This window comes from Tenrec ecaudatus, chromosome 13 (assembly GCF_050624435.1).
Source record: "Tenrec ecaudatus isolate mTenEca1 chromosome 13, mTenEca1.hap1, whole genome shotgun sequence".
Taxonomy (NCBI): domain Eukaryota; kingdom Metazoa; phylum Chordata; class Mammalia; order Afrosoricida; family Tenrecidae; genus Tenrec; species Tenrec ecaudatus.
In genome coordinates, this window is record NC_134542.1 from 132,511,451 (window position 1) to 132,583,539 (window position 72,089).

Below are 72,089 nucleotides of genomic sequence, written 5' to 3' on the forward strand. Positions count from 1 at the left end.
ATCTGCTCTTTCAATGAATATTATGCTTTCCCACATTCTTAAAACTGGGTTTCTTCTGATTTAAAATAATAGCATACATTTTGGTAAATTTTGTAAGGCTACGACTTCTTCATGGTAATTGCCCTTTTCTAACAACATAAACAGGGATTGTACACATGCGCTTCGACAGTAGACATAATACGCAGTAGTCAAACTGGCAACATCCGTGGGAAGAGACAAGGGAGAAGCTTTATACCAGCAGCCAAAAAGAGCCCACGAACTGAGTGTAAAACAGATCAGCATTAGCTGTATATAATCTTAGAATGAAGTTGAAAAAAAGTAAAGAAAGTCCACAAAAGTCAAAATATTAAGTTGAGCGCATACCACCTGAATTCCAATAATATCTCTTGAATAAATTTGAATCAATAAATACTAACGACAGAAGACCAGACAAGCTGTGAAAGAACATCAAGTACATCATGTATGAAGAAAGACTAAGGTCAATAAAAAGGACAGGGAAGAAAGGGACAATCAAAAGTACCCCCAGAACTTGCTCTTGATCACAGATTATCTAACAAATTGGAATAAATGATTAAGTAAGGTGAGCTGAACAGAATTTTTCAAAGGGTACCTTGAGAAGACAGACTAAAGTATTGTAATTATAACGTGCAAAGACTTGGACTTAGAAAACCAAAAGGGAAGGGAACACTTAACATATACGAAGCTGAGAACAACAGGGAGAAAAATGCAAGATTCGAGTTTCCATTTAGAACGACTCTATAGACAATGAATTGAATGATGCAGGAAAAAATAAAATGTGATGGACTAAATACACTCATATACAAAAAGAAATGGTCAATATTCAACTTTTAAGAAGCGGTATCTTGTCTAAACCAATAATACTGAAGTAGGAAGTGCAAGTTCCTTTGAAAGCATTAGCCAACAACTAGGCTCCAGAGATTGATAGAATACCTATTGAAATGTTCCAACAAGCTCATGAAGCATGGGAAGCACTCAAATATGCCAAGAAATTTGGAAGATAACTTTCTGGATAGCCAAGTGAGAGATTCATGTTTTAACCCATTCCAAAAAAAATCTGACCTCTCAACGTGCGGAAACACCAAACAATATCATTAGTCACATGCAAGTAAACTTTCGCTTCAACCACCAACAATGGTTGCAGCACTGGATCTACCAGGAGCTGTCTGAAATTTAAGCCAGATGCACAAGAGGAGTTGGGAAGTAAAACAGCGTTGCTGATGTCAGATGGATCTTGACTGAAAGAAGAGAACATCAGAAGGATGCTTTCTTGTGTTTTATTGACTATGAAAAGTCATTAGACTGTGTGGATCATAACACATTATGGATAGCATTGAACAGAAAGAGAAATTCCAGAATACTTAATTTTGCTTCTGTAGAAACTGTTAATGGATAAAAAGAGAGTTGTTTGAATAGACCAAGAAAATGCTGCATTTTTTAAAATCAGGAAAATGTGTGTCAGAATTGTGTCCTATCACCATACTTATTCAACTTGTATGCTTCATCATATAATGTGAGAAGCTAGACTTTATGAAGAAGACCACTATATCAGGATTGATGAGAGACTTATTAACAGTGTGCCTTATGATACAAACTTGTTTTATGAAAGTAAGAACTTGAAGCACTTGCTGGTGAAGATCACGGACTTCAACCTTCAGAGTGGTTTCTAACTCAATCTAGAGAAAATGAAAATCCTCAAAATTGTTCCAGTAAACAACATCATGACAAATGGAGAACAGATTGATTTTGTGAAGGATTTCATCTAGCTCGATTCTAAAATCAATGCACATGTAAGCAGGATGGAAATAAAAGTCCATATTTCATTGAGAGATACTGTTGCACAAGACCTCTTTAAAGTGTTGAAGAACAAAGAAGCCACTTTGGTAATCAAGGAGTGCCTCACCCAAGCCATGGTATTTTCAATCGCCTCATCCATGTGATTGATGGACATTGAATAAAGATCATTGAAGAAGAACCAATGCATTTGCATTATGGTACCGGAAAAGATTATTGAAAGTAACATTGACTTCCAGAAGAACAAATAATTCTGTCTTGGGAGAAGGACAGTGAGAGAAAGAAAAGATGTTGAGACTTCATCTCATGTACTTTGGACATGTAATCAGGAAAGACCTGGTCATAAAAAAGATCGTCCTGCTTAGTAAGTAGAAGGGCATCAAAAGAGAGGAAGACCCATGGAGAGATGGAGTGACATTGACTGCAACAATGGGATAAAATATAGCAATAGTTATGAAAGGACACTTGACAAGACATGTTTTATTGTGCATGGGATCACTGTGGCAGTTACAAAATCTCCTGTCAGCTTGTGAAGCAGTGGAGTCTAACCTGTCAATCAGGTCACAGCTTGATGACCTCGTTTGGAGGTGTGAAGGACATAAATAGCTCACTGGAAGCGAAACTGACACAATCCCCACGAGACATTCCTGTTGACAAGTTACATGCAGATACACTAGAGCCCTGGAGCTGGAGGAGCCATGTGGAGACCCCTATCAGCCCTAAGATGCTTCCACTGCCATGGATCCACAAGACTTCCTGCCCACTGGCTGTGATCTTCCTGAATTCAGCATCATTGCATGTGTTACTTGAGTCTGAAGAGGAAATTATAGATGGGTATCAAGCATATAGGCTAATATCAGACTTATGGACTTGATCTGGACTGGGCTAGGATGTTTTCTTAATATAAAATTACTCTTTGATATAAAGTTCTCTATTACACAAGAGTGTCTTCCTAGATTCGTTTCTCTCGTCAACCCTGAATAACACAGTCACTGTGAGTTGCAACCAACTTGACGCCACCTAACAAAATATATCTACATGTACTTCAGTGGTTTTGCTCCCCTAGAGAGGATGGTAAGACATTTGATATGCAGAGTAGGTCTATAAGAACCAGTTATTAAGGATGAATTCTATAAAGTAATCCTCATCTTTGCGATGACTTGAACTAATGACTCTATTCCCAGGAGACCAAGAGGACACTGTAAATCTGCAGTATGATGTAATAATAAAAATATGCAAAATATCATCATCATTGGATCAAATATTTACAATAGGCAAAATTCTGGATGGTTGCATTTGATACCTTTCCATATTTTCGTAAAATGAGGGTATAATGAAACTCACTGTGTAGTAGTTAAATAATCGGGTGTCAATTTGAGGATTAAGAGTGTAGGGGTGGAGTCTAGCCTGTCAATCAGGATATAGCCAACGAGGCTTCTGTGTGGGCATGGCTTTCTCCTGAGGATTCTGGGAACACCTGTATTTTCTTCTTGGAGGCAAGAGACACACACACTATCTGCTCATTCCCTTGGATACTCTCTACTAATAAGTCTCAATCCCTCTGAGACATCCCTGAAGAGAAGCCACATGAACCTACCCTGATACAGCCAGAGCCCTGGGAGTTGGAGGAGCCATGTGGAGACCCCTGTCCGTGCTGAGATGCTTACAATGCCACTGGATACAGATTGGTATCAGACATATGGGCTAATATCAGACTTATGGACAATATTTGGATTGGGCTGGGGGTGATTTCTCAATATTCAACTGCTCTTGTATATAAACCTCTGTCTTATTCACATATGAGTGTCTATGCATTTGTTCCTCTAGTCTACCCGGACTGACACAGAATGGTTGCTCCTTCTTGCATTAGACAGAGTAAAGGCTGTGCTCAGGGCTCTAGAGACCCAGCTGAAGCATCCCCAAAAAAGACACGAGAATTGTTATTTATGCAAACTATTCCCATTTCTAGCTTTATTTTTTAAAATGTCATCTTGTAACAGATGGTATATTTGACTTGGCTATTTATTAACTGCGTGTGTTCCCCATCAGGATATAAAAGCTCTAAATCCACTGTTATTGAGTCCGTTCTGACTGACAACAGCCCCTCAAAAGCTTTCCAAGGAGGTAATTGTACGAGAGGAGAAAACACTACCCTTCGCCCTCTGAGTGATTGGTGAGTTTGAAATGCTGATCTTGAGGTTAGTTGTCTAGTGCTTACTTTACAGTGAGATTAAAATCCCTAACGAATTGTAAAGTGTATATAGGGGACCACCTCTGCTCCCCCAAACCAAAAAAATAGATTTTCCAAAGCTATGTATTCAATTTTTTACAAAATTTCAAAACACTCTCCGTTATACTGAATACATTGGTCAAATCTGCAATTCCATAGTTGGAAACGTTTTTCAAATTCATCTGTTCTGATTGCTAACAGCTCCTCCCTCATTGTTGTTTTTTTTCCTTCACCTCTTCTGTGTTGTAAAATTGTTGTCCTTTCATGGTCCCTTCATTCATGGAACAAAAAGAAGGTGCACGGAGTGAGGTCAGGTGAGGAAGGTGTGTGGGACAAGAGAGGCATGCTGCTTTTTTCCCCAAACTGGTGCACTGAGATGGCTGCGTGAGTAGGTACATTGTCGTGGTAGAAAACCCAGTACCCTGTCTGCCACAAATCAGGCCTTTTTTGGTAGCACACTTTTGTGCAATCTTTTCAGAATCACTAAACAGAAAGCTTGACTAACAGTCTGACCTGGTGCAATGGCATCCAAATGCACTACAAGTCAACATTTTTATCCATTTGGGAAGTTTGCAGACATCCAGAATCAGGTTTGTTATCAATTGACATTTCACCTTTTTTGAAACGAGAAAACTTCTCTTACACTTGAGTTTTGCCCATAGTTTTGTCCCTTTTTTGCATTATTTTAATCATTTTATTGGGGGCTCCTACAACTCTTATCACAATCCATACATCCATCCATTGTATGTCAAGCACATCTGTACATTTGCTGCCCTCATCATTCCATAAACATTTGCTTTCTACGTGAGGCCTTGCTGTCCTTATAAGCTGTATTCAACATCACAACATTTTCTGCGGCATTTTTCCCAAGCAGGAAACAAAATTTCACAGCTACACACCATTCTCTTAAATCAGCCATTACACACACGCATAAAAACAAGGTTCTAGCAAAACTGCTTTTAAGAAATAATTCACAGTGACCAGAGAGAAGCTTCCCAGGCAAAGCCACTGGGTACACTAACTCAGTGAGTTGCTTGAGGCTTGTCTAACTGGAAAATGCCTACGAAGAAAGCTCCACTCTGCCCAGTGCAATCCTGGTTAGTGGGGTACACCACATATTTTAATTTTTTATTATTGTCTCAATCATGAAGGCATGAAATACTCATATTTAAAAATTGATACCTCAATAAATGATACAAAATGCATTTGTACATCTGATTGTCTACCTGTTAGACCCCTTACAGGGTTATACCACTACATTTTTTAGTTATAATGTCAAAAATCAAATCCTGTCATTCACTCACTCATTTATTCCTTTAGTCCATACTTATTTAACATCTATGATGTGAAAGTAACAGTTCTGGGTATTTGACATAGGTATAGAATAGAGAACAGTTTAAAATCCCAACCATTACAGAGTGGTATTCTAACAGAGTATATTTCAAGTATATCTCAAGGCAAGCTCATGTATTCTTTTTGATTTAAAATAGAACTAAATCTAATGACAAAAGACTTACACTTAAATGTGACAAATTTGATTATTTTAAGAATTACAAGATGTTAATGCAGCATGCCGGCATGGAGCAGGAAACCAATGGAGAGGTCTGAGGGGCCGGCCCCAATCCCAACTACGTGGACACCAGCCCCTCCCTCAAGAAGAATTTATTTCAGAGGACAGCACTGAAGCTGTCCTTTAAAAAAAATCCTCTTCAGACTCATGAAATGCATGCAATGATGCTGAATGCAGGAAGATCACAAGCCAGTGAGTGTGAAGTCTTGTGGGTCCAGTGACATTTTAAGCATCGCAGTATTGGCAGAAGTCTCCATGTGGCTGCTTCGGTTCCCAGGGAATGGGGTCTGTCTGTGTAGTGCCATGTGTCTTGTCAGTAGAGCATCTCCAAGGGTGTGAACACACAGAGAGAGAGAGAAAGGAATTATCTCCAGTCTCCGAGAAGGAACGAATAGGAGTTCCCAGAATTCTCAGGAGAAGGCCACAGCCACTCAGAGGCCTTATTGGCTATGTTCCAATGGAAAGACTAGACTCCACCCCTTCACCCCTAATCCTTTCAAGTCCCAAATTGACACCCAGATGATGTAACTACCACATGTGGCAAGAGCATTAAACATGGTGAAGGGATTAGGCATAATGTCTCATTAACATAATCATTAAGCCTGAAAGAATACTTCTCTCTTGTTAGATTGATTGTAATGGGATTTGGGAGAGTAGAAGATTCTCTGTGTAAGCAATGGGTCTACTTTCAAGGTACTCTGAGATGAGATCCTCTGGCTTGCTAGCCGGTATTTCTCATCTATTAAGTAACAGCCTTCAGGTAGGGTAGTAGGTTATGTGTTGGTCTGCTAGCCACAAGGTCAGCAGTTTGAACCTACCAGCTGGTCTGTGGGAGAAAGAGAAACCTTCCGGTCCAATAAAGATTACAGCTTTGGAAGCTCACAGTGGAAACTCTACTCTATTCTATAGGCTCCCTATGCATTAGAATTGATTCAAGGACAGTGAATTTGTTCCTTTGAAAATGTTTATTGCATCACTGTCTGACACAAGAGATCTTCATATTTTTGAATAGAGTTTAGACACTGAGAAAAATGCAATGTCCACATCAGAATAAACTTCAGTTTTAGGGAAGCAATGGAGCCTGGCGGCACAGTAGTTAAATACTCAGTTACTAATCCAAAGGCTACCAATTTGAACCCACCAGCCACACCTCTGAAACGTGAGGCCGCAGTCCACCTCTGTAAGATTTACAGTCTTGGGAACTCCATGGGGTTGTGTACTCTGACCTACAGGGTCTCTATGAGTTAGAATCAACTGACCATAGTGAGTTTGGTTTGGTTTTATGGACACCTATGAGCTCATAGGGGAACAAGGATAAGGGAAAGGTTGGGACTAATTTTGATAAAGGCATTAGTTGTGTCCTACAATTCAATTATATCTCTTAAAATTTTGCCTAAAAGGAATGAGCACTCGCATATTTTCCAAGTTACTCAAAATGTCTGCATGGGTGATTGGAGTCATCCAAGAACCAACATAGAAACGTAAACTGGTTTCTCTCACTGAATCACGGATGTGGTCATTTCTAGATACTAACCAGCTGATTTACACTCAAAGTAGCTACACATAATAAAGACAGAACCCCATAGGATTTTCCAAGACAGAATCTTCACAGCAGTAGTTTGCCAGGTCTTTCTACCGTGCTTTGAATTGACAGCCTTTTCATTGGCAGCCAGACACTTAGCTGCTGTATTTCCAGGGCTCCTTGATTCTTGGAAGAATTATAAAGCTTTAGTCCTTGATAGTGTGTCATTGATGCAATCAGGAATACATAAATGAGGACACCAGGGCTCCAGGGCTGTGAACTGGATCGGTACATAAATTGAAAAACAAGACACAACTTCAAACGCAATAGATATCATTATCAAATTCCTAGTCAAGTCGATACATAGAAAAGCCATTTGTGGCTTACACATCCCGTACCTCGTCCTTTTGAAGCTGACAGATCAAAGACGGCCAGACACTCATTTGAATTTTAAAAAAAGTTGCATTTGTTCAACTTCTTCATGCAGCAACAGAAAATGATACTTAGAAAATGTACCAAAAGATCTTGATATGGGAGATTTGGGAGAAATATCTTATTAGATGGGAGGTTGGTCCAGTAGTTGGAAAATTCAGCAAGTGTATATTTAAATACATTTAATTAGAAAGTTAATGGTTTCAGCAGAAATAGAGTTGTCATTAACAAGTGAGATAAAGCCTCAGGAAAGATGTTAGCAGGAGGAATAGGGTTTAACCATTCAGTGGGAAGGGAGTGGCCTTATCTGTTTTATTTGGGGGAATACTACAGCCTGGTGTTAGGAGGGGGATTTTTAATTTTTTTCTTTCATCTATAGAAATACAAAAGTTTTATTTTATTCCACATTCAGATGTACAGGAAGTGAAAATGATATTTTTCAGTAACCCACAACACTTTATATATAAACTTATGATCATATTTATAGTAATATCTGGAATAAATCACCTTGCTTATAATAAAATTTACTATAAATACATAATAATTTATGGTAACTTTGTATTTCATTAATAAAAATGATTAAATGGTTGTAATTTTAATAATAAAATTATTGACTTAATTATATTTGGCGAAATGACCCACATTTCCATATTCCATCCAAAACCTTGGAAACAAATAACATTAATTTTGTATTTATTAAAGTGTCTTATGCATTTTGGACATAGGAGTTACATAAATTTTGAATCATGGGCAGATATGGTTGTAAAGATGAACTGAGGTACAGGATGAGTGAGAGGTAAACTGAGGCAGGGGGGAGACGGACAAAGATAACTAAAAGGACCAATGGAGAGCAGAAACAGAAATAGCTTTATTAGCGGGGATCTCCCAGGCGAAGCTGCATGGTCTAGCAAGTATCCCAGGGGAATTGCAGCTCTATTCGGGGGTCCAGGGTTTTAAAGGGAAGTGGGGAGAGAGCAAGGTCCGTGCTGCAGGGGAAGGTTTGTGGCCCAGAGTGCAGTTTATCAGCTCTGACAGGCAGAGTGTCTGGTTATCGGGAAGTCAGGCATTCCTGGAGCTGTTTCTTGGTCTCCTCATTCCAGGGGGCAACTGCTGACCTTCGTGGACGTGCAGGGAAGTGGGGGCCCAGCCTGCTTTAGTTTAGCCCATACATTGGTATCTTAGCTTTCTAAAAGGATGGATTGACACAGTGGCTTCACCAGCGGGCTCAAACACAAGAAAAATTGTAAAGATGATCCAGGACTGGGCAGTGTTTTTGTTCTATTGTACTTTGGGTCATGATGAGTCACAGCCAACGTGACAGTACCTAAAAATAACAAGTATAGTACTAAAACAGAAATACCAAAAGGGACAATTTTAAGGAATAGAGATATATTTTCTTACAGTTTGGGAGGCTGGAGGCCTGGATTCAGGAGATGGCTCTAGGAGCAGGCTTTATCTCCTTAGGTTCGAGAGCAGTGGTTCTCAACCTTCCTCATGCTGAGACACTTTAAGATAGTTCCTCATGTTGGGGTGACCCCCAACCATAAAATTGTTTTCGTTGCTACTTCATCACTGTGATTTTGCTACTCTGATGAATCATCATGTAAATATCTGATTGGCAGGATGTATTTTCATTGTTATAAATTGAACATAAGTAAAGCATAGTGATTAATCACAAATAATATGTCATTATATATTGTGAACTATTTATTTCTAATGACAAATGAAATTTTGTCTTGAAGCATGGTGTAACACGGGTAACAGTGTTCACGCTGGATACTTGTAGGTGGGCGTTATCTGCATGTGGGGGACCCACCTGGAGATGGATAGAGGAGCAGTGTCTCAGTTCCTAAGACCATCGAAATATGTGTTTTCTGATGGTCGTAGGCGACCCCTGTGAAAGGGCCACTCAACCCCAAAAGGGGTCGTGACCCACAGATTGAGAACCGCTGCTCGAGATGATGGTGTTTGTTCTATATTAAATTGACTCTCACTAGCCTATATGATTACATCTGTGGTGAAATTCCTTCATGTGGCCTTCAGCCTTGATTCTTTGGAAAACAGCTTGAGGGATTTTTCTCCTAAACCCTAAGGCATTACCTTTGCCAAAGCTTTGCACCACAAGAGTGTTTGTTACTTTAGTCCAAATTGATTGACCTTTCCTTGGTAGACTGTAAAATCTTGATACTCTTTTTCTCTGGTGCTAGATTAAAACCTACTTTATGATTTGTTTGCACCTTGCAAGGTGTGGTCAATAGGCATGTAGATGAGGAAACTTGTAGTCTACTATGCAAATGAAGTGGCCTATTGGAAGGAATGAATCCAATCATGGCCCTAGTGGGAGGACCATGACCCAAAATTGACAAGAAGTTTGTCTAATCAACCAGCACCCACAAAGGATTTTGAGATACAAATAAGCCTGAAGAGAAGCATCAGTAAGAAGCGTCAGTAGGAGGAGTGCTTGCTAATATCTCGAAAGAAGAACCAATCGTGATGCCCAACCTTTGAATTCAAAGATCCCAGTGCATTGAACTTCCTCAATTTAGGGACAAACATTTATGACACCAGAGAGGCAGCAGAACTGAACACCACAGGAGGAGATAGACTGTAGGGTGAGCCTGGCTGAGTGCCTTTGGGGAGGACGCTGGTTTATAGAGTGAACTATCTCTGGTAAGAGGAGCTAGATTTGTGGATCTACACAGAGAGGCGAATGCCTTTGGGTGGAGGCTTATAGTCATTTACAACAGTGCTAAACTAATTTTGTAATATTGCCTGAGCAGGGTAGATATCAGACTAAGGGGCAGAAGGCCAGAGAAAGTCAGGAGGCCTGGCTCAGAAGAAGCTGTCTTGAATATCTTGAATTTCTGAATTTTGTGTATTTCTGATCCTGTTGTAACCTGTTTGGGGGTTGGGAGGATTAAAAAGATGAAGGGGAGAGGGGGAGAGAGAGAGAAAGTAAAGTCCTAAAAGAACTGATAATATGGGTAAATTTTAACTGAACATATTGAAGAGTGACAGGTCCTGAAGTGGCCCAATGTCAGAGCTGGCAGCACAGGGCCAAGAGGAACCTGTCCTGGGGGGTCTAGAGGAGACCTGAGTAATGGGAACTGAGAGACCTGTGTCTTAGGATGAAGAAGGTAGACTTTGCCTACATGGATCCTGCTCCTGATATTGTTTTATCCTGTTGATCTTGACCCTAAATCTAATCCTGTTACTTTCAGTAAGCCACTTAACTGCAAGTGGATTTCAAACCCAGAAGAGAAGTGGGGAGAGCCATGGGAGGGAAAACTGGTATTAGAATGGTTTTAAAATATTGGAGTCATGTAACCCACAGGAGAAAGTATGGGAAAGCTAGTTAGTGTCAGAATTAGGAAAAGCATTGGAGCATGGAGGTATATCTGACCTCCAACACGTAGGAAAAGACTTTGGTCTCATTTTGTCTCACATTAGCTTTCTTCTCATTTTTATTCACATTATCTCCTCCAGAAGTTAGATAGGTTTTGAGGGTACTATTACTCCTATCCATGTCATTTCAAAAAAATTCTAACCCCTATACCTATGGTTGGATCTCTGGTGATATAATGGGTTACATGTTGGTCTGCTAACTGCAAGGTCAGATGTTCAAAGCCATCACGTGCTCTGAAGGAGAAAATTGAGGCATTTTGCTACTGTAAATATTTACAGTTTTGGAAAACCTTAGGAGCCATTCTACTTATTCTATAGGGTTGCTATGAATCAGAATCAATTGAATGGAATTGAGTTTGGTTTTGTTTTGGATACCCATTTTTGGATGAGTTTTCCTTGTTATTGCTAGGTGGCCATTTCAATGTAGGGTGTTCTGTTAGATCAGGTTAGCTAGAGAAACAAATCCAGATACTCATATAAATGTAAGAGATAACTTTTTATCAAGAAGCAATTATGCATCAATAATCTATCCCAGCCTACTCCAGATCAAGTCCATACATTCAATATTAACCCAGAGTCCAGTATTAGCCCATGAATTCCTCTTCAGACTCACATAGTACATGCAATGACACTGAATGTGGGAAGATCACAGGCTGGTGGGTGTAAAGTCCTGTGGGTCCAATGGCAGTGTACACATGTCCAGGGCTCTGACTGCCAACAGCATGGCTACATGTGGCTTGTCAAGAGGAAATGGAAGCAGAGAGAGAGTGTATGCTGCCTCCAGGGAGGAAAAGAAGTCCCAGAATCCTCTTTAGATGGCCAGTCACACGAGGAGGAATGACCAGACTATGACCTGATCAACAGAATAGACTCCACCCCTTCATTCTTATTTATCAAGCTGACATGAAATTGTGTAACTTCCACAGTTGTATTTTAAACTGTTTACCTGTAGCTGATTAGGACAGAAGCACACAGACATGGGGGGAGATTGAGGCCAAGCTACAGGAAGTTCATGAAGGAACCAGGAAATAAAACTTTCCCCCAGAGAAGACAGAGAGAAAGCACCTCCCTAATGCTTACAACTTCCCCTAGATGTGGATTTCTAGCCTCCCAAACTCTGAGCAAACATTTTTTTGTTTGTTAAACTCATCCAGTTGTAGTATTTCTGTTATAACATCACAAAGCACCGGAGCTTGTCCTTAGCTTTTCTCCAGCATCTATTCCACCTTCTTTGTTGGTCTTCTGGTGACCTTGAGCTGTCTCCCCCTATCTGTGTTCTTGCTTTTGTACTTAACTTGCTTCTTTCATATCTCAAAAGTGACTGGTTTAAGATACACCTAACATTCATGTGGCTTCATACACATAAAAACAAAAACGTTATTCTCCAATGAGATGATATCCACAGGATCGAGGTTGCTAGTTGCATTTAATGGAGTTGATTCCAAATCATGGTGATGGCATGATGCAGAACAGAGTTGTTCACCTAGGGATTTCAAGGCTGTGACCTGTCAAAAACAGCCCTTTCTTCCAAGGTGGCTCTAGGTGGGTTCAAACCAGCAAACTTTGGGCTAGTAGTTGGGGACTTAAACTTTTGTGAGACCTACAGATTCCTCATTGCTTTAGAGTAGATGCAAACTCACAGAGCCCTGGTGATGTAATGGTTATGCATTGGGTTGCTATCCCCAAGGTCTCAGGTTCAAAACCACCTTGGGAGAAAGACACAATAACAGTTACAGACCTTGAAACTCGCAAAGGAACTTCTACCTTGCCCTGTGTGGAACTCCTAGCCACAGGTATATGAGCTTAGGCTTTGCAACACACTTTTTAGGGGCACACAATTCAATCTATCACATATGCTGCAAAAATATATTTTTTAGAACATGCCCTCTGTTATAGTTCAGGTTCTTTCTTACATACTGACACTCTATAGTTATTTGAGGGGAAAACAATTGAAATCACTCTTTTGTGTTCGGTATCCTTTAGGAGTCTTGAGGAGTAAAATAAAACAAGTAAATATTGCTATATATTAATGTAATACAAATGTGCCAATACGTAGTAATACTTATATTAATACTATACAGAATGCTGTACAGAGGGACAACATATTGTGGAGAGCAAAGGATTAGTAGGACTTCATTTAGGAAGTGATACCCTGAGTTGAGTTTTTATGGATAAAAGATAAGTACGCATTAGAGACAAGAGTAGTAAGTGGAGAGATAATATATTCATATGAGAAGACAAACATAGGGAAAACAGAATGATCAGAGATTCCATGAGGCATGTTTCTATCCAAGTACTTCCAACAGACACTAGTAGACAGTTACCGTTGATTAAAAGATATGTTAATTAGTTGAATCAACTCTATAAATGAACATATTGAGAAACTAGTGGCAGCCATGCAAGAAGTCTCAACATTGAGAACTGCATGAGATGATTATAAGACAAGTTAGAGAGTACGCACTTGGAGTCAAATGAATAAGATCCTGCAGTTATTAGTAAGCAGTTGCCATAGCATGCGACCTTCCTCCAAACATAAGTCACGAATGTACTGTTATGACATGCATATATTCAGCAGATGTTTTCAAACTGGAATGAAAATTTTGAAGACCAGATCAATAAATATTGAAAACCAAAATCTCCATGTCTCCTGACTTTTCAAATTTCTCTTAACCTTTTCTTTGCTCACAGTGGGGGAATGAAAATTATGCTTTCTTATAATAAGTCATTCAATCAGCATCCATCCAAGTCTGTAATCAATGGTGTGAGGAATTCCAGAGAAAGAGAAAACATTCTTTTAAAATTTTCTTTGGCGTTTAAGGAGACAACATCACAGATCACTACGAGACAAGATAAAACTAATTGAAAGTTTATGACACAGAGAGTAAAACAGTCTGATGTAAAAATCTTAAAATCTATTGCAAATTACAATAATTTGAAAACTTTGCAGAAAAGATGGAATTTCAAAGAAAACTTATGCTGTATGATAAACAGTTGTTATGAGTTGTATTGAGATCAATCACAGAGAACCAACGCTGATTTAGATATGAAGGTTTTCAGAAAACATAAAGAAAAATATTACTGATGATATATTACCAAGAAAAATTAAATTTATTTTGCTCCAAATGCCAAATTGAACTACTGGAACAATTTTGAACGGAAAGAATAAATCTATTTTCCACTTATGTAGGAAGCATTATTATTTTGCCTTGTAATAATTACTTCAGCTTCTCTGAAGGACCTTGTATTGCAACAGGAAAATGAATAAAAACAAGTTAGGTGTCACTCATAGTTCAATTACATCTGCAATTTAAAAATGGCACAGTCACATATACATGGCAGAGATTCCCTTGAGAAAAATTAACTTAAACCTGCCATTCAATATATAAAAAAGACTCTGAACCCACCTCATTTTCTCACTTCACGTTGAGAAGAAAGGTAGTTCTCTTTCAGATTTGAAAAGTACATTGTTGGTGAGGTTAATTGAAATCTTGGCTAAAAATTACCCACTGCTCTCAAATTGGGCTTCAGATCATCAAACAGATCATATAGAAGAAAGAGGGTCCCAGTAAAAATTCAAGTGGAGCTTTCTTTGCCAGACTTTCCATACTCACCAAATGTTTTCTGGGTCCTAAAACTTGTCAAGGGGTTCCTGGTGTCACGTTGGTTAAAGTCCTTAGTCTCTACCCAAAAGTTTGGCAGTTCAAACACACCATTCATTCCACCAGAGAAGGATGTGCCAGTCTGTGTCTGTAACAGTTTTCAACCTTATAAACATTATAAAACAGTTATACTATATTTAGTAGGGTATCTGTGAGCTGTGGTCAACTGGACAGAAGCGGGTATCCTTCGGTTTCCTGTAGGTCATGTGCGAGTGTACCTGTAGGAAACCTGGTGACACTGTCCGAGAGGTGTTGGATGATTAACTGTCAGATCGGTGAATCAAATTTGGGTCTGGCAGCTTTCATCTGCGCGGTTTAGATGCTAAACTTTAGAAGAAAGGTAACACGACTTCCAACTTTCATAGATTCAAATTTCAAGTTCCAATTATTAATATGTTTTTGAAGCGGTTTCTTATCATTCTGAGTTGTACTCCATCAGCAAATGAGGGTTTTATTCCCTAAAATTTTACTCCGTCCACATCACTATGGTTGAACCTCTGTCATATTTTGTGCGCCTTCCAACTTAGGGGTCCATCATCTGGCAGTAAATCTGACAATTCTCTTCTGCTTTGTGTGAGAGTTTCCATATCTGACAATGTTCTGCTGCTGTTTCAGTGAGGTTTCCCATGGCTAATTCCTCTGAAGAGTTCATCGACTGTTCTTAGTCTGTAAGATTTGCTGAAAGTTAATCACTTTGAGTGGTCCTGCTGCTATCTTGAATATCAGTGACAAAGTCTCTAACATCACAGCCACAGACACGCCACCAGAGTACAAGAAACTGAGAGATGAGTGGATCGCAGCATGTGTTGAAAGCCAGAAAGGTTTGTGTCACACTTGTATCCTTTCACTATACTTATTAAAATTATGTGCTGAATAAATACTCAGAGAAGCTGGACTGTATGAAGAAGGATGAGGCATCAGGATTAGAGGAAGGCTTATTGACAATCTTCAATATGATGATCTAAGATTTCCTCCATCACCATGGATTAAAATTCAATGTAAAGAAAACTGAAACCATCACATAGGTAACATAGGGCCCATAGGTAACATCACGATAAACAGATAAAATGTTGAAATTGTCAAGGATTTTGTCTTGCTTGGATCCACAATAAATGCTCATGGAAGCAGCAGTCAAGAGTACAAAAAATGCATTTTATTCAGCGAATCTGCTGCACAAGATCTCTTTAAAGTGTTGAAAAGCATGCATGTTGCTTTGAGGTCTAAAGTGTGCTCAACCCAAACCATGGTATTTTCAATGATTTCATATGCATGTAAACGTTGGACGTTAAATAAGGAAGATGGATTATGATACTGGCAAAGAATATTGAAAGTACTGCAGACTACCAAAAGAACCAACACGAATGTCTTGGGAGAAGTACACTTAGAATGCTCCTAATAGGCAAGGATGGTGAGACCTCCTCTCTCATTCATTGGACACGTTGCCAGGAGACACCAGTGCCTAGAGCAGAACATCGTGCTTATTAAGGTAGAGGGGCCGTAAGGAAGAGGGGGCCCCTAAAAGGATGGATTGACACTGTGGCTGGAACAATGCACTCAAACATAAGAAGCATTGTGAGGATGACTGAAAATTGATCACTCTTTTGGTCTGTTGCACATAGTAATGCTATCAGTCAGAACCAAATCTAAGGCACCTAGTAACAAACACATGGTTAAGGATGGAGTTTTGAAATCTGTTTTTGGATGAAAATTTCTTTTGCTACTATTTTTTAATGTTCAACTTCCACAATGCTGCGTTGCTTAATCTCTCTTCGTCTCCGTTTATTTTTAAAAAGGGAAAATACATATTTAAAACAGTAATTTTTAGGATTAAAATAAATCTCTGCACATATAGTGTTTAGATATTTATCTAACCAATTAAAAATAGTAAATACTGTTATATTAATTAAATCACTTATAACTACTAATAAACATACCTTAATTTAAGATTTATCCACATTAGTCTAAACACCTTTCTCTTTTCCCTTTCACTTTTCCTCTCACCCTCTCATCAGTTGTCTTGGAAAAAAGAGCATGGGACCTATATTTTCCATTTTGGGGGGAGGGACGTGGTGGTAGCTTTGCGATATTGGAAGTAGACTTTTGACCTGGCTAGTGATACTAAGAGAATTATCACAGGTTAATACTGTTTGAGCATAGAAATTTGTTCTCATAATTCTGGAGTTCAGAAATCCTAATCAGCATCTCAGTAATACCAATTTCTTCCAAATCTGTTGCCCCAGGTGTCTCACGGTTCTTTATGATCCTAACATTGGAGAGTGTCTTCCTGGTATGTGCTCATGTCTCTGTGTCTATATACTCTTTTTATAACTCAGAGTTGACTAGGAGGGATGATTTCATTAACATAACACAGAAAATCTATTTCTGAACAGGATCACTTCCATAGATTCTCTTGTTATTTCCTTGTCTTCTTTTGGGTGCATTTCACGCTAATGAAATTAATATATTTCCTTGATGTATTATATATTTTTTAATATTCTAAAATAATTTCTGGTCCAAGTATACACTTGGTTAATGTATTCTACTGCTGTTGTCTTTATTGTTGTTCTCTTGCTTGTTTAAAAGAATTATGGATGCACAAATGAAATGTATGCTCATCTTCTCCTTGGAATATGTTTTCCCTAAATTCTACTGTAGCAAGCTCTGTCTCATAAATTGGGTCTTAACACTAATACAATTTTTTAGAGAGAATTTTTTTTCACTCATTCATGTTACTAGAGCTCCCAGCAAACTTTATACAATGCTGCCCATCCAAATCATTTCATATTTATTAGCTCTTGCTTTTTTAGGGGAAGGGATTTTTATTTTGTGCATTTGAATTTACTTATTGTTTGCTTTCTCTATTAAACTGTAAAGGGAGTTCTAGATATTTAAACCACATGTTTCTTAAAGACCAGGCATTTCCCCCTCATTCATTCCTGTTTCCTTTATGAAAGTTGTTGCTAGGTGCCATTGTGTTGTTTCCCACTCAGACTGACCCAAAGACCAGCAGTTCAAAGCCAGGCCTGCTCCAGGGTCCCCCTCACAGCTATTGTATTAGCCCATTATTGCAGCCAGTCTGTCAAACCCATCTCCGTGTGGGTCATCCTCTTTTGTGATGCCCCTCTACCAAGCATGACAGCATGTGCAAATGAGATGAAACTGCTGAAAACACATTGATAATTGGAACCTCAAATGTATAAAATTTGAATCCATGAAAGTTGGAAGTTGTGAAAAAATGAAATGGAATTCTTAGAGATCAATATTCTAGATTTTTGTGACCTGACATTATAACATCATATGGTTTCCTATGCCAGGGGTGACAGTGTCAAGAAGAATAGTGTTGCATTCATTCTCAAAAAGAAAAGTTGAAGATCCATCTTGACATACAATGCTGTCTGTGATAGGATACTATCTATCCACATACAAGGAAATCCTTCACTATAATGGTCGTTTAAAAATAGATATGTACAAAATTTGTCAGTATTCTTTGTATGCACAGCCTATCACAGAAGTGTTGAAGAGGCTTAAAAGACAGAGTCAAAGTCTATAATAATTTTAAAATATCTCTAAATAAGAAAAAAATGAAATAATTTCAAAACAAATTTTAACAGAAGCAATTTTTGAAGATATATATTATAAAGTGATATATTTAATAATGCACATCTTCATGACTATTTGATATGTAAACATTTTTCTATCACATTAAAATATAAATTAATTACACAAATTATTAATTAATGTTTAAATAATACATTCTCATACACTGCTTATAAAAATATCAATTGCTGACATTTTTTGAAAGAGAATGTAGTAATTAATATATGATAAAAGACAGCATATGCATATAATTTGCTCCCGAAAATTACTCTACAATACGTTTGAAATACTGACATTTGAAATAATCACACATTGACATGTGTTATTTGTAAAAGCAAAGCACTGTGATGGGTTGATTTATGTTTTATGGGTCTTCTAACTCTACTCACTGCCACTGAGTCAATTCTGATGGATAACAACCCTCTCTAGGACTCCGGAGGCTGTAAATCCTTACATAGTAGATAGTTTCATCTTTCTCCCATGCAGCAGCTGGTGGATTTGAACCACTGACTTTATGATTAGCACCCCACCTCTTCCTGAACAGGTTGACCAGGGTCATAATATTTGCAATTCCCACTAAACTACTCTTTGAAACCATGCAGATTGGGTGAATATTCACTTTCCTGATTGTTCTGGATAAGAGAAGGTGGAATAAGTTGCTGATTGGATTTTATAAGTCAGCTGTGAGTGATTGTTAACAGAGTTAACTGTGATTATAAACGTTTTAAACTCTAATATGGATCTGGCCAAATTTTCCATTTGAATCAAATGTGAAGTCCTCTTCTGACTTCACAGAAGGGGAAGGAGAATCAAACCCAAGGTTGATTCCTGAGAGGCAAAGGACAGACATGCCTTCTCCCTCATGCTCCGTCCAGAAAATATTGTATCTTCTGTTAGGTGCCTTCAAGTTGGTTCCAACTCATAGCATTTCTATGTACAAGAGAACGAGACACTGCCAAGTCCCGTGTCATCCTCACAATTGTTCTATGGTTGAGCTCACCAACACAGCCACATGTCTATCCATCTTGTTGAGGTCTTCCTCTTTTTGGCTGACTCACTACTTTATCAAGCATGATGCTCTTTAGAAACTAGTTTCTCTAGAAACATGTTCAATGTACATGAGACAACGCATTACCATCCTTGTCTCTAAGGACCATTCTGGCTGTCCTCCTTCCAATTTGGTTGTTCTTCTGGCCTTCTGTGGAATGTTCAATATTCTTCACCAGCACCCTGATTCAAATGCATTGATATACTGTCCAACTCTCATATGCATATGCGGCAATTAAAAATACCATGACGTGGGTCAGGCACACCTTAGTCCTTGGAGTGCGATTCGTGCTTTAAAAAGACATTAAAGAGATCTCACGCAGCAGATTTACTTGATGGAATACAACGTTCATTCTGATATTTGCCTTTAATGGCCTTTTTCTTCCTTCATGTATGCTATTCCTCATAGTGCATCGGGTCTTCTGTCATAAGAGTTCGATGCATCAAATCTGTTTTGAGATGTGCTCAAAATTCAGGTGAAATATACTCAAGGTTTTCTCTCTACTCTTGTCGATTTGTTTTGATTTTCTTCAGCTTCAACCTTAACTTAGATACGAGTAGTTGATGGTCTCTTCCATTGTTAGCCTCCGGCTGGATTTTAGCAACTGTTATTGAGCTTCACTGCTTCTTCTTGCAGATATAGTCCATTTGATTTCTGTGTATTCCACCTGGAGAGGTCCTTGTGTAGAGTAGGTCATCTTTTGTGCCGTTGATAAAAAGTATTGACTATGAACAGGTCTTTGGTCTTTCAAACTTCTATCGTGGGATCTCCAGCTTGTTCCTATCAGCAAGGACACACTTTCCAACTACTCTTCCTTCCTTTGTTTCCATGTTTGCATTTGAGTCTTTGATAGTTATCAATGCATCTTGATTGCATGTTTGATCGAATTCAGACTGAACAAGTTAGTAGAATTCTTCAGCTTCTTCATCACAGCTTTGGTGGTTAATGCATAAATTTGAATAATAGTTATGTAGATAAAATCTTATCAAAGACAACACGGTACTTCAAAATAGCTCTTGAAATGTATTTTTTGATGTTGAATGCAATACCATTCCTTTTGATTATTTCATTCTCTGCATATGAAACCATATTTTTTATTCAATATGGCCAATTACAGTCCATTTCAGCCAACTCATGCTTATAATGTCAATTTTTATGGATTTCATTTCACTTTTACAACTTCCAATTTTCTTAGATTCATACTTTGTACAATCCAAATCTTGATTCACACTTGCAGTTGTTTCTTCTCATTTTGAGTCAGGCCCCATCAGCAAATGTCTATCCTGAAGGCTTTACTCCCACCGGCTTCATCCCATACAAGCCATTATGGTCAACTTTAAATTCTGAAGGCGCTCTTTCTCAGTCATATTTTGAGATCCTTCTGACCTGGGGGCTCATCTTCCGGGACCAGCTCTGAGAAGGCTTTGCTTCTTTTATGATGATTTGTGTAACTTGCTATGTTTTGATTCTGCCCATAAGGTATTCTGTTACTAATTCCTGAGAACCTGGTAGACTATTCCTTCTTTGTAGCCTGCCATTTGTCTGGAAGATCTCCTGGAACCTGATCGCTGTGGGCGGCCCTGCTGGTATTTGAAAAAACTGGTGACATATGTTCAGCATTGTAGCAATACACAGTCACCACAGGATGACAAACTGACAGAGAATTATTGGTGAGGGGAAATACTGGATGATCATATAAAGGATGTTGCAGATTCTAGTGCTTGGTAAATATAAGGCATGGTTTTAAATAAGTTACAGGACTAGTTTTAAAGCTACAATCTCGGTCCTAAGATTAAAAAGGAAGTAAGAAAAATTAGTAACTGATTTTTAATCGCTTTTATGAAAGTGTGCATTAAGATTATGTGAGGACTTAGTTAAAAGCTCTTGGCATCTAATGCTTCATGCAATTTTAAATTGGGATGGTCATCAGAAACCACGAATGAATTAAATGCATTTTCATTGAGCAGATCACAATGCAAATCATGGGTGGGTCTGTGATGGATCAGAAATGGTTGTTGCAGGGCCATGTACTTTTTTGCTTCCACAAGGCATTTAACATTGTAGGAAGTTCCACCCCCTCTCCCCTAGAAGCATTTCTCCTGCACATCACATTTACTTAGAAGTGTTTTTGCTACTATCTATTCTGGAAAATTCATATGTGAGAAGGAATGTCCAGTTTTTAAGTTCTTATTGGTTAGGAGAAAAGTTTCTAGAATACTAAATTTGTGTTAAAGAATTTTATGTCTCCAGTAGGGCACACATGGGAAATAATATTATGAGAGATGAAGTAGGACAATTGAAGGAAATAAATTCAACCCAAAGTCAAGTTTGAGGCTCAGGATAGAGCAGTAAGTCTGGACTTCGGCCATTACTTAGGGACCAAACTACATGAGTAAGTAGTTTTGAGTTGCAGTATATTGAACAAAGTCAAGTAGTGAGGAAGAAATATGAAAGTTTCCTGGAATCCTTCTTCAATAATAGAAATTATAGCAGAACCATATCCTGTTATAATTCATTCCTGGGGGATAAGACACTATGACCCCACGATTTGATTTAGAGAAATGGTCACTCACTGCACTTTACTAAAATTGACTTATTCATGCCCTTTTCCTTAATAACTTTTATTTTTCAGAAAGATTAGTTAGATAGATAGATAGATAGATAGATAGATAGATACATAGAACTTCTATCTATCATGCCTGCTACTTCTAGTAATGGAGGTGTTAAGTTACCCAAAGTCAGTCCTGTTTCCAGAAACATTTTAGATACTAGAAGTCAAGAGCATTTAAAGTCTAGATCTGAAGATTTTCATAAAAAAAAATATGCAGGGCCCTGTTTCCCAAATAGAGATAATTTCCCCAAATATCAAATCCCCAAACATATCAAAATCACAACCTGTGTTATTCTGGGTACATTAGATAAACAAATCCACAGAAACTCATATATATGAGAGAGTTTTATATAAAAGTTAAGTGTGCATCGAGAAAACATCCCAACCCAGTGCTGCCCAAGCCCATAAATCCAACGTAAAACCATGTCTGCCACTAATCCACAAAGTCCCCCTCCATCTCACAAAACTGACTCAGTGATGCCGACTGCAGGTGGAAAGCCAAATCTCAGTGCTGGCAGGGCCTTCACAAGGTTGCTCCAGCACCCAGGGCTGCATCAGGGTAGGTCCATGTGGTTCTCTTCAGGGATGTCTTGTAGGAAGTGAGCCTTGGAAGCTGAAGCAGGGAACTGGCTAAGGCAGCTGCAGCCTGTCCGACCATCACAAATAAGAGACCTGAGAACTAGAAAGGTGAGGTTCCCTGGGCCATTTATCTCTCCACCCTTAAATTAATCCCACATGTGCTTGTCGGCCAGGTTGTTATAATAAACTTTAACTATATCACTACCATTGTATCAATGCCAACTCACAGTGACTCTGTAGAACAAGGTACAACTGTCCCCTCTGAGTTTCCAAGACTGTAACTCTTTAGTGAGCACAAAGCCTTGTCTTTGTCCAATGGGACTGCTGGTGACATCAAATTTCTGACTCGACCCCAACTCAAACTCCTTTTGTGTGGTTGTGTTGTTGAATGCTAGCTGTCTTCCATGATATATAAGCTTTATTATCTTATTATTAAGTATCCAAACCACATACACAGTATTTCCTTTTGATGGCTACACTCTTCAAGTCTCAGAAATAATAATATTCTGTAAAACAAGATATTTTTACTGTCTTTTAATCTGGGAAATAATTGTTACTTTTTAGTTTTCCAATTTGGAGGAGGGCAGTATGTACATCCACCATTTTAACACCTTTTTGATGGGAGTTCTGGTTTAATGGTTACATTTTTGACTGATATCCAAAAGGTCAGCAATTTGTAACACAATCGGTAATTTGAAGAACTTAAAACTACGAGTTCTTAAACCACTCTGGATTCACACAAAAGGAGCGCTTACACTGGAGATGGATTACCCAATAAGTAACCTTACTTGTGCTTGCTTATCTGTAGAAACAGTTTCATTTGGGTTTCAGATGTGGAGAAAAACGTGTCACACTGTTATCTACAGATTAGTAAGTAAGAACAAGTAAGCTTGTATATTTATCAAGGATTGTAACTTTGAAAAGAAGCTTTGATTTTGTAGGAAAGTGCCATGCGTTTTAAGAAAGATAGAAATCTTGGGTTTACCTAGCTTATTGGGAGATCTGACAACGTCTAGCATCAATTAGTGAAGTCTACTGTGGGTACTTGAGTAGGAAGCAATAAATAAGCTATGTGCATTTACTGAAATAGCTACAAAATCAAATGCAATGTGGCAATATATTAAACGGGACTTTTCAAAGAGTTCTTTAAAATTTCCGGATACTCTCTATTAGTGTACTACATTAAATAACAAAATTACATTGTAGTATGAAACATTTGTTTTATTTTCTTTTCCTTTGATCTGTCTTATTATATTAAACTTTAAAAAAATCCGTCCATCATCCACTACAATAATTCTCCAGCCACTACTAAGTTGTCACTTGCGGTTGGAAGAACGGCTGTTGACTTACCAGTTTATTCTACCCAAATTTATAGAGCATCTCAAGAACAGATATGATGCATCGAACAACAAATGACAAAGGACCGCAAGAGCTGTGGGAGGACATCAGGAACATTATTCATGAAGAAAGCAAAAGATCATTAAAACGACAGGAAAGAAAGAAAAGATCAAAGGGAATGTCAGAAGAGACCCTGAAATTGCTCTTAGTCATAGAGCAGCTAAAGCAAGCATAAGAAATGATGGTGTCAAAAAGCTAAACAGAAAAGTTCAAGGGCAGCTTGAGAAGACAAAGCCAAATACAGTAATGAGATGTGCAAAAACCTGGCATTAGAATACCAAAAGGGAAGAACACATCCAGCATTTCTTACACTAAAAGAACTCAAAAATAAAAATTCAAGCCTCGCGTGAGAATCTTGAAAGATTCTATGAGCAAAATATTGAATGATGCAGTAAGCATTTTAAAAAGATGGAAAGAAGACACAGTCACTATGTCAATAATAGCTAGTCCACATTCCACCATTTCAAGAGATAGCATATGAACAAGAATCCATTGTACTGAAGGAAGAAGTTCAAGCTGCACTGTAAGCATTGGCCAAAAATAAAGCTCCAGGAATACATGGAACACAAATTGATACGTATGAACAAACCGATGAGGCTGTGCAAGCACGCATTTGTCTACGCCAGGAAATTTGGAAGACAGCTACTTGGCCAACTGACATGAAGAGATCAATATTTTACCCATTTCAAAAGAAGTGACCCAACTGAATATTCAGATTAAAGAGCAATAACATTGATATTACAGGCAAGTAAATTTCTGCTGAAGATAACCCAGCAGTAAATTGACAGGAAGCTGCCAGAGGTTCAGGCTGTATTAAGAAGAGGACATGGGGCAGGTGATATCATTGCTGATGTCAGATGGAGCTTGAAAGCAGAGAACACCAGAAAGATGTTTACCTGCATTGTATTGGCTATGCCAAAACATTCGACAGTGTAGACCATAACAAATATAAGAATTGGAATTCCAGACTTCTTGATTGTGCACATGTGGAACTAGTAAATGGATCAAGAGGCAATTGTGTGAACCAAACAAAGGAATATTGCACGATTTAAGATTGGGAAAGGGGTGTTTTACAGTTGTATTCTCTCACCAGACTGACTCAATCTGTGTGCTCAGCAAATAACCAGAGAAGCTGGTTTATATGAAGAAGAATGTGGAATCAGGATTGGAGAAAGTCTGGTTAACAACCTGTGGTGTGCAGATGACACAATCTTGCTTGCTGAAAGGGAGAAGGACTTGAAGCACTTGATGATGAAGATCAAAAAGTGCAGCCTTCCCTGTGGAGTGCCACCCAAAGCAAGGAAGATTGGAACCCTCACAACCAGCCCACTTCCGGACATGATTGCCGAAGAAACAATGGGCACATAAGCATGGTGCCAGGCCATTAAAAGATACAGCAGATGGGCTCTTAAAGGCTTGACGATAAACAAGTGGCCCTCTAGCAGGGAAGCAACAACGCCCACATGGAAGAAGCACACCAGCCTGTGTGATCACGAGGTATCTATAGGAAGAGGTAGCAGAAGTTCAAAACAAGCAACCAAACCAATGTAAAGGGGTGTGGATATAGTGGAGACCCCAACCCCACCTTTAAGATCATTGGACAGTCCCTCTCACAAGGGCCACATGAAACGGATGATAAATCCAGGGTGTGATATAGCATGGATGAACCACATAACTGTCTTCTATTTCTTTAATATTTTCTCCCCTGAGTATTACAGTTTTTATTTGTTTTACCTCATCAATCATGTTCGTATGGTCATTTGTATATTTAAGATTCTTTGGTACATGGAAGTCACGTAGCCCTTCAGAAACCGTCACAGGAGTGATTCTTCCCTGAGGGTATGGGAAGCGTGGAGGGTATGTGAGGAGGGAACAGGGAGCTGATAACATTGATGACTGTAGAATCCCACTTGATAGGATCTATGGAACAACAGAATTGTATGTGAATGGATATATTGGATTCTGTAAGATATGGCAAAAAAAAACAAAACAAACCCAAAACAAACAAAAGGGTTCATGGGGCGCAGGATGGGGTAGGGAAGGAATAAAGGGGAACTGATTTCTAGGAGTTCCAGACGAAAGAAAATGTATTGAAACTGACTGTGGTAGCAATTGTGCAATACTGCTGGATGTGACTCAACGATGAATGTGATAATATCTGTAACAGCTCCCAGTAAAATGATTTGAAAGAAAAAAGTATCCGGAAAAAGAAAATCTCAAAGTCACACTTACTGTGAGCACCATCTCTTTCCTATAACCATCTTGGAGATAGATATTTGACTGAATAAAGGTAAATTCTGTTCTTTCACAATTCTCAGAAGTTCATCACTGCCACTTAAATGAGTAGTGCTGACAGCACTATAGTTAATATTAGAGTTGGGACTAACAGAAAATAGATAGTCGCTCAAAGAAGAAAGTGTCGGCTATTTCAGGCAATTAGATTCGTAATTGTTCAACTAGGTCTTGCCTAGAATTAATTATACACATGTCTTTTTTATTATGTAGTTTAGGGTCATAGCCATGCAGAACATCCTAAAAATGATGTAACTAAAAATAAAATGAACCTTCTGCTCATTTAATCTTATGAATTACCAAAAGTATATTTTATATTTTATGAATGATATTACCATTGTCTTACTCTTCTTAAAAGTTGTGTTGCCACAGTGAATCGCCAGAAAATAGGAATCATTATAAGGAGAAAAAAGATTTGCTCTTGGAAATGAGAAGGAAAATAGAATATGGCTATTTTTAGAGTTTTCTATCTTCAGGCATCTAGCCACTAAGATATATTGATGGATTTAGAAAGGATATTGTTGATTTCAAGACAAGCTTGGCTTTAGATATAAGCTTAGAAAGCATCCAAGGCAGGGAATTGGATACATTTAAATGGTCAGTGCTGACAGTTAGCACTATATTTAATATTTGTGTTGGGACTAACTAAAATTTACAAGGTCATGGTTTTGCAGAGTACAGTGTTGAAAATCTTTAATGTTTCAACAATCACAGGTTTGCCAGTGAGCTTGGGAAAAAGCAATTTCCTTCTGTAAGTAAGCAAAGAATTTAAAAAATCGTCTTTATTTCATGTGGACACTCTGTACGTAAAGGTCTCAGCAATTGCACTGATGCTAAAATTGCAAGATGGTAAAGTAATTGTTACAGAGGTTTGGTACTTAGAGTCTTTTATTCTGAGTATGCTGGACATAGATGATTCATACACTTGTGCAGAAATTACATTATATAGCTGGAGATATGATAAAGTCTGTTTTAAATTTTTATGTGTGTTTTTGTTAAATACTGCCCGTTTAGTTCTACTACCCGGTGGACAACAGAATGAAGCATTGCTTGGTCCTGTGCCGTCTTCACAATCATTGTTATAGCCAGTGTGTCAATCCTTCTTATTGAGGCTCTCTCTCTTTTTGACTTTTACTTTACCAAACATGATGTGCTTCTCCAGCGAATGGGACTTCTTGATAACATGAAATCCTATTGGGTTCTATGGAGCAATTCAGCTATACTACTAACAAGACTAATTTGTTCAAATGGTAAAATTCAACAATCTTCACAAGCCCCATAATCCAGTGGTATTAATTCCTGTTCAGTTTTCTTTATTCATCATTCAGCTTCTGCATGCATATGGCAACAATGAACTCACTGCCCTGGGTCCCATTCCCACACAAAGGAACCCTAAATAAGGTTTCTGCAACCACAAATCTTTCGAGAAGACAGCCTGGTCTTTCATGGACAGCTTGGCTGGTATGTGACCTGCTGACCTTGCTGGTGAAGAAACCCATACCTAACCCACAGAACCACAAGGACTACTTTCGAATGCTTCTGAGACCATCGAGAGTATCATTCCTTAGACTGTGAGCACCTTCATGATAAAGTAACATCTTTTTAAAGATTTTAAATACCGTAGGTCTTTTGTAGTGATATGTCAAAGACAGCATGTCATTTGATTTCTTTTAAAATATATATTATTCATTGGTATTTAATACATATATCATATCATCGCATGGTTCAATTCCATCAAGCAGAATTGTACAATTGCTGGCACAATCAGTTTCCAACCATTCTTTGTCTACACGAACTCCTTGATATCTTCTCCCTTTTACCCCCCACCACACCTGGACTCCTCTCCCCCTGAAACGCGTATTCTACTTCTGTCTCTATAGGTTTATTGACCCTGGGCTTCACATACAGAAAAATGGAAAAGCATACAAAACAACCATAAGAGGGTGACCTCAAATGACATAGCACCTGTGAAATACACCCTAATATGAACAAAAAAGACAATACCAACCAAAAATACAGAACACTTTGGAAACCAGATCACATTCACCCTGCATCATAGGGGGATCTACTGACAAAGTTTTAATTGTTCAAGTCTGATTTATGCCTTTAATCTTCTATACTCATCTCTCCCAAGCACTTTCTTTAGTGACCACTTTCCTCCCATCTCTCAATTTTAGATAGGGGGAGTTCACCAGAGGCTTATTTCCCAGGTAGTTCTCCAAATTAATCATGGCTCCCACTGTCATCCATCACCTTCTGCACAATGATTCTCACAATTTAGGCTCTGATGAAAGGAGATGCAGACCACAAATGTCCCAGAAGAGCATCAGCAGCCAGAAGTGACTCCCTGGCAGTTGTAGTGACCAATGAGTTCAGAACTGAATTTGTGTCTCAGCCGAGTACTGTTGACAGTTTGTTCGCTGTAAAGATGTCTTAATGTAAGAACAGGGACTTGGATTTGGGGGAAAGGAGTAAACAAAGCACTTTCAGAAAAGCCTGCTTTTACAAGCTTTCCCCTGATCTGGTGGATGGAAATTTAGATTTGGGGAGACTTTCTGTCGTTCTAAGAACTAAGAGAATGTTTTGATTTCCTTAAATTATTCATGCAAACAAAGTGTTTTTTTTTTCTTTTTCTTTGCCGAACCCGTTTTCCTTCAGGAGGTGAGTCATCCTGGTATTTGCTAGGCATAAAGTGTGGATATGACCCCAAACAACAAAAACCTCACTGCCATCAAGTATTTCCAGCTCATACATCTCTAGTGACAGTCCCCACTGCATCTATCATGAGCTTCCGTGATGGCAGCTCACCCCATATGCCATAACTGAGCTGGAAGGATTAAGCGCGTCAAATGTGACACTGGCGAAGAGGACGCTTGGAAGCTTACAGCCACTTTCCTCAAGATTGATTTGATTTTCCCTTGTTGACATTATTTGGTATTCTTTCTGATACCAAGAGAGGGCTCGGGTTATCAAAGCCCAACGCTGGGGTTCTTGACTCCACTCCCTCAAAAGTTTTCAGATGAGGAACAGTATTCAGACTAGATCCAGAGAACAAAGTTAAATGAAATGATTAAGTTTATTAAAGAGGTACTTCAGGAACACAGAAGGACCACCGGCTAATCCGAGGGCAACTGCTGGATGGAAAATTAAGAGTTTCTGTTCTTGGCAGGCTTTCCATAGCGGAATGTAGTTTCTTGGATTGAATAAATGTATTATAACTGAAAGCCAGGAGACCTGGGGGATAGTGGTCATGAGTGGGAAAGCTAATCCCAAAGCCTGCCAAAATCCCAAAGCTAATCCCAAAGTCTGCACTTTGAAAACCACCAGCTGCTCCATGGGAGAAAGACAGGGATTTCAACTCGTGAAAAATTGCAGTCTCAGAAACTCACAGGGGCAGGACTACCCTGTCCTTTGGGTTGCTATGAGTCGAAATCCATGCTTGGCAGTGAGACAGAGAGAGAGAATTGGTGACTTGACAACTTTTCAGTTCTTCAAGTGTGGTAACTATAACAACTTCAAATGTTTTATCTGCCTAATTTTCCTTTTATGTACCTATATATCCTACCTTCTTACTCTCCTTTCTTCTTATATTTTACTACCTTCTGTCACCTTGCTTCTATCTGTACCTTTTTGGACATTTTCTGATGACCTACCCTCTAGATAATTGTCTGTGGAACAGTCCACCATCAGGATGAATTTGATTATTTCATTTTTCAGCTTTGAATTTTGTAACATTATTACCCTATTCATTTGAAAAATATCTCCACATTCTCTATTTCCTGCATCATTATATTTTGAAAATAGTTATTAGTGAGAACACCACAAAGTAAAACTCCTCTTGATCAATTTGTTTCTGCTGATTTTCTTTCCAGTGTTTGACATGTATTTAATTGAAGTAAATCATTGTAAAAAAATCTGCCGAAAATAGAATTTACTTTTTCTCTGGCAAGGTCCCTAAAAACACTAGCAATCTGGAATCAATACATTCATTGTAACGTTACAGATGATTTAAAGGTGCTTTGCAGTCCTTGAGAGGAGAGGAGTATTTTCAATCAATCCTTAATTCTAGGAGTCACCTTTCAGTGATGTCACCTATGCTTTGCCACCGAGGTCCTGCACGATCGTCAGTATCTCTGATGTTCTCCTCCTTCCACTCCACGAATCCTCCCGAAGACAAAACTTCTCTGACATCTCTGCTTTTTTCATTTTCTCATGGTATTTGTTTCAGGAATGCTCCAAGACTTGTAAAATTTCACAATATTCTTATGTTTCACCAAGTGCTTCATTCCTTTGGTATCTGGATAATTAAAAGTGAACTGATCATTTATATTTTTCAAATAATATTTTCTCTCTAATCACCTCATAGATGTACAATGACGGATTAGATCTTTGTAAATAAATTAAATAATATTCATGTTCTACCACTGTATGCTTTGTAGTGCTAAAATTTAAGTTGAAAGAAGCCTTAGGGTGGCAAAAGTTATCTCAAAAGAAGTAAATTTAATACATGGAATTTAGAGTTATGCAACCTAGGTTTCAAATTTCAACTTCAGCACCTACAACTTTGTTGCTTCGGAATTCACACTTAATGCCATTGAGTCCCTTGCAACACAGAGCGACCCTTTGAGACAGGGTACACTGCGCCTGTGGGTTTCTGAGACTAGCTCTTCATGAGAGTAGAAAGCTTCATTTTTCTCCCACAAGTGGCTCGTGGTTTTGAACTGCTGACCTTGAGGTTAACAGCCCACTGAGCAACCACTTAGCCACAATGGCTTTTCTCTGAACTTCACACTAGTCTCAGAAAATTCTTATCTACTAGTAGGATGAATATTACATATAAAACGGTTGCTATTCTATCAAAGAAGCAAAGCAATAAAGTTATCAAGGATACTTTCTACCATATAGCAATTGGGTTTCTACCATACAGTGCAGTTGGGTTTGATAATAACTTAATAAATGAAGATAATAACTTAAAAATCATAAAAAATAACAGGATGGCAGTTAGTTGTATTCTCAGTCTTCACTTTCATCGAGGATATGAAAACACTCAGTACCTTTTTGGAGGGGGCGGGTATGGTTTGATGGGAGACAAAAACAGTGCCTCCATCAAAGCCATTGCTCTGTTGGTAAAGCTCATCTCTGAAACACAGATAGTATTCCATATTATCCGGTCATTGTACATATTCCTGCACTCATAATTCTCTGTGTCTCAAATCGATCTTTTCCATATCTGCTTGTATTATATGGATGTTTCCCCAGGCATGCTGTTAATGACATCTCTAGCTGCATGTCCCAGGCACAAAAGCACTTTGAAATCTCCTTACTACTTGTTTATGTCCCCAAGCTCCTTCCTTTCTTCATTTAATCGACCCAGGGGGAAAAATGTTCATTTGGGGGGAGAAACATGTCTTTTGGAACGTCTCTCTTTTGTTAAGTAAGCAATGCATTTATGCACCAGAAGAATACTTTGCTATTTAAAATAACCATTTTAATCTGATTTACTAAATGACTTCTCATCTGACCAAGATTTATGCCTTCCTGGTAGATGAGTCCAGGCAGTTTGTCTTTCTGGAAGAGGACTGTAATCTCCTTTCTATCTTAATAAATATTACCAAGGGCCTTCTAATACATTTTGTATGAAATAGTGAAGATAAACATACTTGCAATCTATAATCCTCTTCTGACAAAAAGACATAGCACTACTGTAGCTGCTTTAGGAAGCATTGTGTTCATAGGGCTCTTTTGCAATCGTGTGTTTCAAATTTCCCTGCCGACTTAAAACTTAAAGACGAAAAAAACAGTTGGCTGAGCAGTGCTTAATAAGTGTTTTGGGAAAAAAAGGTACAAGGGACAAAGTACATAATCTTAATATAATGTATTTCCAGAAGATTTCTGATTTCCTGTAATTACTTTAGCAGAGAGGAGAACTTTAAACCTCTGTTTACAACTTGAGTTTCTTTATTCAGCTGTGTAGTAGTTAGAGTCTTGTTAGCAATTTGGATCTTTTATTAATTTTAGTAAACAAATCAATTTCATATAGAATAATTGAAAATAATAGAGATGTGGAAGGGTACAGACACATTAAAGCTATATATCCTCTCTTATGGGAAGAATTTATGGAGAGCTTAAAACAGTTTCCGAAGTTATGTATTTAAAAGTGTATTTTAATAATATATTAATTTGATAGTGGAAGTGGCTTATTCAGGGACTATTACAGTGAGATGTAGTTAATTAATATGGCCCTTACAGCCATAATCCTTTTAAAGATATGTCATAAATTCTAGCCTCTATGTGTGTGGTTATCATCTCATTTTGGAGGGAATTCTCTGTTACAGGATTACAACTACTTCTATTCTGAGTCTCCATTATAATAGAGGATATGAACAAATTTAGTGCCCTTTTTTTCTTGGGATATAGTTTGATGGAAGGCAAAAAATGTACCTCCATCAAAACCATTCCTCTATTTATAAAACTCATTTCTGAAACACAAAGAGAAATCCGAGGACCATTGCAAGCAGGGCCATCAGTGGGTCATTTTAGACATTTCACCAGAGGCTGCTGTGGGGAAACCATGAGGCAGAGCAAAGGAGCCAGGCCAAGACCAGAGGTCAAGGTATATCTGACCTCTGCCCTATGGCAATCTAGTGAAGTTGGTTTCTCTTTCTCCTCTTTGTAGCCAGTAGATGTTTTATATGGTATGTTATTGTGGATATATTAGAGAAACAAATCCACAGAAACACATAGGTGTAAGAGAGAATTTTATATAAAGAGTAAGTGCACATCAAGAAAACATCCCAACCCAGTGCTGTCCAAGCTCACAAGTTCAACATTAGCCCATATGTTCGATACCAATTCACAAGGTCCTCCTCCATCTCACAAAACACACACAATGACGCTGTGTGTAGGAGGAAAGCCGAATCAGTGAGCATGTAAGCATCTCAGTGCTGACAGGGGTGTCCTCACGGCTGCTCCAGCACCCAGGGCTGCATCGGGGTAGGTCCACGTGGCTTCTCCTTGGACATGTCTTGCAGGAAGTGAGCCTTGCCAGCTAAAGCAGGGAATTGGTTAAGACAGCTGCATGCTGATCCGACCATCACAAAACAAGAGACCCGAGAACTCAAAAGGCAAGGTTCACTAAGCCATTTATCCCTGCATCCTTTAATTAATCCCATGTGTTTATTGGCCAGGTTGGCACAGTAAACTTTAACTATCTCTTAAGGCTCTATGCCTTTTTTGATTGCAGTAAATACTTTGGGTATATGTAAAAACTAAACCAAACTCACTGTCATCAAGTCATATGCTAACCTATAGTGACCCTTGAGACCAGAGTGGAACTTCCCTGTGGGTTTTCAGAGGCTGTACCTCCTTACCCTAGAGAAAGCCCCATCTTTCTCCTATGGAGTTGCTGGTGGTTTTGAACTGCTGTGTTTGCCCATTGCTGAACCACGATACCACAAGCACGTCAATGATTACTGTCTAATGGGTCATAAGTTCAAGCTTATACATACTATTTTAAATTTTTATTAATTCATATTGATTATAAGCTCCAGAAAATCCAATATAGGGAAATTATATAACATTTTATAAGTAGCCAAAATGGAATCACCAAAAATATTCCAAACTATTTTTCTTTTTTTCTAAAGCAATTTACTGACATATAATTCATTTAACATACAATGTAATATAGTACTGTATGCAATCATTGCCACAATTAACTTTTATCAGTTTCTATTTTTTTACATTTTATTAGGGATCATACAACTCTTATCACAATCCATACATATATAAAGCATATCTGTACATTCTTTGCCCTAATCATTTTCAAAGCATTTGCTCTCCACTTAAGCCCTTTGCATCAGGTCCTCTTTTTTTTTGCCCTCCCACCCCACGTCCCCCTCCCTCATGAGCCCTCGATAATTTATAGATTGTTATTTTGTCATATCTTGCCCTATCCGCAGTCTCCCTTCTCCCCGTTCTCTGCCATCCGTCTTCCAGGGAGGAGGTCGCATGTGGATCCTTGTAATCAGTTCCCCTTTTTCAACCCACTCACCCTCCACTCTCCCAGTATCGCCCCTCATACCCCTGGTCCTGAAGATATCGTCCACCCTGGATTCCCTGTGCCTCCAGCTCCTATCTGCACCAGTGTACATCCTTTGCTCTATCCAAACTTGCAAGGTAGAATTCGGATCATGGTAGTTGGGGGGAGAAAGCATCCAGGATCTGGGGGAAAGCTGTGTTCTTCATTGGAACTACATGGCACCCTGACTGACCCATCTCCTCTCCTAAACCCCTCTGTGAGGGGATCTCCAGTGGCCGACAAATGGGCTTTGGGTCTCCACTCTGCACTTCCCCCTTCATTCACTATGGTATATATATATATATATACACACACACGCATATATACACACACATACATACATACACATGATGTTGATATATATATATATTGGTGTATATATATGTGTGTGTTGGTATATATACATGGTGTGTATATATATATATATATATATTTGCATGATGTTTTCAATGAGTTAAAATGAAAGTTCTGCCAATCTCACTTAAATAACAGGCATTTTCAGGGAATATAATTCAATCTAGATAATACTGAATCACATGGGTTCTATGAAAATAGTCATTAGAATTAAATTAGAGCTTTAATGAAATTAAATCTACAATGGTATGGCAAAATATGTACAAATGTGCTTGATATTACTGATGTATGGATTGTTATAAAAGCTGTAAGAGCCGCCAATAAAATGATCTATTGACAACAAATACAAAAGAGGAGGAGGACGAAGAAGAAATATGTTACATTAGTAAAATACCTTTTACTTTTTCAGGAACTAAAAAATAAAGAACAAAATAATCCCATATCTCCAGGGCCAGGTGAGTGAGTAATTATGATGTAGAGAATAAAAGAAAAGACTAGAGAATTGATAGAGATAATCAACAAAAAATTTCCATGAAAAGAACAACAAAATGGACAAAACAGTTCAACAAAGTGGACTATTAACCTGGGATTCCATGATGCTCACCTTCCCAACAAGATTGCTGAAGACAAAGTGGGTGCATAAGCAAGTGTGGTGAAGAACGCTGTTGGAGTCCCTCTATCAAAAAATATAGTGTCTGGGGTCTTGAAGGCTTGAAGATAAACAAGCGACCATCTAGCTGAGAAGCAACAAAGCCCACATAGAAGAAGCACACCAGCCTTTGTAATCACGAGATGTCGACAGGATCAGGTATCAGGCATCGAAGACCCAGAACAAAAAATCATATCATTGTGAATGAGGAGGAGTGAGGAATGGAGACCCAAAGCCCATCTGTAGGCAATTGGACATCCCCTTACAGAAAGATCACCAGGAGGAGACAAGCCAGTTAGGGTACAATATAGCACCGATGAAACATACAACTTCCCTCTACTTCCTAAATGTTTCCTCCCCCCACTATCATGACCCCAATTCTACCTTACAAATCTGGCTAGACCAGAGCATGTACATGGGTACAGATAAGAGCTGGAAACACAGGGAATCCAGAATAGATGAACCCCTCCGGACCAGTGGTGAGTGGTGATACCGGTAGGGTGAAGAGAAGGTGGGGTAGAAAAGGGAAACCTATTACAAGGATCTATATATAACCCCCTCCGTGGTGGATGGACAACAGAAAATTGTGTGAAGGAAGACGTTGGACAGTGTAAGACATGACAAAATAATAATAATTTATAAATTATCAAGGGTTCATGAGGGAGGGAGGTGAAAATGAGAAGTTAATACCAAGGGCTCAAGTAAGACATGAAAAAAATGATAAATTATCAAGGGTTCATGAGGGAGGGTGGGGGAGGGAATGGAAAATGAGTAGCTGATACTAAGGGCTCAAGTAAAAAGAAAATGTGAAAATGATGACAACAAATGTACGAACATGTTTGACTCAATAGATGGATGGATGGATTGTGATAAGAGTTGTACAAGCCCCCACTAATATGATTTTTTTTAAAGAAACCTGTTTCTGAGGTGGATAAAATAACATAGAATACTATTAAAAGAGCTGGTAAATCCTACAATGAAGAAATCAGTTATTATTATTCAACAAAATATTGCCTAGTTATTTGAGCATGAGACCCTGCTTATGCCCCTTTTAATTTTATTCCTCAAGAACTCAAATTAAAATCCTGTGGAACATTTTTAAAATATATTATTTCAGTCTAGACATGTATTGACTCTTTTTCCTATATTAAGAGTATAATATTACACACCCTTGTATGAGAGAGGGAAATAGACAAGATCTTTTTGTTCAATGTCTTCACAATCATTGGATACAGGTCATTTTAGGCTAGGGGTAGGGTGCTGATTTTACTTTCTCCTCCATCATGGAGGTAGAATTAAGTAAGGATATGCTTGCCTTCCTTCTAGTTATGATTAAAGTCTATATTCACCATACAAGCAATGAAAAACCAAGTGATAACATGAACCTCACACTTCACCCCCAAATCTCTTCACTGACTCTGCCTGATACATTCACTCTTTGTTTGTTTGTTTACAATTTCATGGCAAGTTTAATGATTAGCAAAACTCCATTTCAAGAAAGCCCAAAGCACAAACAACTTCGGATTCCAAAATTATGTATTGTTATCATCGCAAGGTCCACATAGAGTTTTTGTGAAGAAAGAGATTCCAACATTGTATTCCTGGTTGGTGAATTAGTTAAAGGTTTGACAGACCTATACCTAGTTTTTGTTGATGTCAGTGAACTGGTTGTTAAATAGTATTTGTAATCTGGGGTCTCTGAAAGGTGGGGGACTGGGCAGCCACCAGATGCATAAATCACAAATTTACATTCCTTCCTCTTTTGTTAAAGTGCATCTGCACAGCAGCATTTTGTAAGTGCCTATTGTAATGTTCTTCATGTCCCTAGATAAAAAATTAAACAGAACTGTTCTTGATGCTTGTAATATTTGTTTTCATTTCATAGAATTCATGATAAGCTTGGTGAAAGACTCCATTTTAATTCCCTTGCACTTGTTACTTCAGGAACAAACATGGCATGAAAGGCATGAAGAGAAACAGTGCCTAACAACCAGAGGATGACCTGCTGTTGTTCCTTTCAGCTTGTGTTATTCCCCCAATTCCCAGGACACATCACGAGTGAATTGTGCACTTCCTGAAAGTGCTAAAGGAGACACAACCATTGTCAGAACAATGCTGCAGTGCAAGCGAAGTGGAAAGGGGCTTTCCAAAAGTGTTCCCATATTTAGAGAAGAGACGTCATCTGTTCCTCATCTATAAAACACCATGATTGCTTTCCAATTGGCCTACCTTGAAAGGAATAGGGCCCGACACCTCCAGGGAACAGACGGCTGCAGAACAGTCCTACAGCTGGTGGTGCTTGGGTAAAAGCAAAGAAGGTTGCAAGTGAGGATGCCAATTAAGAAACAAGATGGAAATATCTTTAATAACAGGGGTTTGGGTTTTCCATTTTAGGTATGATTTTTAATTAATATTTTAAGACTTATAACATAATCTAGTTTTATGTACCTCTTTTTGGTCATTTTTAAGTAGTAACTATATGAAATAATAATCTACCATTAGGGATGCCATTTTTTATAATTAAAGTCGTCATTAGGGCAGTGAATTGGTTGTTAAATTATTTGAATGATGACATGGTTGCAATCATAGTGTTGACATATAAAATTATTTGGAAGTATGTTTGTACATACGCTACTTACTGTTTAAAGTCATTAAAATGTTCAAAAGAAACTTAATAGTCAATTGGATTTTAGTTTAAATTAGATATAGATATTCATTTATTAAGTTAAAAAGCAGTGTCTATATAGACAATAAAATATTTTAAAATTAATAGTTTTTATTCCTAAGCTCTACCATTTTAAAAAGTCAAATATTTATTTAAATACAAATAGAAGTAAAGGCATTACAATGAGTTAGACTTTAAAAAGTATACCGTTGCTTTCTTCTGACTGATTTTGTCTGTTTACCTGCCTACACCTCCTCCACTGGACACTGGAGAGCTCCTGTCTTCGCCAAAGCGTATTGCATCACATGTACCTTTGTTTCTTTCATTCGCTTGGCTTATGGCACACACTCACGTCTCCCAACTCTCTCTGCTCCTCTCACACATCTAGTTGCTTTGGCGCACCGATGTCTTAAGATTTGCTTTGATAAAAGATGCTTCTGAAATAGCGCGAGCAGATGCTGTTTCTAGTTCTGTGAGAATTTTTGTTTCACTGATCTGGATAAACACTTGGTGCTCAAGCCCAGCAGCCACTCCATCGAAGGAAGACTTATGTAAAGACTGGAAACCTGTGAGGTTACTGTGGTTGGAGTCCACTGAGTGTCGATGGGTTTGTTTTTATTTTTCAGAGGAGGGTGTTTTTATCTTGGTTTGTCCTCCACTGAGACACCCTATCTAACAGTGAAGAAGATACCTTTAAATATTCAAGCATGGAGGTGGTAAGGCTATAATTGTAAATGTCTAATCCTTTCTGGATATCCCCACTGCAGGATAGGGGTGCCTTGTGAAGTACTGACATTTCAGGATTTGAAATCTAAGGAGACTAAAGAGAGGCATGTCACTTTTAAAAATTAGTCATCTCCTTGCCTCTTCACCAAAAAGCAAGGGTTTCTTAATGTTCTATTTTCTTCATTAAAACAATTCTTTATAGTGAATATGCTCATCTAAATACCAATAATGAAGCTCTGGAAGAAGAAAGCCCCATTGAAGTAAAGATGAATTCCTTTATCGTGTTTTCCCTTTTCCAAGTTCAGGTTCTCAGACATAATCTTTCCAGTTTAACAACCAAACAAGTTTTCTTTCCTTCACGGTGAGTCCTATGGATCTATCCATCACAAGGCACTAGATTATCCTGTCTCACCTGTTTACTAAATTACACATGACCCTTTTCATTGGTATTAATCATCTGGGGACAAAAAAATGAAGTTCCTTAGAACTTAGAATATTAGCTCTTCTTTGAAGCTCTGGCTTCATCTTCATATTATTAAATTTCATCAAATACCTTACATTTATCATTTTCCTCATAGTGAGCTCTTTTTGTTCCTTGAATATAACACAGGTTTTATTTGATTACCAGGATTATGAGGAAATGGTGTCTAACGGGTTTGACATTTACTTCAAGAAAAGCCCTCAATAAAATTGGCTTTCTAAAATTAATTTTACATTGTTTATTATGGTAATTCCAGACAAAGGAGCCCCGATGGTTAATAATGAGAAGGTTAGGACACAGAGCCAATCAGCCACTTTGAGGGAGAAATAACCTGGGGATAAGCTCTCGTTAAGAAGGCAGCCCCGTCAATCTGAATGGAGCTGTTTGACTCTGTCCTGGAGAGTCACACTGTGTCCGCACAATTCCATACATGGTTTCCACATTCTCTTTTATTTCCTAAATACTTTCTCAACTTTCTTGTCCCAGTCTCCTTTCTTGAGCTTAGTCATTCCTAATAGACCCTCAAAACTGATGATACAGTTCATCTTCTCAAAGAATTGATGGCCTCTCCTCTGCCTACTGCCTTGGGCTCCACTTTTTCCTTTGGAACTATTTACTCTTCTGAATTTTGCTTTGCTTCCACTTGTCTACCCATTGGTCTTATTTCTCTTAGGGGCTAGAATGAAGCTTATACATTTTTGGCATCTTTAGCATTTAGCATAATAGCCATCGCCTAATAAGAACTCAGTATATTTTGCATAAAATATAAGCGTTTGAAATGAGAAATATCTGACATATGCACAACAAGAGAAGCCAAAACTCTAAGTCCATCCAGAGGCACGTCGGAGGAAGAGGCTAGCGATCTGCTTCTCAGAAGTCGGCTGTTGAAAATCCCATGGGCTTTACTCCTGTTCTGTCACAAACAGGGTTGCCTTGAGTAGAATCAATTCTAAAATGATTCATGTTATTATCATCACCTTTTAATAAAGAGCCATTCACAGCGCAGAGAATAAATGTGATCAAGATCACACATCTGATTACATGGGAGAACTAGGATGACAGTCCAGGCAATCAGCATTCAGACCACAAATTATATTGACTGTACATTCTTAAAACTTTAAAGGATATGAATTTGTTCCCCTGTAGACCCATTTTATATATTCTAATATGCATTGTTTTCTGCTATCTTTTCAACTGAGCTTTTCTGTTGTATTTTTGTTATTGTTGTTGGGTTTACTTATGTACTTAATTTTTGATTTTGTTTTTCTATGTTATTCTGTATCTGAAATCCAGGATGTGTAAATCTATAGAGACAGTCACTGGATTAATAGTTTCTTGGAGTTATAACATAGGGGTTGTGAGAAGAAGTGGGGAGCTAATAATGAGTATATGAAAAAATAAATTGTTCTAAAATTGTGGTAATGATTTAACAACTCTTTTAATATGGTTAAATGATTGAACTGTATGATATATGAATTATATGTCAACAGACTTAAAATGTAAAAAGAAAGAAAAATAAAAAATATTGTAAATATTATTAACTTATTGCATACACGTTGTTGTGGGGTTATGGTTAGTATTTGTATATTTTTTGCCGAGTCTTTTTTTGTATATTTTTGTGGAGTTATGGTAGTATTTGCATATTTGTGTACATGTCTAAACAGTAGATCATATGTACAAAGACAGTGCAGCATTAAATGTAACATAAAATAACATAACAACATAAAACAGTACAGAACATAGTGTGTTTCTTATACTGGCATACTTCAAGTTTGCAATTGTTGACAATATTCCACCACCACCAGTAGATACCATCTGGTGAATTCTGCTATCTGGCAGGGTAGCATGGTGCTCCGTTTGATGTTTGATGGAAGATTTCTCTTCTTGAGGCACTGCTGGATGGACTGGAACCTCCAAGGTTCAGTTAGTAGCCAAGAACACTGATCATTTCTATAGTCCAAATATCCCTCATGTAGTATTACTCAGTCTTAATTAATCAGAGTAAAATTAGTTCATAATTTTATACAAAGTGCTTTCTGTGGGTTTCCACAGGACATGCAGAGTCAAAGGAGTAAACCTAAAATTATTTTAAAATAAAATAAAATAAATGAATGAAATGTGTAGGGGGTTTTCAAAAAATATAAAAGTTATAGTTTGATCATTGAATTACATTGAAAACCCATGAATTGGAAAGTGCAGCATATTTCTGGTCTAGCCTGATCTCATTGTCTGACTTGCTACTCCAGTAAATTGATTTTTGATTAATTGCATAGTTTATCATTCTGCAAACTGCATTGAAGTCCAAACACTCTTTAAAATGTTATCATTATAGATAAACACTGTTGCTTTGTATTCCAATTTTTTTATCAAATTGCAGTAATACAATATTTTCTCATTATATTTCACTATAGATCATAGTTTGACATTATCATCTGAATTTGTTTACCAAAGCTTCTTTCAAATAAAAAAAGAAAAGGCTGTGAAAAAGCTTCTTTCATGCAGTATTTGCTGCAAAATGAGCATACTATTAAAGTGGATACTCTGGGTCCTAAAACTTAGGTGATATTGTTTCTAGAAAGAAGTTCTTTTTCATTCATCAAAAGTTGGTTTGAGTGTCTGAAATTAAAAAAACAACAACAAGAAACTAAGTCAGAGAAGCAGTGTATAAAGTTGATTTATTGCAATATTTTATTTTTCTGAAGCTTACATATTAACCAAGAAATTAAATAGCCCATTTATTTTTTCTCTCCCATAGAGAAAATATAAGCAACTCTTGCAACAACATAAGAAATGAAATATGCACTGCAAAAGATAGATGCATTGTAAATTCTGGTAAATATTTTTAATGTTTTTAAAATGCTATTGCTTTTAGAGAAACGCAAAAATGATGAGTAACATATACAACAGCTTTATTTCAACTAAATGTGGCCTTGCATCGTTATTAAAAAACATGAATATATTCACATTAGGAAAAACTATTAAAAAAACACACCAGGAATAATTGCCATCCACTTTCCAGCCTATGCAGTGTCTTTTTCAAGATCAATGTTTTTCTCATTATTTGCCTCCTTAATTCATTAATAACTGTTATGCCACATATCGTAACAATGTATTTCTTTTGCAATAGTATCAAACAAAAACTTTAAAAACATAAAATGAGTTATTTTAAAATTATGTATTTTCAAAGAAAACATTAAATTAGAAACTACCGTGACCCACAGGTTGAGAAACACTGCTCTAAAGGGTTTCCAAGGGGGTAAATCTTTTCAGAAGTTTCCAAGGTGCTAAATCTTTTCCAAGGCGGTAAATCTTTTCGTCTTTCTCCCGTGGAACACACAGTGGATTCAAAGTGGTAACTTTTTGGTGAGCAGCCCAGTGCTTAACCCACAGTGCCACCAGAGCCCTTCATTCGCTTTTAGCAGCCACTAAATATAAGTTCGAATGTTAAAAGTTAACTTTAAATGTTAAAGGATGATAAAGTCTTGGGGTGGGTATGAGGGGAAAGAGGAGCTGATCCCAAGGACTCAATAGAAATTAAATGTCTAGAAAAGAATGATGGCAATATATGTACTAATATGTCATATACAATTAATGTATGGATTATAACAAGAGTTGTAAGAGCCCCCAATAAAATGATCTAAAAAAGAAAAAAGAAAATACAAAGAAAAAGTCAGGTAGGTTAGACTACAGAAACTTGAAGTGCCAGGAAGATCAAAGCAATGTTAAGAACCATGTATCTGGTTAAATGGATCCACATCTGTCGTTCACTTGGCTTACATTCCTCCACTTTCACTTTTCTAAGATGTCTTATTTGTATTCAACTACACTCCTTTGCGATGTATTTAATTTTGTCCACTGAAATATTAGTTGGATTCCTGGCCCTTGTACCTGTGAATGACATCCTGTCTGGAAACAGGGGACTTCTGGTTTTCTTTTCTTTGTTTGTTTATAAATAGTTTTATTGACATGTCATATTCACATATCATGCAAGTTAATAGTGCATTCATATTAGAAGAATTGCACAATCATCGCCACAATCAATTTCAGAACATTTTCTTCTTTCAGATACTCATTGTTGTCCACACCCCATTCTCCCCACAACCTCCCCTGTCATAATCATAGATAATTATTACACAGGAACTGTCTCTATTGATTTACTTATCATGGATTTCATACATAGAAAGTCATAGAAAACTCACACAAGAAGAAAGCAAGCAAGCAAAACCAACAAGGACCACAAAATAAAACAGAGAAAAACCTTAATTGAAAAGAAAGCAGAAAATTGTAGTACTGAAAAAAGTTCAAATTAGTTCAAAAGAGGGTTGAGAGATAAGGTGCTACATTTTAACCTTATTACATGTGGGTTCTTTGATTTTTTATATTGAAGAGAGTATACGGGTCTAGGGTGAATCTTAAACCTAACTACTTTTAAGTAACAGAAAAGACAGACCAGACAGAGATAACAAAAATAGGACTAGAGATGGAGATGGCATGTGAGGAACGTCTGCAAGCCAAAAAATTTTCATGAACAAGAAGTTTGGGGCTCCTGACAAGCAGGAATGAACACATCCCAGGCCTAGATTTTTACTTTTAGCCTCGTGAACAGTAAGAGAATAAAGGTTCTTCTCTAAAATCAGTTCTTTCCTTCTAAGTGCCATTGTATGTATTGCTTTCTTAGGGTTGCTATGGAAAGCATAATATTTATTGTCATAGTTCTGAAGTCTAGAATTTCAAAACAAAATTTTCCCAGGTCAAATGGAATTCTCTGACAGGAGAGCTTTGACTCCCACTTAGACGTTGGTGGCCCCAGGCAGTCATGGGTGTCCCATGGCACTGTACATGAATGATTCCAACCCCGCCTCCATCTTCACATGATCTTCTTTCCTGTGTCTCTATGCCCTTTCTTAACCACGGGGTCCAATCTGAAATCCAGAGCAATTTCTCTTGACTACTTAGATCTTGAAATAACCTATTATAAATAAATGTGAATTCTGAGATGTCATGTGGGCATGAATTTGGGAAAGGCTGTGGGGATACTCTGTGAACCACTCTACATTGTGTCTTAACACTTTGGATTTCATCCGTCATGGAAGATACCAAACACTCCTTGTATCATGTTTTTCTTCTTCGCAAACACCCGTGGATGACATCCCTCTGCCTCTCCCCAGAAGCATTGCTTTTTTCTAGACTGTCTCCTTAAATAGTTTGTAGGCGGACCTTGGGTTATATATAAAATCCAAGATTCCTTCCCCACAGTACCTTTAAGAATTTGTAGGTCTGTTGGACTAGGTGCATATAATACTCAGTTGGTCTTACTTTATTGGAAGAGAAAGAGAGAAGCCTTTTCAATGATTTAAATGCTGCAATTGAAGGTCATCGTGATGAAGAATTTGTTGCAAGTAGGAGTTGATCCAAGCATTTCAAAATGAAGGCCAATTTACTCACATTAAAGCAAGATATCTGAGATGAGTGATACCCCATTCCAAGGTGATAGCGGCTGCAACTGCTTGCCTTTAAATACGTGGGTTTTTCCATGATCCTATCAATAAGCCATTCTCAAGCATTCAGTTTATGAAAGGGTTCACTACTCCTCTTCTGAGTCTTTATTCCTCAGGTCGTGGTTGTAATTTTTCCAATTTCAGTTACAATGATATGTACACTAAACTATAATAATTTGGTCTGTTCTTGTTTCACATCATTGGCCGTGACAGAAGCAATTCAAATAAGTTGTCCATAAAAGTTAAACATTTGTAACCCATTAAATACTTGTTCTTGCTTTTAATTCTTTCCTTGTTGTTATGGAACAAATTTTGTTTCCCCAGAAATATGTTGAAGTCCAACTTTTGTATCTCTAAATGTGACTCTGTTTGCAAATAGTTTTCATTTTATTATCTCAATGAGGGCATACATTGTAACGTTGGGCATAAATCTAATCCCTTCTAAGAGGTAGCTTTTTTGTACTATAAATTAGGTTAAAGTTTACAGAAAAACATCAGTTTTTTATTTTGCAGTTCACAAGTATTTTGTTTCAACTCAGACACTGCAATCTTATCAATGCATCAGCACTTTTTCTCAATGTGTTTCCTGTTCCTGCACTCTATTTATGAACCCACTCTTTGCCCTGGGAATACGCTTCCCTATTCATTTGTAACATTTTGTTGGCATATGATTCACATAACATACAATTAAATAGTTCAATGATATTAGTTGGGTAATCACCACAACAAAAATCAATTTCAGAACATTTTATTCCTTTTGTACTCATTATGATTAGCCCCCCACTTCCCCAATCTACCCTGTGGTACCCTAAGATATCATTAATCAGGTTTCTATCTCTAAAGATTTACCTAACTTGAATTTCATATACAGAAAACATACTAAAAAAAACAAAAATCCAACAATAATAACAAAGGTAAAAAGAGAAAAACTTCAATCAAAAAGAAAACAGAAAATATTAACAACGAGAAAAACTTTAAAACAGGTCCAAAGAGAAATCAAATGATGAGCTGTTACACTTTAATTTAACTGCATCAGCATTAATCCATTTTCCAATGTACTTTGTCTGATAGCAAGACTATTCAAATGCCTGGTCTATGGCCAGAGGGAATTCACTGCAGTTTTCATCCATGTAGGGATGCTGTAAATGGATTTTGAACTTTTCAGTGTTATCCATAGCCTTCTGTAAAATTGAGTACTCAGATTATAAACTCTGTGTATTTGCTCGGGATGATTAGAGAAACAAATTCATTGACACTCCTATATGTATAAGAGAGAACTTTATATCAAGAAATAATTATGCATCAATAAAACATCCTAGCCCAGTCCAGATAAAATCCATAAGTGTGATATTAGCCCCTGAATCTGATATTAGCCCATGGATTCCTCTTCAGACTCACTTAACACATACAAGTGCAGGAAGATTACAGGCCAGTGGAAAGTACTGTGGATCCGATGACAGTGGACGCATCTCCAGGGCTCTGGCTGCCATCATCATAGCTCCATATGGCTTGTCAACAAGAGGATGAAGCAGAGAGTGTGTGTCCAGCCTCCAGGGAGAAAGAAAGGGATTTCCCAGAATCCTCATGATTAGGCCACGCCCACAAGGAGATATCTTCACACAGATGACAGGCTAGAATCCACCCCTTCATTCTTTACTCATACTGACATGAAATTGTGTAACTACCACACCATAATACTGTTCCCTCCTGCAGTCTTTGATGTCATAGATCCCAGTTACTATTCTTTCTCATAGCTGGGTACCATCTTATTTCTTTACCATTCTTTGCTATAACATCCATATGTTCGATGATTTCTTCATAAAAGCAAGTACCATCCAAGTAGGGCCACATCATAAGAACTTCTTAGAGTTGAGCTACAATTAAGTGTGAGCTAAAAGTCTACTCATAGATCTCTGACTTATGTATGTGTTAGCTCACTTTAGAGACATCATTATGCTTTTATTGGAGAATATCCAATGGGCGTATGGTAATTCTTTTGATGTATCATTAATTTATCCAATGGTATAGCACTAAAACATTTTTCCTTCTCAACATTGGAGTGAGTTCAAATTCAGACCTGAAGGATGACTAAGGACCAAAGTCTTGGGGGTTCCACCAGTCTCTATTCAAACATTAGTTGTGATCTGTATGATTTGGAATTTTGTTTCCCATATCCTCCTACTCTAGCAAGGACCCTATAATATGATCATTTTTAGGTCAGTTGGTAGTGGTAGCCAGGTATTATGGGTTTCTTCTTGTCTCAGGATTATGCCGGCTGATATTTGCATAGTGCATTAGTCATTTGGACAAAATATTTCCATATGTGTATTTCTATTTTCATCATACATTTTTTCTGAAAAATGTCTTATAAAAAGTGTAGAATAGACACTGAGATATAATTAGGGACAACTATGAGACTATATGAGGATCCTTCTATAAGCCAAGGAATGCCAAAAATAGTGAGATCACCAGAAGCTTTGAGAAAGAAGGAAATAAATCCTCGTGGAGAATGTAAAGTATATCCTTACTGGCATTCTATATGTAGACTTCTAACCTCTAAAGTAAAGATAATAAATCTGTTCTGTCAACCACATGGATTTCCGGGAAGATGGCTGTGGAGGAGCACATACCAGAGGAACTCCACAGAATTCAGCCCAGGAGAGTTGCTTAGAGGGAAATTCAACGCTGCTGGAATGCAGGAGGAGCATGATAAAGATAAGTAGGCACAGATCCACGGGGCTTTGAGGTGCTGGGGGCTTTTGGCTTACCTCAGTGGAAGCCTGCTGGGGCTTGACCTTGGCCCCACCATTGTCTCTGCCAGAGACTATTTGGAGCCCATAGGGGTGCTTGGTCTCAACACAGCCACAGTTTGCTGCCCCTGCCTCAGGACAGGGACTGGACCCTTGCAGCTCCATGAGCAGGGATTGGGGTTCAGCTACATGGTTACTTTTGTTTCTATCTCTGCTCTCTATCTCCCCACAGTGTTGGAGGTCTGACCAGAAGCTTTTTCTCAACACAGCCACAGCTTACCAAAGCAATGAAGACTTGGGGTAGGGGCAACTAAGACTTGTGGGTGGGGATCAGGACTCAGCTACATTGTTGCTTTTGTTTCCCTCTCTTCTCTATAACCCCAAACGGTCTAAGCAGGCTTACTTTTTAATTTTTTTCCTCCGCTTTGTCTATTTCCTGTTCACTCATACTCCACTGCTGACATCCAGACCACTCCCATTTGCCTAGGACATTTACACCTGTGCCAAACCCAGCAAGGTGAGCTCCACCCTGTGCAGCTAGTCAGAAGCTTGAGAAAGCCCTGCTGACCTCCAAAAGGGGATACTCTGTCCAACTGCTTATTGGGGAATTCCTGCCAGTGTGAAAGGAAGTGTCATAGCAATACATGTTCACATGAAAAAGGAAGAGGGACTTATGATTGATATGGTGGCACAAAATTTACAACAACTAGAGCAGAGTCAGCAGGACAATTCTACTAATAGCAAAAGAAAAGAAATTATAAAAATCAGGGCTGAGATTCAGGAGAGGGAAAATAAGAAAACTGAGGAAAAAATTAATGCTGCTAAAAGTTGGGTCTTTGAAAGGATAAACAGAATCGACAGGCCACTGGCAAACCTAACCAAAGAAAGAAGGGAACAACTTTCAATAGCAAAAATAAGGGATGAAAGAGGGGTCATTACAACAGACCCTAATGAAATCAAAAGAATAATTATACAGTACTACGAAGGATTGCACTCCAATGAATTCAAAAATATGGAATACATGGAAAAGTTCCTGGAAAAGCAATCCCTACTTAGAATATCCTCAATGGATGTCAAGAATCTCAACAGACCCATAGCAATAGAAGAAATAGACAAGGTTATCAAGGGATTACCAACAAAATTTGCCTGGATCAGATGACTTCACTGGAGAATTCTACCAAGCATTTATGGAAGAACTAGAACCAATCCTACAAAATTCTTCCAGAACATAGAAAAACATGGCAAACTCCTGAATACCCTCTATGAAGCTATTATAACACTGATACCAAAACCAGGCAAGGATCCCACAAGAATCGAGAACTACAGACCAATATCCCTAATGAACATCAATGCAAAAGTCCTTAAAATACTAGCCAATAGAATACAAAAGTATATAAAACAAATAATTCACCATGACCAAGTGGGATTCATACCAGGGATGCAGGGATGGTTCAACATACGGAAGACCATTCGTATTATTCATCAAATTGACATAAAAAACTATTAGAATCACATGATAATATCAATAGATGCAGAAATGGTATTCGACAACATCCAACACCAATTCCTGTTTATGACACTTGAGAAGACAGGAATGGAAGGAAAATTCCTCAAGACAATGCAAGCTATATATGAAAAACCAACAGCCAACATGGGTAGTCAATGGAGAAAAGATTAGCACAATCCCACTGAAAAAGAGGACCAGACAAGGATGCGCCTTGTCCCCACTCTTATTTAATATCATGCTGGAGGTTTTAGCTAACAGCATAAAGCAAAGAAAAGACATCACAGGCATTTGCCTGGGGAAGGAAGAGGTGAAACTCTCTTTATTTGCAGATAGTATGATTTTCTATATGGAAAATCCCAAAAGTTCCACAACGGGAGTAATGGAAACAATAGAGGAGTTTGACAGATTGGCAGGATAGAAGACCAACAAACAAAAGTTCATTGAACTGTTATACACATTGGATAAGATCACAGAAGAGGAGATCAAAAAGGTTGTACCCTTCACAATAGCCAAACAAAAATGGAAATACCTAGGGACATACCTGATTAAAAGATCAAAAGATCTATATTGGGAAAACTACAGGACACTATTACATAAAACCAAGAGTAACTTCAACAAATGGAAGAATACCCCATGCTCGTGGATTGGAAGACTCAATATAGTCAAAATGTCAGTTCTACCAAAGGCACTGTATAAGTTTAATGCAATCCCAAAATAATAACCCTCATCTTTCTTCAAAGAAATGGAAAAAAAATTACCAACTTCATATGGAGAGGAAAGTGGTCCAGAATTATCAGAGAACTCCTCAAGAAGAAAGACACAGTGAGAGGGCTTGCTTTATCTGACTTTATCACATACTATACAGCCACAGTTGTCAAAACCTCATGGTATTGGTACAATGCCAGATATTCAGACCAATGGAAAAGAACTGAAAATCCAGAAATAAAGTCATCAGCATACAGACAATTGATTTTTGATAAGGACTCCCAAAATATCAAATGGGAAGCAGATGCCTTCTTTAACAACTGGTGATGGAAAAAAATTGATATTTACCTGCAGAAAAATGAAGCAAGACCCTTATCACACTCCATCCACAAGAATAACCTCAAGGTGGATCACAGACCTTGAATTTAAACCCTAAATTATTAGGGCCATCAATGAGGAAATTGGGACCAACTTAAGAACTTTGGCACCGGGAATGCATAAGCTATCAGAAATAGGGAAGAACACAAACACATAGGAGGCACAAATTGACAAATGGGATATACTGAATATAAAATACTTGTGTACATTGAAAGCATTCACCAAGAGAGGAATAAGAGAATCCACGGACTGGGAAAACATCTCTAGAAATGACACATCAGACAAAGGCCTTCTTACTAAAATAGATAATACTTTGCTAGCTTCCAAAAAGAAAAAAACTAATTACCCACTTGAGAGGTGGGCAAAGGACCTCAACAGAAATCCAAATGGCCAACATATGAGAAAATGTTCTGATCTTTAGCCATAAGAGAAATGCAAATTAAAATAACAATGAGGTGCCACCTAACACCCTCAATGGTAGCCCAATTCAAAAAAATCAGAAAGCAACAAGTGTTTGAGGTGCTGTGGGGAGACAGCAACTCTCATCCACTACTGGTGAACTTGTAAGAATGTACAGCCACTAAGGAAATTGATCTGGCAATACCTAAAACAGATGGAAATCGAGTTACCATATGACCCAGCAATCCCCCTACTGGGCATATACCCAGAAGAGGCAAGAAACAAACCAAGGGCAGACATCTGTGCTCCAATGTTCATTGTTGCACAGTTCACAATTTCAAGGAGTTGGAAGCAACCCAAATTTTCATCAAGTGACGACTGGATTAAAAACTATGGTATATTTATACAATGGAGTACTACGCATCGGTAAAAAGCAGTGATGAACGTACGAAGCACATTGCTGCATGGGAAGAACTGGAGGAAATCATGCTAAGTGACATAAGTCAAGCACAAAAGGACAAGTACAACATGAGTCCAGTAAGGTAAGCTTTTTAAAAAAAATGCAAAGGGGCCTAGGGAAAATGCGATTGTATACAAACATTCCTGGGGTGAACACCAGGTAATATGGTAAGAACCAGACCAAATACAGGGATACACATGTTAGACAACTGAAAAGTAGGTGGGGAAAGGAAAAAAATAATTAAAAAGGAATGGGTAGCAGGGACACCGGGCACGAACCTACCTAAGGGCAGGGTGTTGTTTATATCTCCATAGGGAAAGAACAACCAGACTTCAACTCAGTGCCCCAAGATGTGACTGTAACATGCCGGCGTTGAGAGGTCTGCGGGGCTGGGCTCAATCTCAACTACTAAGTGAACACCTGCCTCTCCCCATAGTAAATTTATTTCAAAGAACGGCATTGAATCTGCAGCTCCAGGCGAGGGACATATCTAATCTGCGCTCACAGGAGAGGATGAAGGCGGAGGAGGAAATTGTAGAGCACACCCTGGCCCACCAGGCCTTGAGGACAATGTTCCCAATTAGAGCAACCAATCCACAGAGAGGACCACATGGCTGGCCCCAATATGAGACATAACGCTTCTCGCTGACACATGGGGGGCAGCACCGGAGACATAGGGTGGGAATTGCACCTGATTTGATCCTGCAACATCGAGACAAAACCCTAGGGGGGGGGTGCAACAAAAATACAAGGGAATGGAGTGGCGAGGTGCCCAGGGAATTCTGAAGGTGGACTTTGGGGCCAGGCTGTGGTGCCAAAATAGACTGGACTGGAAAAAACTACTAAAGACCATTGGGCAATCCTTGAACTAATTACAAGGTTTTCTTTCTTGTTGTGTTTGGTATTTTTGTCATTGGTATGTTGCTGTTGTTGTTATTTTGTTGTATATTGTTGCTTGTTGGTTTTGCTCTGTCATGGTTTTTGAGCATGTCATTATCTCCTCTGGTCTGTCTAAGTAAGATAGGCTGGATGAACAGTCTGGAGGAGAAAACAACAGGACTCACAGTTCGGGGAGGACAAGGGAGAGGGGGAAGTGGGGGGGAAAGGTAGTGATGTTAACAAATCCAGGGACAAGGGAACAACAAGTGGTACAAATAAGTGGTTAGGAGGGTGAGGGAGGCCTGGTAGGGCATGATCAAGGGTGATGTAACCAAGAGGAATTGCTGAAGCCCTGGTGGGGACTGAGCATGATAGTGGGACAAGAGGAAAGTCAAGGGAAATAGAGGAAAGAGCTGGGAGGCAAAGGGCATTATAGAGGTCTAGATAAAGACATGCACACATGCAAATATATTTATATATGAGGATGGGGAAATAGATCTATGTGCATATATTTATAGGTTTAGTATTATGGCAGCAGAAGGACATTGGACCTTCACTAGAGTAGTCCCTCAATGCAAGAATAATTTCGTCTATTAAACTGGTATTCTATGATGCTTACCTTCCCGACACAACCACTGAAGACAAAACAGGTGAATAAGCAAATGTGGCGAAGAAAGCTGATGGTGCCCGGCTATCAAAAGATATAGCATCTGGGGTTTTTAAGGCTTGAAGGTAAACAAACGGCCATCTACCTCAGGTGAACTGGAAATCGACAAATGGGATCTAATAAGAATAAAGCACCTGTGTATCTCAAAAGACTTCACCAAGAGGGTGACAAAACAACCCATAGACTGGGAGAAGATTTTTAGTAATGACACATCAGACAAAGGCCTCATCACTAAGATCTACAACACCATCATGACCAGCAAAAAGAGGAAAACAGTTAAGCCCCTAAGGAAGTGGGCAAAAGAACTGAATAGAACATTCACTAAGGAGGATACCCATATGGCCAACAAGCATATGAGAAAGTGTTCCAGGACATTAGTTATAAGATAAATGCAAATAAAAACAACCATGGGATACCACCTAACACCCCTGAGGTTAGCCTAAATCAGCAAATAAGAGAGCAACAAGTGTTGGAGGGGCTGTGGTGAAGTAGGAACCCTCCTCCACTGCTGGTGGTCATGTAGATTTGTACAGCTATCGTGGAAAGCAATCTGGAGCTAATTAAAGAAAATGGAAATTGATCTACCTTATGACCTAGTCATCCCTCTAATGGGCATATACCCAATAGAAGTAACAAATAAAACACCACCAGTCATCTGCGCTCCAATGTTTATTGCAGCACAATGGACAATCACAAAGTCTTGGAACCAGCCTAAGTTTCCATTGATAGACAAGTAGATTAGTAAACTCTGGCACAAACACACAATGGAGTAATATGTAGCACTGAAAAGCATGGACAATCACATGAAACATGTTGTTACATTGGAAAAGCTGGAAGGAATCATGTTAAGTGAGGTAATCCAAGCTCAATAGGACAGGTATAACACGAGTTCCCTGAGGTAAGTACAATCAGCATGGCAGGAATAGAAGAACAGACACTTATATCGCAATAAACAGGTGGAAGCATAGATAGTTGGAGGGAGGGCAAACCAGACCCAGGGAGGTAAATGAGAGTCCAACATAAAGAAGGAGAAGTGGGGCAGGTGGAGGGAGAATTGAGGTGGGGCAAAACTGAGTTGATGGCACAGCGTGAACAGGGCACTAACCCACCCAGGGGGAGAGTATTGGTTGTGTCCCCACAGAACTGGAATGTGCATACAGACCCCCCTGTGACACACCAAACCAGGAGGGCAATGTAACGTGTGGAGGAATCCACAAAAAGACTTGACCATACGCCCGGCCCTAACTAGAATCAGCCCAACTCCCACCATGGAAAGGATTGCCACAGAAAATGAAAGTAGATCATCAGGTATGGGAAAGGAACTGACCTACCGTACCCAGAAGGAAGCTGAAGCAAAGGAAGGAGGAGTAAGGGAGTGGAACACTCCTGGGTCCACCAAGCTCAGAGGACAATAGCCCAGCTTAGAGCGCCCAATGTATGGAGAGGACCATATGGCTGGCCCCACTGCGAGATGCGACATCTTGCACTGACCCATGGCCCTACATGGAACAGCACTGGACAGTGTGGGATGTGTGACTGAGCTGACCTCACCACACTGAGGCAAAACACTGGGGGAGTGCAATTTAGCGGTGGGGGAAGCAGAGTAAGGAGGTCCCCAGGGACTATAAAGGATAGACTTTGGGCCAAGGATGTGGCACCTCATCAGGCTCAACCGGAAAACACCCCTAAAGGGCAACAAACAGACCTTGAACTATTAACAGGCTTTCTTCTTCTTTTTTTTCTCTTCTTTTAAATATTGTATGTCAGCACCTTTTTGTTTGTTAGATTGTCAGTGTTGCTGCCGTCGTCATCGTGTTCTTATGTGGCACTTTGTTTGGTGCTGTTGACGCCATCCGCAATTTTATGCATGTATTATTATCTCTGCAGGTCCATCTAAATAAGATGGGCTGGATGAACTATGTGAGAAGAAAATAACAGGACCAATGGTCCCAGAGGGACATGAGAGTGTGGGAGGTGGGGGAAGGGAGAAGGTGTTGGCCAACGCAGGGACAAGGGAATAACGAGTGGTTCAAAACCAGTGGAGGAAGGGGATGTGTGCACTGGTAGGGAGTGACCAAGGACAGTGTAACTGAGAGGAATTACTGAAACCAGAATGAAGGCTGAACATGGTAGTGGGACAGGAGGAAATAAAGGAAAGGAGTCGGAGACAAAGGGCATACATAGAAGCCTAAATACAGACATGTACATATGTAAATATATTTATGATTATGGAGGAAATAGACCTATGTGCATATATTTACAGGTTTAGTAGTAGGGGAGCAGGTGGACTGGGCCTTCCACATGCATTCCCTTAACACGAGAGCACTTTGCTCAGCTAAACAGTCATTCTTTGATACCCATCTTCCCGACATGATCATTGAAGACAAACGTGTGCACAAGCAAATGTGGTGAAGAAAGCTGATGGTTGCCAGCTATCAAAGGATATAGTGTCTTGGGTCTTAAAGACTTGAAGGCAAACAAGTAGCCATCAAGCTCGGAAGCAACAAACCCCACAGAGAAGAAGCACACAAGTCTATGTGATCACAAGGTGTTGAAGGGATCAGGTAGCAGACAGCAAAGAACAAAAACAATCATTATGTGATCACTCTCTCCATATAAACGCTGAAGACGAATGTGTGTATAAGTCAGTGTAGTGAAAAAGGCTGATGGTGTCCAGCTATCAAGAGATACAGTGTCTGGAGTCTTAAAGGCTCAAAAGTAAACAAGCGGCCATCTAGCTCAGAAGCAACAAAGCCCACATGGAAGCAGCACACCAATATGTGTGATCATGAAGTGTTGAGGGGACCAGGTATCAAGCGCCAAAAGCAGGGTGAAAATTATGTAATCGTGAATGAGGGGAGCATGTGATGGGGACCCAATGCCCATCTGTAGACAACTGGACATCCCTTGCAGAGGGGTCGTGGGGAGAAGATGAGTCACTCAGGGTTCAGTGTAGTAATAATGAAACTCACAACCTTCCTCTATTTCTTAAACACTTCCTCTCCCCCACTATCATGATCCCAAGTCTACCTTGCAAACCTGGTTAAACCAGAGGATGCACAGCAGTGCCCATGGGAACTGGAAACACAGGGAATCCAGGACAGATGAACCCCTCAGAACCAGTGGTGAAAGTGGCGATACTGGGAGGGAAGCAGGGGTAGAAAAGGGCAACTGATCACAAGGATCTACATATAACCTCCTTCCTGGGGGATGGCCAACAGAAAAATGGGGGAAGGGAGATTCGGGGCAGTGTAAGATAAGATAAAATAATATTTTATAAATTATCAAGGGTTCATGAGGGAGAGGGTAGAAGGAGCGAGGGGGAGGAAAATTAGCTGATTCCAGGAGTCCAAGGGGAAAGTGAGTTTTGAGAATGATGAGGGCACTGAATGTATAAGTGTACTCTACACAATTGATGGATGTGTGGATTGTGATAAGAGGTGTATGAGTCCCAATAAAGTGATTTTTAAAAAGCTTACTACCTCTATATTTAGTGATTTCCTGTCTATACAAAATCTATCTGACATGCAATGATAACCTCATGTCATGCTCTCTTCTGATCCATTCCTGAATCCATGTTTTTGAATTCTGCCCTTGGCTTCCTTTCCAAACCTCATTGTTAATTCATGGCAAAGAGTCTCATCAATCATCCCCCAGGGCACAATGATCTTCCATTTATGTTGTCTTTGATTAGCTTTTGGTATTAATTTCTTAAATAACTCTTGAGAAAGGGATATTGGGCAAATGTAGGCTAACTCCAGTACTTTTTGAGAAACATTCTCATATGGACAGCTAGGAATATGTTTTATCATCGTTTTAGGTTAAATCATCTGGTAAATTATATTCAGTGAAATAATTAAATTTCCCAATTTCAACTTCTGTTTAAATCATTTATGAGTGGGTTATGTGACAAATGGGTGGAAATGGTTGTCGCTTTTGGCTGTCATTGAGTTGCTTCTCACCCACAGTGACCATGAGCACAATAGAAGCAAGCATTGCCCGGTCCCGGGCTGGCCTCTGTTGTTCCTCTGCTTGGTCCTGTGTTTGCAGCCACAGTGTTCGCCCACCTGCTCTACTGGCCCTCTACATCGCCAACCATGATGCTCTTCTTTAGGGACGAGTCCATCCTGACAACATGTCCAATGTACATGAGAAGAAGTCTTGCCATCCTTGCCTTTAAAGAACAATCTTTTTTTTTAAACAATCATTTTATTGGCAGCTCCTACAACTCTTATAACAATCCATACATCCATACATTGTGTCAAGCACACTTGTAAGTTTGCTGCAATCATCATTCTGAAAACATTTTCTTTCTACTTGAGCCCTTGGTATCAGTTCCTCATTTTCCCCTCCCTCCCCTTCCCCTTCCATCACAAACCCTTGATAATTTATAAATTATTATCATTTTGTCACATCTTACACTGTCCGACATCTCCCTTCACCCACTTTTCTGTTGTCTGTCCCCCTGGGAGGGGGGTTATATGTATATCCTTGTAATCGGTTCCCCCTTTCCATCCCAGCCTCTCTCCACCCTCCTGATATAGCCATTCTCACCACTGGTCCTAAAGGAGTCATCTATCCTGGATTCCCTGTGTTTCCAATTCTTATCTGTACCAGTGTCCATCCTTTGGTTTAGCCAGATTTGTAAGGTAGAATTGGGATCAAGATAGTCGGGGAGGAAGCATTTAAGAACTAGAGGAAAGTTGTATGCTTCATCGTTGCTCCACTGCACCTTGAGTGACTTGTCGCCTCCCCGAGACCCTTCTGTTGTCATACTTCTTCCTAGAAATATCAGTTGGTCTTTCTCAGAATCCATTGAACTTTCATTATTCTTTTACAGCACCACAATTCAAGTGCATTGATTCTTCTCTGGTCTGCTTTATGCAACGTCAAACTTTCGCAGGCATAAGATGCAATAGAGAATGTCATGACTTGGTCAGGCACACCTTAGTTCTCAAAGCAACCCCTTTGCTCTTAATATTTAAAGTCAGGAGGACATTTTTGTGATGTCTTTTAAAAAGGGTTGCTATGAGTTGGAACCACCTTGAAGACACTTAAACCCAACAAGAACACTGCAGGTATGTGGTGAAATATTTTTAAAAGATATTGCCTGGAATGGTCCTTGAACCAACTTTTCTATAGGAACTTTAATCTGCTGCAATATCTGCCTGATGAGTTGAATATGAAAGTTGGAAACAAAGAAGAAGGATCAACAGATGGAAAATATGCCTTTGGTGATAGAAATTACACAGGTGATAATGTGATAGAATTTTGCATGATCAATAAATATTCATCACAAATGCCTTCTTTCCAACTTCATAAACATCAGGAACACTGAAGATACAAATGGACTTTGAAAAATTGATTGTTTGACTCATGTTAGGAAGCAATAAACTATATCTGTATAAACAGATGGTGAAGAAGTTCAATACCAGTGGGAACAACAAAAAAGGCCTGGGCCAACTGCAGTATATACGATAAGTTGCTCATGTTCAAGTTAATATGGGAGCTAATGAAATTAAAACAAGTCTGCAAGAGGCAAAGTAATCACTTGAGTATGTCTCACCTGAGAAAATTTCAAGAGTAAATTTGGTGCATTAGACACTAATTCCCTAATGCCAGATGAATTCTGGAATATCATCAAGGGTATGTTATAAAAAGTTATGCCAAAGAGAGAAATGAGAGAAAAGACCAATGTGCATACCAGAAGAGAATCTAAAACTTGCTCTTGAACATAGAGTAGCTAAATTGAAGGAAAGAAATGAAGTAAAACAGTTGAACAGGAGATTTGAAAGGGTGATCAAGAAACAAGGCCAAGTATTATAGGGAAATGTGTTAAAATTTGGTGTGAGAAGGGAGAAAACGATCCACATTTCTCACACTTAAAGATCTGAAGGGAAAAAAAATTAAGCTTTGAAGTGCAATATGGACTAATTTGGTTGGCAGAATATTAATCTGCATCAAAGTTAGATGGAAGAAATATACAGTATCAGAGTTCTAAAAATAATTGGTTCAATCACATAAGTACTATGTAGTAAACGATCTATGGTCCTGAAGGATGAAGACAATGTTTCAGTGAAGACACTGGGGAAAACCAAGATGCCTGGAAGTGCTCAAGCATCTGTTAGCACGATTTGGAAAGACGGTTTCCTGGTTAAGCAACTGGAAGCACTCCACACTCATGTCCATTCCAAAAAAGGGTTGATCTAACAGAATGTGAAAATTGTTGAAAATCATGCACAAGTAAAATTTTGCTGAAGGCGATTTTCAAAGTGGTTGCAAAATACATCAAGTGGGATTGATAAAAATCACATAGGGCTCAGAAGAGCACATGACATGAGACTATTGTCGCATGTCAGATAGATCTGTGATCAAAGCGGAGCATACCAGAAGGATGGTTACCGTGTTTTATTGACTATTGATGAAATGGCCTGGAGGTCACTTCTGACCTCCTGCAGCTGCACAATGGAAGATGAATCCTATTCTATGTGAACCCAAGGCAGATGCCCGTACAGCAAAGGTCAAACATACCTCTTTGAACAAGGAGGAAAAAGTTTTTGTCATGGTGCATCTTTTCACCATACTATTCAATCCTTATCCTGAGCAAATAATCCAATAAAGTGATTTATCTAAAAAGAAGGAATCCTGGTGGCATTGTGCTTTTGTTTGGGACTGCTAACCACAATGTCAGCAGTTCAAAACCACCAGTCACTCCAAGGGACTCAGATGACACTTTATATTCCTGTAAAGAGTTACAGTCTCAGAAAGCCACAGGGGCAGTTCAACTCACCACTATAGGGTTGCTCTGGACTGGGATAGACTTGATGGTAGTGAGTTTGGTTTGTGTTTTCTCTAAAAAGAACATGGTATCAGGATGTGTGTTTGAACATGGTGTTACAAGATTCATTAACAACCTGTAATAATCAGGTGACACAATCTAGCATATTGTAAGTAAAGACATACTTGTATTTACTGGTGAACATCAAAGACTACATTTTTCAGTATGGATTGCTTCTCAACATAAAGAAAACAAATGTCCTTACAGGTGTACCAATAAAACACAATACAGAAAGTATATAAATGGCCCTCAACTCTTGCCCAAGAGTTGAGAATTTTGTTTTAATTAGATCTACAAGCAATCCTGATGGGAGTAATATTCAAGAAAGGAAATGATCTATTGCTTTTGTCATGTCTTCTCCAAAGATTCTTTAAAAACATAAGGTGTCTTTTTGATGAGTAAGGTGCTATAACTTAAGCCACGGTGTTTTTTAAAAATCATTTTAATCGGGGCTTGTACAACTCTTATCACAATCCATCCATCCATCCATCCATTGTGTCAAGCACATTTGTAGAAAGGTAGGGTAGAAATGGGGGACCGATTACAAGGATCTACATATAACCTCCTCCCTGGGGGACAGACAACAGAAAAGTAGGACAAGGGAGACGTAAGACAATGTAAGATATGACAAAATAATAATAATTTTTAAATTATCAAGGGTTCCATTAGGGAGGGGTAGCGAGGAGAGAGGGGAAAAATGAGGAGCTGATAGCAAGGGCTCAAGTAGAATACAAATGTTTTGAGAACGATGAGGGGAACAAATGTACAAACGAGGCATGGTATTTCTTAATGTTTCAGATTAATGTGAAAAATAGACAAGGAATAAAGAAAACAGAGTTGCCTTAGGGGTAGTACAGCTCACATTTTCCATCCATAAAAGCACGGAGAAGCTTTGGTCAGCTTATTTTGGGCATGCTTTCCTGGAGAAGGCCATCGTGCTCGGCTTCCTGGGATGGCTGGCATAGTGACCGAAACAACTAAGTCACAGAGGAGGTATGTATTAGTTGCGATGAGTCGATGGCAACTGACAGAAACAACATGAGAACGCTCCTACACTTTTCTGCATAACCAGGGATTGTTCCAAGTGACTGCTTTTATCGGGCATCAATCTCATCACAACTTTAAAATGTGACATGGGGGTGGACATGCCGAAGGACCGAGCAGCAATGACAACATTCAGGCGTGAAAGAGTTATTTTCCTAGTTTGATTCTGCTGTAACCTCTGCCTGTAGGAGCAGCATAAATGATTGCAGTATCATGCAAATATTTAACAGCAAACTTCTACCGATTTGGAGAATTGGAAAAGTATTATAATAACATTAGTTGAACCGTTTCTCTGTTTTATCCACTGGGGTACGTGCATTATATTAGTTCTGTTTTAAAATTCTCCATGACAACCTTATGGATTTAGTACTATTATTTTATCATGTAAGTAGTGTGGAGATTATATGAGAAAAATGATCAGTAATGTTATAGAACTAGTTTCAGGGAGAGTGAATTTAAATGGTTCGTCTGCCACCATAGTGAATACTTCATTCTCCCCAAGGCTTTATGTCAAAGACATAAAGATGATCAAAGTCACCCACCATCTAAAAGGTTAGCTGATTTACAAGGTTTCCTCTTGACACACCATTACATTTTCATGGTGAATGCCATGCATTTTCTAATTAGACACACCAGAATATATCCCCAACTATAACACCATTCAAATTGCAAGTTGATCTGCATGGAATTGAAAACATAAACATTCATGAAAATAATATGTTACATGGTTATTGCTCGTCCCTGGAATTTATTGTTTCTTAGTGATTCAATGTGCATTTTCCACTCACTACTTCAAAATCAGCATTGTTTATATCCTTATCTGCCCACAGATGATGGCAAAACATGTCAGTTTAGGCCAATCAAAGAGTACGTGCCTTTAAGACAACACACACACACACACACACACACACACACACACCATAGGAAAGTATACCCAACGTGACTTTATTTATGGAGGTTTTGGTTTTGCAAATGACATCTCATTCAAGTTGTTCCTTTGGAATATGTTCTTTTGTATATTCCTTCAGGTTATGTGAACATAAGTAAAGACCTTTGCTCTTGCCTAAAGCCTATGGCTACGATTATGGTCAAAACGGATTTTGAGTAACCCGGAAGTGCTTTAACACCGCTCTTCACAGAGGACAGGTTCTATCAAACAGCCAGGACTGGTGAGCTCTAAATGGAATAAAACGCTTTCCGCCTGTCTCGGTTTACTTTGCCTCCTGATGCTGCTGCAGCCCTGCAAAGCTGGGGATATCTTTGTAGGGTGAGCAAAAGAAAACAATGCACAGAGCTTATTTTTTCCCATTTCATTCTCTGATTTTCAAATCGTTCCCCCAGTTCCAGTCTTCCTGCACTTCCCTTGCTCATAATCAACGAGAGACCAGTTGTGCATACTAGCAAGGTGTTTGTAAACATGCATGATCCTATGTACATAAGATTAGAGGCTTCAACCACATCCTGTTTAGGGGAGCATGTGCTCCTACTAGAGAGGTGTTTTTGCCAAGGATAACCACCTGGTTTTATACGGTGCTGCACTGGGTTCCCCTGTAGGTTGCTAACTGCCGTGTCAGCAGTCCCACCTGTTTTGCTTGCATAAAACTGTACCCCTTCAGACCCCACTCCGTGGGCTCACTAAGAATGGAATCAACTCAGTGGCTGTGTCTTTGTGTTTTTAGCACTTTTTTTCTATCTAACTGACATTTTGAAAAACACTTGAGGTCAGTTTCCCCTAACTATAAAATCAGAAATGCTATCTTTTGCGTTTTAGACGAAAATTCAGATCAATGTATAAAAATGACAGGAATTTTTATAAACATAGATATTACAGTCATTTGTAAAATCACAATAGAGAAATATACTCACACTAGCCTTCTATATTCTCAATCTGTTTTATAACTCCCTCTGCTCAGGTCTATGATTCCCGAGGCTTCAGCATGCCATGGAGCACAATAAAGCATGAACAAATATCTGGCCCTGTCTACCTAGGCAGCGATCCATGAACTAGTATTTGTTTTACTCATGCCAACCACACTGTTTTTTTCTTTTCCTTTTACATATTTTCAGAAGCAATTCCCAGAGGTTGTATTTGTCTGACCCGTGCATTATCTGTGCTTGGTGATTGTAAAGCCTGCAGAAGCCTGAATGCAATTCTTCCCACCCAGCGTGCGCCACCTTCCCATCGTACAGGAAACAGTCTGTATTGACCTATGAATAGTTTTCTATAGGAATGCTTCTGCTGTTTTTGCCTCGTTGGAGGGGCAATCAGAAAGTAAATCATAATTTTGACTTACTAGACTAACTGAAAATGGCAGAAGCATAACTGATTAAAAAGGAAAGTTATCAAAAAGTATATGTACTTTTGTCCCTTTGCCTTGTGCTCTCTAAGTATTGTTAGATCTTTTATCAATTTTATTCATCTTTTTCTTAAAAATTGCTTTTGGTTACTGATTTTTTGGAATTACTTTTCTGTTTTCAATTTAGTTGATATCTGGTTTTATTTCTGCTATTTCCTTTCACCTATTTGATTTCTATTTATTTTCTTCTTCCCAGTTTCTTAAGCTAAAAGTTAGAATTATTAATTAGCAACCATTTACAATACAAGCATTCAGAACTATAATTTTCATTCAATGCACTGCTTAAAGTATGTAACCATTTTTGCTCATTGAGTTAAATGGTTTTTAAATATTGTTAAAATATATTATTGAATGACAGATTACCTAGGAATGTGTTGATTAATCCTTCATGTTTGGACAATTTCTGTTATTCTCTTATTATTACTTTCTAGTTTATAGATTTATTGCCCTATGTTCAGGTATTTTAATTTTTCCATTAGGTTCAAACATATTTGAAAACATTAAAGTTTCTTATTTGTAAATTACTTCTTTTATATGCAGTTTGTTTTCTTTTCTAATTTTTTGCTGTGAAATCTACTTTTTGGTAGTAATATAGATCCACTAGTTTTTTTGTTTCATCTTTGCATAATACGTTATTCTTTATTTTAAATTTTTTACTAGTGTCTCATTTTGCTTAAAGCATATAAAGTAACGTTATAACATGTTCTTGTACCCTGTCTAAAATTTATGTTGCAATTGGTATATCAATATTATTCACATTTAATGTAGTTTATTATATACTTAGAATTAGGATTATTTTTACTATTTCTCTCTTCCTTTCTCTCTCTTAATGATCACAAAAGGGCCGCATTTCTAAATTTATGATTCAATGTCTATGTGATAGATTGTTGTTTTCAGGTGTCACCAAGTCAGTTCCAAACCACAGTAAAATTATGCACAAAAGAATGAAACACTGCATGGTCCTGTGCCATTCTCACAAGTGTTCCTATGCCTGAGCCCATCGATGCAGCCAAGGTGTCAATCCATCATGTTACCAAACACGATATCCTTTTCCAGGGACTAGTCTGTCCAGACAGTATGCCCAAAGTATGCAAGATGAAGTCTTGCTATCCTTGCCTCTCAGATACACTCTGGCCTTGCTTCTTCAAATACAGATTGGTTTGTCCTTTTAGCAATCCATGGTACTTCCAATATGCTTCTCTAGCACCACAGTTCCCTGCATTGCTTTTTCTAACGTCTTCCTTATTCCATGCATTCAATGTTTAACTTTCACCTCAATATGATGCAATGACAAATACCATGGCTTGGGTCAGGCACACACCTTAATTCTCTCAAGACTCTAAAGAGGTCTTGCGCAGCAGATTTATCCAATGCAATACATATTTTTAGCTCTTGACTGCTGGGTCTATGAGTGTTGATTGTGCACCCAAGTAAGACAAAAACCCTTGGCAACATTAACTTTTTCTCCATTTGTCACGATATTATTATCTATTGGGCCAGTAATGGCGATTTGGTCTTCCTTACATTGAGTTTTAATCCATACTAAGGGCTACAACCCTTGATCTTCATCCGCAAGTGCTTTAAGTCTTCCTCACTTTCAGCAAGCAAGGTTGTGCCATCTACATTTCAAAGGTTGTTAGCAAGCCTTCCTCCAATCCTAATGCCACACGTTTCTCCTTATAATCCAGCTTCTCTGATGATTTGCTGAGCATAGAGATTGAACAAGTATAGTGAGAGGATACAGCCCTGATGGATACCCCTCTTGACTTTAAATCCTGTAGTATTTCCTTGCTCTTTTGGCACAACCACCTCTTAATCCATGTACAAGTTCTGAATGAAAACAATGATGAGTTCTGGAATTCCCATTTTCTCAAAGTCATCCAGAGTTGACTATGGTCCACACAGTGGAACACCTTTGCACGGTCGATGAAACACCAGTCAACCTGTATTCTCTGCGTTGAGCTAAGATCCATCTGACATCAGCAATGATATCTGTTGTTGAAATTGTACTTGTGTGTGAGAGCAATGATATTGTTCTATGGTGTGAGCATTCTGCTGGATCATCCTTCTTTGAATGAGCATAAATATGAATCTTTTCCAGTCAGTTCGCCAGGGCAGTCTTCCAGATTCCTGGCATAGACATGATATAATATTGCACAAATTATAAGTAGATCAACAATTATGTTCATGAAACAAACTCTTGAACACGGATCTGAAACCCCCATATCATGTGCTTGAGTGAATGATGGCAAATATGAACATTTACTTTACTTTCACTTGCTAAACATGTTTTAACGTTTTTATGACCAATTTTTTCTGCTTTGAATTTGTATGTGTACCATGTCTTTTCATTTAGATAAGGTAAACTGAATCAAGAAACATTGCTGAAATTTTACTATAGCATGTTTATTTTAATATATATTATGTGGATTACAACTAGCCCTTTGAACCCTAGGGTAGGATTACTTGAGGCACATTTATTTCTCTGGTCTCCATTTGTTTTTCTGGTAAGGAAAAAGAGAAAGAGAGAGAGAGAGAGAGAAAGAGAAATAAGCCAAATGGGAAACGGGTTGGAAAAATCTCACCTTCTGTGTAAACAGAAACTTACAGAGCCCGATCTTGTTCCTGGAGTTCTTCAGGTCCCTCCCTAGCAGCTGAATGCACGGTCCTTGGAAAATCAGTTGCCCAGTAAACTACGGAGAAGGGAAATGCAGGTGGAAATCTGAATTTTCAAATGTCTTCCATTTTGTCAGGCTGACTTTCCATCTCCCTCCTTCCGGGGTTCTGATGATATAATGTGAAACTCTGTTTGCTCCAAGACCTCTTAGGCTCCACTGAAAGTTAGTATTTTTGCCTGTCTTGTTTGGATGGTCGATTTTTTTATTTATTTAGTGAATCCTTTTTTTTCTCACCTCCATTCTATGATTAAGTGCAATCAATATATTTTTTTCTAATATAATAAGACTTTATTTGATTCTTCTTTATGTTTTTCAACATCTTTGATGAAGCTCTCTATTTGACTTTTATTTCAGGCTTATCATTGACTCTGATTTTCCACATTTTTGTAATACAACTCCTTTTCATGTACCAACTATCTTGTGTCCAATATTTTGCATCTACAATATTAAAAGCGCTGCCCTCTAACTATTGTGTGCATCAGTGAAGCAGCGACCATAGCAGTGATGGCTTTGGAGGATCTCATTCCTCTGGAGAGTCTCCATGGGGGCTCTGGGAAGTTAGAGAAGATGGCCGTCCTCTGCTATATCTTGAAGATGACAGCATGACATCCAGCTGTCATATAAGGCTGGCTTTTCTGTGGCTACTGTTACCATCCAGCGGTATAGACCTGCACCGAATGACGACCTGAAGAAAAACACTGGCAGTGGACTAATGATACAAAGGTAATTTTATTTCCAAAGTATAGCTTTATATATTAATGAGGCAAGGGTACATAGCTTGCATAGAGTAACAATAACACCATGATAAAATTGCTTGAAGCACAAACAATTCCTTGGGACTAATCTTATCTTATGAAATGCAGCTGTGTTCTCAGTGTGCACAAGCTTCTCTGAATGTGGGGAAACATATGGTGTCCTAGGGTTCTGGGTTACACAGTGTCCCCAAACCCCTCAGAGAGTCCCCAGATCTTCAGTTAAAACCCATTGACTTTCTATAGCGACAACCTCCAGAGAATTTCAGGGAGACCCAAGCTGCGTTCATAGTGTGGAATCAAGTAGACGGCAGTGAGTTTTTGAGATGCAGCCTAGGGCCTGAAGTTCAAAATTATAATGTGGGGAGGGGAAATTACAGCTGCATTATAGTGGGTATTTGGAAGAAATCTAATGGCATCTCAAAGTCAGGCAAATAGGATCGGTTTTCTCTGCTTCACTGGGTCCAGGTGCCTCACCTGGATTCCAGTACCCTCAAGAAAGCCCAAGCCACATCAGGTTGCAAAGCAGAACCGGTTCCACAATAGGGAACTCTTTCTCAAAAACATTGCCATTGACTCTATTCCAACTCACGGGAACTATATGTGACAGAGTTTGACAGGATTTTCTTCTGTGGTTTTCTAAGACTGTAAATCTTCATGTAAATCCCCATTTTCTCTCAAGGAGCAGCTGATGCATTTGAACCGCTGATCTTGCAATTAGCAGCCCAATCCATAAACTACCAGGCCACTAGGGCTGGCCAAGGTGAAAATGGAATCTTCTGGCAGTTCTGTGATCCATCACAGTAAGAAGAGTATTGACAATTCCATGACTTGGGTCAGGTGCACCTTAGTTCTCAAAAATACATCCTTGCACTTCACCATCCTAAAGAGGTCTTGTGCAGCAGATTTACCCATTGCAGCATGTCTTTTTATCTTTGGGATACCATTACTTAGACTAACACAATCCATATGCTGCTGCCCAAAGATGAATATCATCTAATATCCAAAAGCTATTTATCCATTCCTAGATTCTCAAAATCCTTGATTTATTAAGAATTCACTCAGTCCAAAATCTTGCCTAAATCTCATCAAATCAAAATTTCAAACATGATCATCTATTATTTCATACAAGTTATATATGCATGAGGTTCTGACTAGAATCCATTTTGGGATGCAATGAAGCTTCATTGTGATCTGTGAAATGTATGCAATAAGTTACATATTTCTAAAATATAATGGTGGGAGAGACATGTTGTTAGTGTTAAGTGCCATTGAGTCAGCTCCGACCCATAGTGACCCTGTGCACAACAGAAAGAAATACTGCAAGGTTCGGCATCATCTTCACAATTGTTCCAGTGCCAGAGCCCATCGACGCAGCCACTGGGTCTATCCATCATTGGATGATTTCTGCAGCAGCTTCTCTTTGCTCACAGAGCATCCAGGATGGAGTACAGATGAACAACAAAAAGGCTGACAATGGGCCACCAAGAATAAAGAAGTACACAACTGACTAGAGTCCAAGGCTATTGGACAAAACACTTGAGGTCGCACCCCTTATTGGACTGCCCCTTATCAGACTGAATACCTACAACCACATACTCCCCCCCAAAATTATATGAATATCCAGCCAAAAGCCCATAGGGGAGAGCTTCTGATGGCTACAGTGGAACAGAACTCTCTATCCCTCCCTCGCTCTTGCTGGTAAGTCTTGTCTCTTTTTCCTTGACTTGCTATTGGTATGTGTGAATGCCCACTGGAATAAACTAGTTAAAAGATTGCTTGTCTCATAGAGTGTGATGCTCCTGAAAGAACCTGGCCCAGTCACTGTGAGAAGTTTGCAGACTGAAAGGTCACTGCCCTGGTGCATAAGCAGACTGATGTCTAAGCCACATACTAAGGAAGACAACTTAGAGCAGTGGTTCTCAACCTTCCTAGTTCACGACCATTTAATGGAGTTCCTCCTATTGGGATGACCCCAACTATCAAATTATGTGTGTTGCCACTTCAAACCTGTAATTTTTCTACTTTTATGAATTGTAATGTAAATATCTGGTATGCAGGATGTATTTTCAATGTTACAAATGGAACATAATTAAACCTAAGTAAAGCATAGTGATTAATCACAAAACAATATGTAACTATATATTGTGAAATATTTATGTGTTTTCTGATATCTTAGGCAACCACCAGGAAAGGGTTGTTTGACCCCCAAAGGCACCACGACCCACAGGTTGAGAGACCCGCTGCCTTGGAGACTACAAGTTCACTTCCCCAGGGAATAAGCCAAGTGATTCCTGAGCACTGTCTTTGGAACTGCCATAGGTTGCTCAAGACACCTTGACTCTTCCCCATCAGCAAATGAAGATCCGGAAGGCTCCATTCCAACAGGTCTGCCTGACTTACAGCACCATGCTCAACTCCTCTTCAGTCACGTTTCAAGATCCCTCAGACCTCAGGAGCCCATCTGCTGATCCACTTCCTTCGTTTAGGCTTTTAGTATTTGAAAGTTCTTTGAAGCTACATATAACATTTTCAGTGGTTTATCCTCTGAAGTGGGGTTCCAAGTCCTTTGACATTGTGTGTAGTCCCTGATAGCATTTGAATACCAGTGATATGGCTTCCAGTCTCACAGCAACATACAAGCCACCACAGAACAGCAAACTGGCAGACAAGTGGTGGGGAAGAGCCAGAGAAAAGCAGCTCTATCCATTATGGTTCTAAAACAGAGACCATCAGAGGGGAAAACATTTTTACAAATAATTCTGATAGTCAGTTGTGGAGAAAATTATAATTTGTAATAATCATGTAAGGAAAAGAGATGAATACATTGCATTTCCTCGTTTTACAGTGTTAGTTATACATTAATGTAATCACTCCACTGTCCCAGATACTTCTTGATTCATCTTATTTATTAATACACACACTCTCTATTCTCAAAACATAAAGTGGCTACTGTTCTTTCACAGCACGTTAGAGTTGAAAAGTCAATTGGCCCTTTTTTATAGGCTGCTTCTTCTTCTTCATGTCTGTCCATATTAGATAGGCAAGATACCTAATCCTGAGGAGAAAACAACTGGAATGATGTTTCCAGGGGAACAGGGAAGAAGGGGAGGTGGGGGAAAAGAAGTGGGGAGCCAACAAATCCAGGGATAAGGGAATAAGAGGAGATCTAAAATTGATGATGGTGGGGGTGGGGGGTGTAGACTGCCTGGTGGGATTTGAAGCTGAGAGGAATTACTGAGAGCTGAATGAGGGTCGAACATGTTAGTGGGACAGGAAGAAGGTAAAGTAAAATAGAGGGGAAAAATAAAAATAAATAAATAAAATAGAGGAAATAAATAGGGGGCAAAAGACATTTATAGAGGTATAACTATAGGCATGTATATATGTTAATATATTAATATATAATGATAGGAATATAGACCTGTACATCCATATATATATATGGTAAATATCAAGGTAGTGGATGGACATTGAGTCTCTACTCAAGTTCTCCCTCAATGCAAGAACCCTAGATTCTAAAAACCTGACATTCTGTGATGCTCACCTTCCCGACACAATTGGTGAAGTCATAACAAATGTGAAGAAAGCTGAAGGTGCCTGGCTATTAGAAGATATAGCATCTGGGTTCTTAATGGCTTGGAGTTAAACAAGCAGCCATCTAGCAGGAGAGCAACAAAGCCCACATGCAAGAATCATACCAGTTTGTGTGATCACAAGATGTTGACAGGATCAGGTATCAGGCATCAGAAGACCCAAAACAATCAATCACATCGATGTGACTGATGGGAGTAGGATAAAGACCCAAGCCCATCTGTAGACAATTAGACATCCCCTCACAGAAGGGTCACAAGGAGAAAAGTTTGAAGTCTTTAGTGAAGCTAACCTAAAGAGAACATTGCTTCCTTGACTCACAGTGGTATCTTTGGGCAACACCCTGTTTTTCCAATGACAGTAGGCTTGGAGTTTCTTGTTTTTCATTAAATAAGGAAAAGTAGTATTTAATCTATCATAAATCCAATCTTCTTTGTAAGTCTTGTCTAAATACATTTCAGATGAAGCAAGTCAAAGTACTTACAGTCATTTTAGATCAGCACAATTTTGGGGTAACCAGTGAATGTTAGGGACATGGATTTGAAGGAAGAGTAAGCTCCTGATTTACTCCTAAGAATGTTCCCAAGAGTAGTATCTGAGTTATGATATCTATGATCTTCAGGATTGCCTCCAGGTGCAGCAGGTACAAAGAGAAGATAGTACATTCCACTGTGAAAGGAACATTATTTACAACATCAACTAAAGGGGGAAATAGAAACGAAACTTTAAAATGTAATCAAAAATCATGATAGTGATTTCGGAATCAAATAATATACCCTGTGCAATTTTCCTGGAGGATCCATAAATGAGGCTTGTCAGGTGCCCGAGTCATTTAGAACCACAGCAGATTCGACCTGTGTAGAAGGGAGCGACGCACTGGCCAGTTCGGTGCAAGTTTCACATTCGTGGTTTGAGTCTACTGCTACAGCCATGGTGGCAATCATCCGTTGGACATTGTTCTCTTTCTTGCTGGCCCTCCCCTTTACCAAGAATGAGATTCTTCTCCACGGATGAGTCTTTTCTTATAACATGTTCAGTATATGTGAACATGTTTTCCCATCCTCACTTTTATGGAGTATTCTAGCTCTACCATTTCCAAGATAGATTTGCTAATTCTCCTGGGCGTCCTCGGTATTTTCAGTAATCTTATCCAAGCACCATAGATCTAATGGATCACTTTCTCTTCAGTCTTCTTTGTCTTTTGCCTGCTCTCCCTTGAGGCTGAGACAATTCCACATCCACCGTTTGATCAGAAACAGCATGCGGACTCCGTGCAGATCTTGCTTCGTTTCCTGACTGCTGGTTTCCATGGACAGGTATTGAAGTGGCTCCAAGTGAATTAACGCCATGAGTAATTTCAATACATTGACCTGTCACATTTCGTGAGACTGATTATTAGTCCCATGGGGAGGGTTTCCCATACAGAGGGTTGTAATCTTGGACTTTCATTAGTAAGTGCTTCAAGTCCTCTTTTAGCAGCGAAGCTGTGTCATCTGCAGAGTGAACGTTATTAGCAAGACTTTCTTTAATCCCAGTGCTGCATTCTACTTGATAGAGTCCATCTTCTAGTATATTTTCTCAAAATCCAGACAGTCTGTGTGATGAATGGACAAAAACTTGATATACCTGGCTTCTGATTGTAAAACACACAGTATCTCTGTTATATTTGAAAAATTCCCTCTTGTTCTATATACTAGTTCCACAAGAGCACAACTACAGGGTTCTAGAATTCCTAGTCTATGCAATGCCATCTATAATTGTTAGTGCTCTATATAGCTGAATAGCTTATTTATTGACTAATAAAACATATCTAAACATATTTTTTGGTATTCTCTGCTTTCCACCCAAATTCATCTGACATAAGCAATGGTAATACCCCTGTTTCCATGCCGTCTTCTGAAAGTGGCTTGAATGCATGGCAGTTCCAGATGATTAGCTGCTGAAACTATTTTTGAATTGTAGTCAGCATAAGTTAACCTTCAGGTAATATAAATTAGACCACCCGATAATTTCCACATTCTGTTGTATCACCTTCACTAGGTAAGGGAGCAAATAAAAAACACAGCTCAGGTAATTTCAGACTGCAGGTCACTTCTTTTCAATCGATGGATGCAACTCTGCAAAAGCTTGCATGTTTATACAAAAAATGTGTAAATATGGCATCATAATCACTGGTAATGGCCAAAGAATCTTGATGACATCACTTTCAGAATGCTTAAGTTAGTAAAAATCTGCACTTTTTCCCAGCTTTTTCATTAGCGGTTGGTGTATCAATTTCAATAATAGTTGTATTAATTGCTCTTCCATGTAGGTCTATAGGTATTCTATCACCTGCACCTTAGTATTTCAGAATATATCTTGAAAATTCATATTGGATGATGAATGTAATATTATTCCCTCCCAACTTGTCATTCCAGCATAGTAGATCATATGCTTGCGTGATGCAAAACAACCACGCTCAGCCTATTTCAGTTCA